General features: G+C 37.2%; 1 protein-coding gene across 5 annotated transcripts; it reads right to left on the reverse strand.

Moving 5' to 3' along the window:
- Positions 1 to 18,836: 18,836 nt before the first annotated feature.
- On the reverse strand, positions 18,837 to 58,300 carry IL33 (interleukin 33). Of its 5 annotated transcripts, XM_034988014.1 has the most exons (9): positions 58,215 to 58,264; positions 55,866 to 55,914; positions 30,749 to 30,856; positions 24,675 to 24,800; positions 23,997 to 24,122; positions 22,564 to 22,671; positions 21,749 to 21,799; positions 20,766 to 20,863; positions 18,837 to 19,424 (listed from the first exon to the last, which is right to left on the reverse strand). In XM_034988014.1, exons 3-9 carry the CDS (start codon positions 30,843 to 30,845, stop codon positions 19,227 to 19,229), a joined length of 804 nt encoding a protein of 267 aa, XP_034843905.1. In that variant the 5' UTR covers positions 30,846 to 30,856; positions 55,866 to 55,914; positions 58,215 to 58,264; the 3' UTR covers positions 18,837 to 19,226. The 5 variants fall into 5 exon arrangements, with proteins under 5 accessions (XP_034843905.1, XP_034843907.1, XP_034843909.1 ...); XM_034988016.1 differs by lacking the exon at positions 55,866 to 55,914 and having other exon boundaries at positions 58,215 to 58,300; XM_034988018.1 differs by lacking the exon at positions 21,749 to 21,799.
- Positions 58,301 to 68,057: the final 9,757 nt, after the last annotated feature.

Here is a 68,057-nt window from a genome sequence, read left to right on the forward strand (position 1 = left end):
AGAATTGTTAAAAATTCATGGAAACAACTGGAAATGAAAACACAACTATTCAAAACTTTGGGTTGCAGCAAAGGCAATTCTACAAAGGAAGTACAAAGCAATACAAGCCTCTCTCAAAAAACAAGAAAGGTCTCAAATACACAACATAACCCTACAACTAAAGGAGCTGGAGAAAGAACCACAAATAAAACCTAAACCCAGCAGGAAAAGAGAAAAAATAAAGATTAGAGCAGAAATCAATGAAATAGAAACCAAAAGAAGAGTAGAACAGCTTAAAGAAACTAGGGGCTGGTTCTATGAAAGAATTAATAAGATTGATAAAGCCCTGGCCAGACTTATCAAAAAGAAAATAAAAAGGATCCAAATAAATAAAATCATGTATGAAAGAGGAGAGATCATGACCAACACCGAAGAAATACAAACAATTATAAGAACATATTATGAGCAACTATGTACCAACAAATTAGATAACCTGGAAGAAATGGATGCATTTAGAGACATACAAACTACCAAAACTGAAACAGGAAGAAAGAGAAAAGCTGAACAGACCATAACCAGCAAGGAAATTGAAGCAGTAATCAAAAATCTCCCAACAAACATGAGTCCAGGGCCAGATGGCTTCCCAAGGGAATTCCAACAAACATTTAAAACAGAATTAAACTCTACATCAAAAACCAATGATGTACTGTATGGTGACTTACATAATCCAAAAAAAGAAGAATTAATACATATTCTTCTAAAGCTGTTTCAAAAAATCGATATGGAAAGAAAACTTCCAAACTCATTTTATGAGGCCAACATTATCTTGATCCCAAAACCAAAGACCCCACCAAAAAGAAGAATTACAGACCAATATCCCTAATGAACATGGATGCAAAAATTTTCACCAAAAACTAGCCAATAGGATTCAATAGTACATTAAAAGGATTATTCACCATGACCAAGTGGGATTTATTCCTGGGCTGCAAGCGTGGTTCAACAACTGCAAATCAATCAATATGATACCCAACATAAATAAAAGAAAGGACGAGAACCATATTATCCTCTCAATAGATGCAGAAAAAGCATTTGACAAAACACAGCATCCTTCTTGGTTAAAACTCTCCACAGTGCACGGATAGAAGGAACATACCTCAGTATTATAAAAGCCATATACAAAAGACCCACAGCGAATATCATTCTCAAAGGGGAGAAACTGAGAATTTTCCCCCTAAGGTCAGGAACATGACAGGGATGCCCACTCTCACCACTGTTGTTCAACATAGTATTAGAAGTCCTAGCCTTAGCAATCAGGCAACAAAAAGATATAAAAGGCAACCAAATTGACAAAGAAGAAATCAAAGTCTCACTCTTTCCAGATGACATGATACTCTGTGAAAAACCCAAAAGACCCCGCTCCAAAAGTGCTAGAACTGATACAGGAATTAAGCAAAGTGGCAGGATATAAAATCAATGCACAGAAACCCGTTGCATTTCTATACACTAACAATGAGACAGAAGTAAGAGAAATTAAGGAGTTGATCATATTTACAATTGCACCCAAAACCATAAGATACCTAGGAATAAACCTAACCAGACAGGCAAAGGACCTGTACTCTGACAACTATAGAACATTCATGAAAGAAATTGAGGAAGACACAAAGAAATGGAAAAACGTTCCATGCTTGTGGATTGGAAGAACAAATACTGTTAAAATATCTATGCTACCCAAAGCAATCTACACATTCAATGCAATCCCTATCAAAACACCATCAACTTTTTCACTGAGCTGGGACAAATAATCCTAAAATTTATAGGGAACCAGAAAAGACCCCGAATAGCCAAAGGAATGTTGAAAAAGAAAACCAAAGCTGGAGACATCACAATCTTGGACTTCAAGCTCTATTACAAAGCTGTAATCATCAAGACAGTATGGTACTGGTACAAAAACAGACACATAGATCAATGGAACAGAGTAGAGAAACCAAAAATGGATCCTCAACTCTATGGTCAACTAATCTTTGACAAAGCAGGAAAGAATATCCAATGGAAAAAAGACAGTCTCTTCAATAAATGGTGTTGGGAAAATTGGATAGCCACATGCAGAAGAATGAAACCAGACCATTTTCTTACACCATTCACAAGAATAGACTCAAAATGGATGGAAGACAGAAATGTGAGACAGGAATCCATCAAAATCCTAGAGGAGATCGCAGGCAGCAACCTTTATGACCTTGACCACAGCAACATGTTGCTAGACACGTCTCCAAGAGCAAGGCAAACAAAAGCAAAAATGAACTATTGGGACTTCATCAAGATAAAAAGCTTTTTCACTGCAAAGGAAACAGTCAACAAAACCAAAAGACAACCAACAGAATGGGAGAAGATATTTACAAATAACATATCAGATAAAAGGCTAGTATCCAAAATCTATAAAGAACTTGTCAAACTCTACACCCAAAGAACAAATAATCCAATCAAGAAATGGGGAGAAGACATGAACAGATATTTCTCCAAGGAAGACATAGAAAGGGCCAAGAGACACATGAAAATATGCTTCACATCACTTGTAATCAGGGAAATACAAGTCAAAACCACAATGAGATACCACCTCACACTAGTCAGAATGGCTAAAATGAACAAGTCAGGAAACAGCAGATGTTGGCGAGGATGCGGAGAAAGAGGAACCCTCCTACACTGCTGGTGGGAATGTAAGCTGGTGCAGCCACTCTGGAAAACAGTATGGAGTTCCTCAAGAAGTTGAAATTAGAGCTACCCTAGGACCCAGCAATTGCACTACTAGATATCTACCCCAACAATTCAAAAGTAGTGATCCAAAGGGGTACATGCACCCCAATGTTTATAGCAGCAATGTCCATAATAGCCAAACTATGGAAAGAGCCCAGATGTCCATCAACAGATGAATGGATAAAGAAGATGTGGGTGTTATACACACACACACACACACACATATACACACAATGGACTATTACACAGCCATCAAAAAAAAAGAAATCTTGCCATTTCAACGAGGTGGATGGAGCTAGAGGGTAGTATGCTGAGTGAAATAAGTGAATCAGAAAAAGACAATTATCATATGATCTCACTGGTATATGGAATTTAAAAAACAAGGCAGAGGATCATAGGGGAAATTTAAAAAAAAATGAAACAAGATGACACCAGAGAGGGAGACAAACCATAAGAGACTCTTACTCTCAGGAAACAAACTTAGGGTTGCTGGAGGGGAGCTGTGTGGAGGAATGGGGTACCTGGATGATAGACGCTGGGGACATGTGTTGTAATGAGCACTGGATATTATATAAGACTGATAAATCACAGACCTGTACCCCTGAAACAAATAATACATTATATATTAACTGAATTTAAATTTAAAAAAGAAATGCTTTATAAGCTGGAAAAAATTCTGTTAAATTTCTTCCTTTCCTTATCAATGTTGCACATAGTTTAACTAAACAATTTTCTAGATCGGCCACAGAAGAAGTTTCTTCGAAATTGTAATATAGTTACTTAGGTATTAAACAAAGACTGAGATCCTTTTATTAATAGAAAAAAGGAAAAGGAAAAGAAAAAGGAATGGAAAGGAAAAAGCGAAGGGAGGGGAAGGGAAGGGAAGCAAAACAAAACTGCTTTTATTTATTTATTTATTTATTTATTTATTTATTTATTTATTTATTTATTATTTATTTATCTTAGTTTTATTTTATTATGTTATGTTAGTCACCATACAATACATCCTTAGTTTTTGATGTGGTGATCCACGATTCATTGTTTTTGTATAACACCCAGTGCTCCATGCAGTACGTGCCCTCCTTAATACCCATCACCGGGCTAACCCATCCCCCCAGCACCTCCCCTCTAAAAACCTCAGTTTGTTTCTCAGAGTTCATAGTCTCTCATGATTCATCTCTCCCTCCAATTCCCCCTCCTTTTCATTTTTCCCCTTCCTTCTCCTAATGTCCTCCATGCTATTCCTTATGTTCCACAAATAAGTGAAACCATACGATAATTGACTTTCTCTGCTTGACTTATTTCTCTTAGCATAATCTCCTCCAGTCCCATCCATGTTGATGTAAAAGTTGGGCTTTCATCCTTTCTGATGGCTGAGTAATATTCCATTGTATATATGGACCACATCTTCTTTATCCATTCATCTGTTGAAGGGCATCTCGGCTCTTTCCACAGTTTGGCTATTGCAGACATTGCTGCTATGAACATTGGGGTGTGTATGGACCTTCTTTTCCTTACATCTGTGTCTTTGGGGTAAATACCCAGTAGTGCAATTGCTGAATCATAGGGTAGCTCTATTTTTAATTTTTTGAGGAACCTCCACACTGTTTTCCAAAGTGGCTGTGCCAACTTGCATTCCCACCAACAGTGTAAGAGGGTTCCCCTTTCTCCACAACCTCTCCAACATTTGTTGTTTCTTTCCCTGTCCATTTTTGCCATTCTAACTGGTGTAAGGTGGTATCTCAATGTGGTTTTGATTTGAATTTCCCTGATGGATAATGATGATGAACATTTTTTCATGTGTCTGTTAGCCATTTGTATGTCTTCTTTGGAGAAGTGTCTGTTCACGTCTTCTGCCCATTTTTTGACTTGACTATTTGTTTTTCGGGTGTTGAGTTTGAGAATTTCTTTATAGATCTTGGATACCAGCCCTTTATCTGTAGTGACATTTGCAAATATCTTCTCCCATTCTGTGGGTTGCCTCTTTGTTTTGTTGACTGTTTCCTTTGCTGTGCAGAAGTTTTTACCTTGATGAAGTCCTAAAAGTTCATTTTTGCTTTTGTTTCACTAGCTTTTGGAGATGTATCTTGAAAGAAGTTGCTGTGGGCGATGTCAAAGAGGTTACTGCCTATGTTGTCCTCTAGGATTTTGAGGGATTCCTGTCTCAAATTGAGGTCTTTCATCCATTTTGAGTTTATCATTCTGTATGGTGTTAGAGAATGGTCGAGTTTCATTCTTCTGTATATATGTGCCCAATTTCCCCAGCATCATTAATTGAAGAGACTGTCTTTTTTCCATTGCATACTTTTTCCTGCTTTGTCAAAGATTAGTTGACCATAGAGTTGAGAGTCCATATCTGGACTCTCTGCTCTGTTCCATTGGTCTATATGTCTGCTTTTGGGCCAGTACCATGCTGTCTTGGTGATCACAGCTTTGTAATATAGCTTGAAATTGGGCAACATGATGCCCCCAGCTTTATTTTTCTTTTTCAACATTTCCTTGGCAATTCGGGGTCTTTTCTGATTCCATAAAAATTTTAGGATTGTTTGTTCCAGCTCTTTGAAAAATATCATTGGAATTTTGATCGGGATGGCATTGAAGGTATAGATTGCTCTGGGTAGCATAGACATTTTGACAATGTTTATTCTTCCAATCCATGAGCATGGAATGTTTTCCATCTTTTTGTGTCTTCTTCAATTTCTTTCATGAGTGTTCTGTAGTTCCTAGAGTATAGATCTTTACCTCTTTGGTTAGGTTTACTCTAAGGTAGCTTATGGTTTTGGGTGCTATTGTAAATGGAATCGTTTCTCTAATTTCTCCTTCTACAGTTGCATTGTTAGTATATAAGAAAGCAACTGATTTCTGTGCATTGATTTCGTATCCTGCCACATTACTGAATTGCTGTATGAGTTCTAGTAATTTGGGGGTGGAGTCTTTTGGGTTTTCCACATGAAGTACCATGTCATCTGTGAAAAGATAGTTTGACTTCTTTGCCAATTTGAATACCTTTTATTTCTTTTTGTTGTCTGATTGCTGTTGCTGGGGCAATAGGTTAGCATGGGGTACTTATACTGCTTTTATTTAAAAACAACATGATTGGAGTGCCTGGGTGGCTCATGGTTACATGCTGACTTGATCTCAGCTCAGGTCTTCAGGATCATGAGTTCAAGTCCTGTGTTGGGCTCCATGCTGGGTGTGGAGCCTATTTAAAAATAATTAATTAATTAAATAATTTAAAAATAAAATAAAATAAAAACAGCATGATCATCCATGTAAAAAAATCCAGTGGAATCTACAAAGAAGCTAATAGAACTAATGAGTTTAGCAAGGATGCAGAATGCTACAGTATCAATACACAAAAAACAATTGTATTTCTATATAATAACCAAAGACAACTGGAAATTGAAATTTTTAAAATACCATTTATAATACAATTAAATACAAAAAAAATACAATAAAAATTTTAAAATACTTAGGGAGAAATCTGACAAAGATGTACAAGACCTGTACACTGAAAACAACTAAACACAACTGAAAGAAAGTAAAGAAGACCTAAATAAGTGGAGACATATACCTTGTTCATGGGTCAGAAGATGCAATATTGTTAAGATGCCCATTTTCCGCAAATTGTTATATAGGTTTAGTGAAGTCCCAATCAAAATCCCAAGCTGATTTCAAAATTTATATGAAAATACAGAGGATCTAGAATAGCTAAAACATTTTTTATATTTTTTTTATTTTTTATTGTTATGTTAATCATCATACATTACATCATAGTTTTAGATGTAGTGTTCCATGATTCATTGTTTGTGCGTAACACCCAGTGCTCCATGCAGAACGTGCCCTCTTTAATACCCATCACCAGGCTAACCATCCTCCCACCCCCGTCCCCTCTAGAACCCTCAGTTTGTTTTTCAGAGTCCATCGTCTCTCATGGCTCGTCTCCCCCTCTGATTTCCCCCCTTCATTCTTTCCCTCCTGCTATCTTCTTCTTCTTTTTTTTTTTCTGAACATACATTGCATTATTTGTTTCAGAGGTACAGATCTGAGATTCAACAGTCTTGCACAATTCACAGCACTTACCAGAGCACATACCCTCCCCAGTGTCTTAACACCCAGTCACTCCATCTCTCCCACCCCAAACCCCACTCCAGCAACCCTGTTTGTTTCCTGAGATTAAGAATTCCTCATATCAGTGAGGTCATATGATACATGTCTTTCTCTGTTTGACTTATTTCGCTCAACATAATACCCTCCAGTTCCATCCATGTCGTTGCAAATGGCAAGATCTCATTCCTTTTGATGGCTGCATAATATTCCATTGTATATATATACCACATCTTCTTTATCCATTCATCTGTCAATGGACATCTTGGCTCTTTCCACAGTTTGGCTATGGTGGACATTGCTGCTATAAACATTGGTGTGCATGTACCCCTTCAGATCCCTACATTTGTATCTTTGGGGTAAATACCCAGTAGCGCAATTGCTGGATCATATGGTAGCTCTATTTTCAACTTTTTGTGGAACTTCCATACTGTTTTCCAGAGTGACTGCACCAGCTTGCATTCCCACCAACAGTGTAGGAGGGTTCCCCTTTGTCCGCATCCCCGCCAACATCTGTCATTTCCTGACTTGTTAATTTTAGCCATTCTGACTGGTGTGAGGTGGTATGTCATTGAGGTTTTGATTTGGATTTCCCTGATGCCGAGCAATGTTGAGCACTTTTTCATGTGTCTGTTGGCCATTTGGATGTCTTCTTTGGAAAAATGTGTGTTCATGTCTTCTGCCCATTTCTTGATTGGATCATTTCTTCTTTGCGTGTTGAGTTTGATAAGTTCTTTATAGATTTTGGATACTAGCCCTTTATCTGATATGTCATTTGCAAATATCTTCTCCCATTCTGTCGGTTGTCTTTTGGTTTTGTTGACTGTTTCCTTTGCTTTGCAAAAGCTTTTTATCTTGATGAAGTCCCAATAGTTCATTTTTGCCCTTGCTTCCCTTGCCTTTGGCGATGTTTCTAGGAAGAAGTTGCTGTGGCTGAGGTCGAAGAGGTTGCTGCCTGTGTTCCCATTAGGATTTTGATGGACTCCTGAGGTCGAAGAGGTTGCTGCCTGTGTTCCCATTAGGATTTTGATGGACTCCTGTTTCACATTTAGGTCTTTCAACCATTTGAAGTATATTTTTGTGTGTGGTGTGAGGAAATGGTCCAGTGTCATTCTTCTGCATGTGGCTATCCAATTTTCCCAACACCATTTGTTAAAGAGACTGTCTTTTTTCCATTGGACATTCTTTCCTGCTCTGTTGAAGATTAGTGGACCATAGAGTTGAGGATCCATTAATGGGTTTTCTATCCCGTTCCATTGATCTCTGTGTCTGTTTTTGTGCCAGTACCATGAGTCTTGATGATGACAGCTTTGTAATAGAGCTGGAAGTCTGGAATTGTGATGCCGCCAGCTTTGCTTTTCTTTTTCAACATTCCTCTGGCTCCTCGTGGTCTTTTCTGGTTCCATACCAATTTTAGGATTATTTGTTCCATTTCTTTGAAAAAAATGGATGGTATTTTGATGGGGATTGCATTGAATGTGTAGATTGCTCTAGGTAGCATGACATCTTCACAATATTTGTTCTTCCAATCCATGAGCATGGAACGTTTTTCCATTTCTTTGTGTCTTCCTGAATTTCTTTCATGAGTATTCTATAGTTTTCTGAGTACAGATTCTTTGCCTCTTTGGTTAGATTTATTCCTAGGTATCTTATGGTTTTGGGTGCAAATGTAAATGGGATTGACTCCTTAATTTCTCTTTCTTCTGTCTTGTTGTTGGTGTATAGGAATGCCACTGATTTCTGTGCATTGATTTTATATCCTGCCACTTGACTGAATTCCTGTATGAGTTCTAGCAGTTTTGGGGTGGAGTCTTTTGGGTTTTCCACATACAGTATCATATCATCTGCAAAGAGTGTCAGTTTGACTTCTTCTTTGCTGATTCAGAAGCCTTTGATTTCTTTTTGTTGTCTGATTGCTATGGCTAGAACTGCTATTACTATGTTGAATAGCAGTGGTGATAGTGGACATCCCTGCCGTGTTCCTGACCTTAGGGGGAGAGCTCTCAGTTTTTCCCCATTGAGAATGATATTCACTGTAGGTTTTTCATAGATGGCTTTTATGATATTGAGGTATGTACCCTCTATGCCTATACTCTGAAGAGTTTTGATCAAGAAAGGATGCTGTACTTTGTCAAATGCTTTTTCTGCATCTATTGAGAGGATCATATGATTCTTGTCCTTTCTTTTGTTAATGTATTGTATCACGTTGATTGATTTGCAGATGTTGACCCAACTTTGCAGCCCAGGGCTAAATCCCACTTGGTCGTGGTGAATAATCCTTTTAATGTACTGTTGGATCCTATTGGCTAGTATTTTGGTGAGAATTTTTGCATCCATATTCATCAGGGATATTGGTCTGTAATTCTCCTTTTTGATGGGGTCTTTGTCTGGTTTTGGATCAAGGTAATGGTGGCCTCGTAAAATGAGTTTGGAAGTTTTCCTTCCATTTCTATTTTTTGGAACAGTTTCAGAAGAATAGATACTAATTCTTCTTTAAATGTTTGGTAGAATTCCCGGGGGAAGCCATCTGGCCCTGGGCTTTTGTTTGTTGGGAGATTTTTGATGACTGCTTCAATTTCCTTAGTGGTTATAGGTCTGTTCAGGTTGTCTATTTCTTCCTGGTTCAGTTTTGGTAGTTGATACATCTCTAGGAATGCATCCATTTCTTCCAGGTTATCTAATTGCTGGCATAGAGTTGCTCATAATATGTTCGTATCATTGTTTGTATTTCTTTGGTTTTGGTTGTGATCTCTCCTCTTTCATTCATGATTTTGTTGATGTGGGTCATTTCTCTTTTCTTTTTGAGAAGTCTGGCCAGGGGTTTATCAATCTTGTTAATTCTTTCAAAGAACCAGCTCCTAGTTTCATTGATCTGTTCTACTGTTCTTTTAGTGTCTATTTCATTGCTTTCTGCTCTGATCTTTAATATTTCTCTTCTCCTGCTGGGTTTAGGCTTTATTTGCTGTTGTTTCTCCAGCTCCTTTAGGTGTAGGGTTAGGTTGTGTACTTGAGACCTTTCTTGTTTCTTGAGAAAGGCTTGTATTGCTATATACTTTCCTCTTAGGACTGCCTTTGCTGCATCCCAAAGATTTTGAACAGTTGTGTTTTCATTTTCATTGGTTTCCATGTATTTTTTTAATTCTTCTTTAATTTCCTGGTTGATCCATTCATTCTTTAGTAGGATGCTCTTTAGCCTCTATGTATTTTAGTTCTTTCTGACTTTCGTCTTGTGATTGAGTTCTAGTTTCAAAGCATTGTCGTCTGCAAATAGGCAGGGAATGATCCCAATCTTTTGGTACTGGTTGAGACCTGATTTATGACCTAGGATGTGATTGATTCTGGAGAATGTTCCATGGGCACTAGAGAAGAATGTGTATTCTGTTGCTTTGGGATGGAATGTTCTGAATATGTCTGTGAAGTCCATTTGGTCCAGTTTGTCATTTAAAGTCTTTATTTCCTTGTTGATCTTTTGCTTAGACAATCTGTCCATTTCAGTGAGGGGGGTGTTAAAGTCCCCCACTATTATTGTATTGTTGTCGATGTGTTTCTTTGCTTTTGTTATTAATTGCCTCACATAATTGGCTGCTCCCATGTTAGGGGCATAGATATTTACAATTGTTAGATCTCCTTGTTGGATAGACCCTTTAAGTAGGATATAGTGTCCTTCCTCATCTCTTATTACAGTCTTTGGTTTAAAATCTAATTTGTCTGATATAAGGATTGCCACCCCAGGTTTCTTTTGGTGTCCATTAGCATGGTAGATGGTTTTTCACCCTCTCACTTTCATTCTGGGGGTGTCTTTGGGTCTAAAATGAGTCTCTTGCAGACAGCATATCAATGGGTCTTGTTTTTTAATCCAATCTGATAGCCTGTGTCTTTTGATTGGGGCATTTAGCCCATTTACATTCAGGGTAACTATTGAAAGATAGGAATTTAGTGCCATTGTGTTGCCTCTAAGGTGACAGTTACTGTATATTGTCTGTGTTCCTTTCTGGTCTATGTTGCTTTTAGGGTCTCTCTTTGCTTAGAGGACCCCTTTCAAGATTTCTTGTAGGGTTGGTTTCGTGTTTGCAAATTCCTTTAGTTTTTGTTTGTCCTGCAAGATTTTATCTCTCCATTTTCAATGACAGCCTAGCTGGATATAGTATTCTTGGCTGCCTATTTTTGTAATTTAGTGCTCTGAATATATCCTGCCAGTCCTTTCTGGCCTGCCAGGTCTCTGTGGATAAATCTGTTGCCAATCTAATGTTTCTACCATTGTAGGTTACATATCTCTTTTCGTGAGCTGCTTTCAGGATTTTCTCTTTGTCTCTGAGACTTGTAAGTTTTACTATTAGATGTTGGGGTGTTGACCTATTTTTATTGATTTTGAAAGGCGTTCTCTGTGCTTCCTGAATTTTGGTGCCTGTTTCCTTCCCCTAATCAGGGAAGTTCTCTGCTATAATTTGCTCCAATATCCCTTCTGCCCCTGTGTCTCTTTCTTCTTCTTCTGGGATCCCAATTATTCTAATATTTTTTCATCTTATGGTATCGCTTATCTCTCAAATTCTGCCCTCATGAACCAGTAGTTGTTTATCTCTCTTTTTCTCAGCTTCTTTATTTTCCATCATTTGGTCTTCTATATCACTGATTCCCTCTTCTGCCTCATTTTCCTAGCAATTAGGGCCCCCATTTTTGATTGCACGTCATTAATAGCCTTTTTGATTTCGACGTGGTTAGATTTTAGTTGTTTCATTTCTCCAGGAAGGGTTTCTCTAATAACTTCCATGCTTTTTTCAAGCCTAGCTAGTATCTTTAAAGTGATGATTCTGAACTCTTGATCTGACGTCGTACTAATGTCCGTATTGAGTAGGTCCCTGGCAATCGGTACTACCTCTTGTTCTTTTTGTTGAGGTGATTTTTTCCATCTTGTCATTTTGTCGAGAGGAGAATAGATGAATGAGAGAACAAAATGCTAACAGGGTCACAATGTCCCCAGAAAATATACTCTAAACAAATCAGAAAAGACCTGAAGCAGGGATAAAAGAACAGGTAAGAGAGAGAAAAAAAAAAGAAAATAAAAATAAAAAAATAAAGATAAAGATAAAAACAAACAAAAACAGAACAAAAGGAAAAGAACCATAATATGATCAAATAGGATCAGGCTGGTAAATAGATCAGTGCCACACACTAGATTTTGAGTGTATTTTCGTCTGTTAGAAGAAAGTGCCTCCCAAAATTTTAAAGAAAGAAAAACTTATATATGTACAAAAATAAGGGTTGATATGATGAAGGGATGGAATATGAGTGTAAAGATGATAATTATAAAAAATTTTATAAAAGGAATTGATAAGAAGTTGTTTGAAAAAAGAAAGAAGAGAATTAAAAAAAAGAAAAAAAAAGGGAGAGAATGTGATCAGGCAGGGGAGTAGGAAAAAACCATACACTAGAGATTTTGGGTATATTTTGATCTGTTAGAAGAAACTCTATCTCAAAATTTTAAAGAGAGAACAACTTATATATATATGCCAAAAATACGGGTAACTACTATGAAGGGATAGAATATGACTCTAAAAATGAAAAAAATATATATATATTTTTAAATGGATTGATAAGATGTTGGTTGAAAAAGGGGAAAAGGAGGGCACCTGGGTGGCTCAGTTGGTTAAGCGACTGCCTTCGGTTCAGGTCATGATCCTGGAGTCCCGGGATCGAGTCCCGCATCGGGCTCCCTGCTTGGTGGGGAGTCTGCTTCTCCCTCTCCCACTCCCCGTTTGTGTTCCCTCTCTCATTGTGTCTTTCTCTGTCAAATAAATGAATAAAATCTTTAAAAAAATAAAAATAAAAATGAAAAATAAATTTTTTTTTTTTAAAACGGATTGATAAGATGTTGGTTGAAAAAGGGGAAAAGGGGGGCACCTGGGTGGCTCAGTCGTTAAGTGTCTGCCTTCGGCTCAGGTCACAATCCCAGGGTCCTGGGATCGAGCCCCGCATTGGGCTCCCTGCTCTGCGGGAAGCCTGCTTCTCCCACTCCCACTCCCCCTGCTTGTGTTCCCTCTCTCGCTGTCAAATAAATAAAAAGAAAATCTTTAAAAAAAAAAAAAAGAAAAAGGGAAAAAGGAAAATTCAAAAAAAAATTAACTTTGAAAGACTAAAGAATCATGGTAAAAAAGCCATGGATTCTATGTGCAGTATTCCCCTAGTGCTGGAGTTGTGCCATTCTCATTGATGGGTAAACTTGGTCTTGGCTGGCTGTTCTTGCTGATCTTCTGGAGGAGGCGCCTGTTGTCATGGTTCCCAAATGTCTTTGCCAGAGGTGGAATTGCCCCACCCTTGCCCGGTTTGGGCTAAGTAATCTGCTCAGGTTTGCTCTCGGGAGCTTTTGTTCCCTGTAAGCTTTCCGTACAGCTTTGGAGGCCGAGAGTGAAAGTGGTGGCCTCCCAATCTCCGCGCTGGAGGAGCCGAGAACTCGGGGCCCCGCCTCTCAGTGCTCCCCCAGAGAAAAGCAGTTAGTCACTCCCATCTCCCTGGTCTCTGGCCGCGCTCCGTGCTCACCCGGCCTGTGACAGAGCATTTCTATCTCTGGCACCCGACCCCGTGTGGAGTCTCCAAACCCAGCAGATCCCTGCAGTGCGCTCCCATGCCACTCCTCCCGGGGGAGAAAGGGGAGTCTCCCTGGATCTGCCACTTGTTGGGTCCCTGCCGGAGGAGCAGGGACCTGACTGTGCCCCGGATCATGGTTTATGGCAACCCTGAACTGAGAGCCCATGCCTCAGCTCCATCTCTGCAGCCGGCTTCTCCGCCCTGATACCTGGGAGCTCTGCTGCACTCAGGGACCCCCAGTCTTTCTGTGACCCCAAGGGTCCTGAGACCACACTGTCCCGCGAGGGTTCCACCCCCTGCTTAGTCACTGGAGCGACGTCCCTCAGCGGAGCAGACTTCTAAAAGTTCTGATTTTGTGCTCCCTGGCTCTATCACTTGCCAGAATTGGCGGATGGAGGCCCCTCCCCCGCCGTCTATCATCCCAAATATCGCCTAGGATTCACTTCTCCGCATGTCCTACCTTCCAGAAAGTGGTCGCTTTTCTGTTCAGAGTTGCTGCTATTCTTTTCTTCGATCTCCTGTTGAGTTTGTAGGTGTTCAGAATGGTTTGATCCCTATCCAGCTGAATTCCTGAGAGGAGACGAAATCCAGGTCTCCTACTCCTCCGCCATCTTGCTCTGCCCCTCCTATTTCTGGATTTTCTATTCTGTTCTGTTGATCTACCTATTTTTGTATCATTACCATACTGTTTTGATTACTAGAGTTTTGTAATATAACCTGAAGTCTGGAATTGTGATGCCTCCAGCTTTGCTTTTCTTTTTCAAGATTGCTTTGGCTATTTGGGGTCTTTCGTGGTTCCATACAAATTTTAGGATTTTTGTTCTTGTTTGTGAAAAATGCTATTGGTATTTTAATAGGAATTGCATTAAATGTGTTGTTTGCTTTGGGTAGTATACACATAAAATTGTGTCTTTACAAGTGATTTCTAGAAGTAGGATTGGAGTAAGGGCCATTTGCACTTTTTTTCTGTGACTTGCCTATATCTTGTCCTATTTTTTTCTATAGGGTTATTGACTGTTTCTCTATTTTTAGAAACTATATGTTAAACATATTAACTATTCATGGTATAACTGCAATTATTTTTCTCATATAACATTTTACTCCTCTTGAGTTAAAAAACATATAGTCAATTTAACAATACTTTGATTAACTGCATCTGGAATTTGAGTCATAGTTAGCAAAGGACTTCTACTACTAACAGATGTTAGAAGATTTTACCATGATTCCTTCCATCATTTCACTCTTTATATTTAGATCTCTAACCCATTTGGGATTTCTCTTAGTATCAGTATGATTCATGAATACAATTTATTTTTGCCCTTATGGATATCCAATTAACCCAATACCTCCATTTCAAAGATTTCTCTTTCCATACTTAACTGAGATGTCACCTTTATCATATATTAAATTTGCACATGCATTTGAGACCACAAAATGTTTTTCTATTCATCTATCCGTCCATTCCTTCATCAGTACCACATTACAGAGATTTTAAAACATAATTGAATATGTTCCAGATATTTTAATATTTTTCTAGAGAAGACTTTTTTCTTTTTCATTTTTTGCTTTTTCCAACTGCTAGAGGTTGTCCCCAGTTTCAGTCTCATGGTGCCTTTCCATCTTCCAAGCCAGTGATGGCTACTCAAGTCTTTCTCACACCATAATGTGACTGACTCTTCTGCCTTCTATTCCCACATTTAAAGGATCTTTGTGATTACATTCACTCCACTCTGATAAGCCAAGATAATCTCTTTATTTATTTTTAATTTTTATTTAAATTTTAGTTAGTTAACATACAATGCAATATTGGTTTCAAGAGTAGAATTCAGTGGTTCATCATTTACATATAACACCGAGTGCCCTCTTTAATACCCATCAGCCATCTAGCCCATCCCACACACATCTCCCTCCATCAACTCTCAGTTTGTTCTCTATTTTTAAGAGTCTCTTATGGTTTTTTCTCCTCTCTCCTTTTTTTTCTTTCCCCCTCCCCATATATTCATCTGTTCTCTTCTTTAAATTCCACATATGAATGAGATCATATGGTATTTGTCTTTCTGACTTATTTCACTTAGCATAATACACTTCAGTTCCATCCACATCATTGCAAATTGTAAGATTTCATTTTCTTGCTGGGTGAGTAATATTCCATTGTGTGTTTCTATATATATATATATATATATATATATATACACACACCATCCCTTCTTTATCCATTCATCAGTCAATGGACATTTAGGCTATCTCTATAGTTTGGCTATTGTTGATAATGCTGCTATAAACATTGGGGTGCATGTACCCCTTTGAATCTGTATTTTTGTATTGTTTGGGTTAATACCTAGTAGTGCAATTGCTGGATCATAAGGTAGTTCTATTTTTTGCTTTTTGATGAACTTCCATACTGTTCTCCAGAGTGGCTATACCAGTCTGCATTCCCACTAACAGTGCAAGAGGCAAAGCTATGTTTTTAATATGCTGGGTAGTGATTCATGTATTCATGTAGTGATTCATGTATTCTCTTATGGGAGTATCCTATGGGCTAGGGACTATAATTGGACTTGGACAAATATCTCATCATCTTGATATCTCAACAGGAAGCAGTTCATTGATTCTAACTCTACCAATTGACTTTAACTTCTATTTCTTGCATCTGTTTCTCAGATACCTAAGCCCCCTAATCCCAACCCTAACTATTAAGGAATTTGGAGCAACTGAATTGACCTCCTTTTGCCTGGGATCTGCAGAGGGAACCTATTTAACATGACCTTGAGAATGGATATATGAATCAATGAGGGTGGGTGGGTACGAGGGTATGGAGATAGAGTCTTCAGTCCTATTTCTTTCTTTAATGAAAAACTCACATTGATGTCTCTTACCTTTGTGTAACTGTGTACTGCAGAGTTGGAGTTTTAATACATAAATTGTACATATTTTAAGTTCCATGTGGACAAGGAGCATAGTTTAGGTTTTTGTTTTGTTTTGTTTGGTGCCTTCATGGTACTTAGCAAAGTCCAATATACATGGCATGTGTTTAAGGAGCAAATGCTAGAGGACAAGATTTCTGGGCTGTACAGGTCATTGTATGATGGATGGGGGAAAGGAATTTTGGGACAAGCCTGGTTCAATTCCCACGTGAGTATTCTAGAAGATTTCTCTATCATGCAGTTTTTTGGTATGAGGCACAAAAGTTGAAATTGTTTTTGTTTTTTGACTTGTTTTGCTGATGTGGGGGTTATAAGTCAATCTTTTTAGACTTTAATTAAGCTGTTGCATTCTAATTAGCGATTTTCTTTCCAAATCCCCTGAATCTCAACTCTTACTTTTCTTTTCCAATTCTAAGCCACATTACTCATTCAAATAAAATTTTCTTAACAGTATTTCAAGGTATCCAATAAATACATAAAAATCTAACAAATATAAATAAAATGAGGAAAAAGCAAGTTTTGACATAATTGTTATTTCTAATACAATGAAATGAACACATTCTTTCCAGTAATGTGTGTGTTATGGACCATCAAAACACATGAAAATAAGTAGCAAAAGGCCACCACACATTTGTATATTTTAATCAAACAATACTCACCATAGTGATGGTGGAAAGTGTTTTTAAAAAGGAAAATTGAACATCAGAAACAAGATAATCAGGTTGAAAGATACGTAATTGAGTCAGAAGTCAGGTTAAAGTTCCTTTGGTAGGGGTATGTTGGCTGTTTGATCTCAGGTAAAAGTCGCTGAATTGGTCCTTTGTGCTGGCCACTATAATGGGCACTGGGAGTACAAAGGTGAAAAAGACACAATCCCTTCTCTTACTTAGTTTTGAATTACCAGACAAATGATCTACTCCAGATATCAACATCAGTGGATTAAAATATGCTTACTTTGACTTAAAAATTTCAGAACAGTCATTTTATCATAAAATCATTAATACCTCACATACTTTTAAAAAGTGCAATTTATTCAAGAACTTAAACAATGTAATTGATATATTTGGTTACTTTAAAACAATCATTTTAAGTATAACATACAGATGCATATGGTCAACATTTAGTGTTTTTCAGAAAAGATGATGTATATTTTGCTTTTATTTTGTCTCCATTAATAAAATTGACAATGTAATGAAAGATATATTGTTCTTTACAGTTGTTTACCCTCACACAGTAATTCTTAGCCTTTTTAATCTTATGTTCCACCAGCATTATATCCAATAGAGCTCAACAAATTAGAAATTAAAAAGCCTACACTTTCAGAAAAAGTTGTACTTCATAAGTACTGTTATTAGTTTTATCATTTATTGTCAGTATTAAACCTATGAAAAAATTATAGTAGAATTTAAGACCTTAAAATAAGCAAAAATTATTCCTTTAGTAGTTGAAACATTTTATTATATGGTTGAGTATAAATTTTACTACCTTAGTAATGTAAAACACAAAGGTGTTTAATAAAAAATATTGCCATCAGGTTTATGTGAAATTCTGCATCAGGTAGACAAAGTAGAAAAAGATGTTGGCATCTAGAGGTAGGTGACATGGAATGAAGCTCAGGGGACACAAAATGTATATCAAGAGCACAGTTGGTCAAAAGAAATGAGGAAGGAAGAAAAGTCAAATAAATATTCCATAGTAAGCAGGCTAATCAGGAAGCTGGACAAAGAAAACACTTGTACACCTGGGAAGAAAGGATTAGAAGAAATTTTGTCCAGGGTGACATGTATATCAAGTCATAGATCCCTGGAGCATAGTGTCAGAAGGACATGGTATACCACAAACATAAGGGATAGCCAGTTATTCATATTGTAATGTTAATTCTGTGTCCCATCTAGGCTCTAGTAGATTAGAGGACTTGTGGCTTCACCATGGTATTAAGTTTGTTAGATATTCCCAAAGATTTCAATTATATGTCTGAACTAAAATTTATTTCACTTCTTAATGTAAGAATGCCTTGCTAAATTTAATTCAGTCTATGAAAATCAGCATTTTAAAAATGAAACAATTAGATGTAAAATTACTTACTTTACAAATACTGGATTTATTTTTCTTAATTTTTCAACTATCTTTGTCTTTTCTCATATTATCTGCCTACCTTTGTAGGTATCTTAAGTTTTGGGTATCTTCTTTTCTTTTTAATATTTTATTTATTTATTTGTCAGAGAGGGGGAGAGAGAGAGAGGGAGAGGGTTCAGAAGCAGGGGGAGTGACAGGCAGAGGGAGAAGCAGGCTCCTGGCTGAGCAGGGAGCCCAGTGTGGAACTTGATCCCAGGATCCTGGGATCATGACCTGAGCCAAAGGCACCCAGGTGTCCCAGTTTTGGGCATCTTCAAACAAATTTGGTGTTTTATTCCATTTGTGAAATGGTCAGTCTAAGTAGATCTGATTGTCTTTTCACCAACAGCTCTAGTGTTTGAATTTGTTTTGAATCAGGGAAAATTATGTCTCTATGTAGCTTTTTAAAATTGATCCCTGTCTAAAATGAAACTTGGATTAAGGCCCTTGCTTTCCCCCAGAGGTCTCAGCTCTAAATATGAAGCTTTCTGGACTGAAAGTAGAAAAAAGTAAAAGTCAGGTTGTATATTTTCTGGGGGCTCTTTAACAACAGACTTTTGAATATGTAGGGAGACAAAGAGTAATAAAAAGCAGAACTGAAGGATTATAAAAATATATTATACAAATAATAAGGAAAATATTCTAGAGCATACTAAGTTCCCTCCATTTCCCTTAAATGTTGTCTCTTTCTTTATCTCTCATCCTTCCTTTCTCCAGCAGTAGCTATTTGGGCTACCCAACCCAGGCTCCACAGCTTTCATCACATTAAGTTTAAGAGAGCTTAAATATGGTATTCTCTATACTCGAATCCTCAGTTTGGTCCCCTACTTTAATTAGAGCAAGGTGGTTATCCTTTACTCCTATAAACACTCCAGGATTGTTCTTACACTCAAATGAAACACATTTAGAAGACTTCCTATGGAGGCGGAAGAAGGCCTGGTCTGGCAACTGATTTTCACATTTTTGTAGCTGAGGAAACAAGAAAGAAAACAACCAGCGTGTAAGTGGGAAGTCCAAAGTCAACCTTACCTCCTGCATTAGAAACTAAAAGGGAATAAGTATAACTTAATATTTCTAGCAAGATTGCTTACTAAGTAGGGGATGGGAGTGGCAGAGTAGGAAGAAATGGAGGACTGAAGTGTGTGGGGGGATGATTTGATTTGACTCATTGATAATTGAGAGACATTATAGCTTAGAGTGAGTGGATTTGGATGCAGCAGCTCAGGATTTGTGCCCAACTTTTGCCATGTACTATCTCTGAGACGTGTGCACATTGCTTTACTTCTCAAACCTCAATTTTTTAGTCTAATCAGCTTTCTAGATCAGTCAACCTGCAACTTATCAGCACGTATGTGAATTATATAAGTGATTATTATTTTAGGCCAGTAAGTGTGGGGGATGGTTTGTATTACAGTAATATTTGACCAGTACAACAACTCTATTATGGCATTACTGCAAGAATTAAAGGAGACTGCTTGTAAAACATTTAGCACAGTATTTGGCATGTAATAGAGCTCTGTATGGGGTCAGCTCATATTACTGAGTAGTTATATATATCCAACACTGTTATATACATTTAGGAATGTTTGTTAAGAAAGATGCTGGTTACCATCCAGTGTTTATGTTAATACATTACATGGCTGTATTAGTTAGATTTATAATTTTGTATTTATGTCATCTGTCATCTATATTATTCTCTTATGTTTTCTTCCTGGTCTCTATCTTTAGCTTGTTTGTTCCTGAAGATTCATGTTTATAAATTTTCATCATGACCAATATTATACTGCCATTTACATTTTTCTGTAACAACACTAACATTGTGAATCTTGGCATATGGAAATGTTTATGACTTTCCCTTCAGCAGGGTCAGAGTGTAAAATCATTTTTGCATTTGCCTAAGAAAACTATATTTTATCAAGAAACACTTCTTGGAAGAACAAAATAGTTCCTAAAGTTAAGTAGAAAGGATTTGAGATCATTCTATATAGCAGTGCTTCTCAAACTTTAATGTGCTTATGAATCTCCTGGAGATTTATTAAAATTATGATTCTGATTCAATTATGAGGAAGCCTGAAATTCTCCATGTCTAACAAACTCCCAGGTGCACTGCTGGCAGAGATCAGACTTTCAGTAGCAAGGCTATGCATGCTGTTTCCCTCCCTTTCCTACTCCAGAAGCAAGTTAGTAGTAGCTGATTGTGTTTTAGGTACAATAGCACAAACAAAAATTCTTCTTTGAAATATGCCAGACACCCAAATCTGCACAAATGAGTGGAGTCAGTTAAGACAGTTAAGTGCATATTTCTATTACCTCCACAGAGTGTTCCTTGTTGTTGGCATGCAGCAAAAAATCTTTGTCTTTTGTAGGACTCAGGTTTACCAATAATGTCTGGCCATCAACACCATCACCTTGCAATTAAAAAATATGTAAATAAAAAATAAATAAATAATTTAAAAATGTAAATTATAAAGTTAAGAATTTAACTCATTTTAATTTAAATGAATTTAACACCTAGGAAAAGAGTCCAAGATATGATGTAAAATAATTGCTTCATTAACCCACATGTTTTTTAGAAGTATTTGTACCCAAATGAAATGAATCATTGGACAATTTGGGAGTAATTTTAAGCTCCTTAGTTTTATTATATGGTTTCTAATTATAGAATTGTGACTCTATTGGGTATTTCTCTGGGTGTCAGCTTCCCTGTCTGATGCAAAGCCACTGATAGTTGTCTCCCAATATCCAACTACCCCTTCTTGTGTAATAGAACATTTCCCAGTCTGTTTTCTTGTAATTAAGTGTAGCAATGTGACTAAGTTTTGACCAATATGAGGTGAATGGAAGTGTCAGGTGCAACTTCAAGGTTTTGTCCTTTAGGGGAAAAAAGAATTCATGCATTTGTTTTCCTTTGTCCTGCTGATTGGGCATTGTCATGGTAACAAGTAATCTTAAACCATGTAGATGTTGGCAGAGTCACAGAGAAGGAGCTGGGTCCTTGTACACCCTGTTGAGCAGCACTGCTATTCCAGTCCTAGCTAAGATAAAAATAAAGTTTTGTGTAGCTTAAGCCACTATTATTCTGAATCTCTTTTAAATGTAAACCTTTATCCTAATTATTAAGCTGTACAAAGGATGGGTGGAATAAATCCTCTAAGAATCTAAGATTTTACCATGAGTGTGGGCTGGAGAGAACCTTCTGAGACTGCCTTCCTTTTTCATGGAGCATTTTTGGATTTGTCCTTACCCCAAATTCAAGAATTCAAGCACTACAGCTGCCCAGCCCTCCAAAATACCTGTTTCATGAGAGGGGGATTGAGAATCATAATAACGGAATAACACCTTATCTGAAAGAGAATGCATAAAATCCCTTTGGTGAGTTACAATTTTATCAAAAGTTTTCAATTTCAACATATACATAATAGCAGAAAATATCCTCTTATTATATATCAATAAAAGCAAAACTTTTGTGATTTTAAGAAATGTCTCAAAAATGTATGAATATGCTCTGATGAATTCTCTAACAGAGTCACTATTAAAATATTTAACATATTGTTCATAGCACTGGTATATTCTTTTACTTGAAGTTTTACTTTGGTGATATTGATAAGGCTGGAAAGATGTAGTGGGTAATTAACAATAGAAACTATGTGTGGTCTCTCTTTCCATCTTTCACAACAGATACCACTTCTCAATACCAGCATTCTTCCCTGATAAACCCTAAATAAGCTTCTGAATTCTCCTCAGCTTAGTGGTATTTAGGCATCTGCTGCCAATGCATTGGAGTTAGCACCCAGCATGAAATTTATTTGCCATGTCTGAAGTAATCCACCGTTTATGGTTTGGTAAATTTATTATTATTATTATTAAGAGAGGGGGCAGGTGGAGCTAGAGGGGCAGGAGCAGAGGGAGACGGGAGAATCTTAAGTAGGCTTCACGCACAGCGAGAGCCTGATATGGGGCTTGATCTCAAGGCCTGAGATCAATGACCTGAGCAGAAATCAAGGGTTGGACACTTAACTGACTTAGCCAGCCAGGCGGCCCTTGGTAAATTTGTTTTTTACTTTATTAGTCATCATTATATCATTATAGACAAAAGGAAATATTCTACCTTTCTCTTGGTCTTTTCCCAAGTCTTCTACATAGATCTCATAACTTCCATCCTCAAAAACGAAAGTAATAGATTGATCATTGTATGTGCTCAGGGAAGCAGAATATTCTGTAACAAGTGAAAAGCTTGTCATTAAAAAATCAAAAACACTTGTTCCCATGAACAATCTTTCAGCAATTAAAAATAAATGCTTCCTTAAATGTTTTTGGTTTTTTTCTTTCCAATTTGAGCTGCACCTTGCCCAACACTGTTGGATAGATAAAAGCCTTTGGTGCAAGCTTAATGTAGCTCAAAGGATAAACTGTGCCATTTGAATGGGATTAGAGATGCTAGTCTCTTGCTTGAAAACCACAGGAGGTCACGTTAGTGTGTTTATGGGAGGATTTGGTGGAGAGAAAGAAGCTGGAAAACTGACAGACTTTGCCTGAGGAAACCTCTGTTTCCTTGCTTCTTGTGGTCAGGGGGACTGTGGATAAGGAGACTGTATTTTGATAGACATGGTTAAATGAATACCCATCTGTAAGGTGTGGAGTTATTCAGAGACTTCCAACAATCCTGGAGAGTGTAAGTGTGAGTACCATTCTGTCCTCTGGCTAAATAACAGAGACACTTAGAGCAGTATCCCCAACTTTTAAAAAAATGTTCCAGCACACATAGAAAAGGAGAATATTTCTCCCGCATGCTGGGGTAAACGTGTAGAATTAGGGACTACCTATGTTGGTCCTTAAGAAAAAAATTATTATGTTTTCTTTATTTTATAGAATTGTGCTAAGAAAAATAACATACAAAACAGAAGAATGTTAAATATTGAGTCTGTATGTGGAACTTCAAAAGTAAAATGATTTAAAAATACCTAATGAGAAACTTCAGTTTGCTTCTGGGAACTTAAGACATTTATATCAGGATTATGCTTGAAATGGCAACATGCAATTCCTGTTCAAATTTTCTTAATGATCTCTTCACTTCTTGATGGTCTCCATCAGTTTGGACTTTATTTGCATGAGTAGCTGATGCAATGCAACTTAAAGCCATTTGAACAACCATTTAAAATGTTTAAGAGTTGAAATTATATTTTAAAAATATAATAATTCTTAATTTTTTTTTATTGTCAAAATGTTGAAATGGGGGGGGGGCATGTGGGTATTTTTTCCCCCAAAGGATAACATATTTTCCCCAGGAATAATGTATATGGGATTCTAATCCATAACAAGCATTTCAAAATGATGGAGGGCTAACTATAAAGTGTACATTCATTGACAGAGTAGCTACTCTGTACCTAGTTTGAATACCACTGAATGGGTATGTGGACAGCAAATGGACAGAAGTTTCTGTTATACAAGAAGGCATAGACTTTGAGCTTCTTCCTAGAGTGGCATTGGTCCTGTGTCTTACCTCCCTCCTCACACCCACACCACCCTCATCACCAGTCATACCTTGGATACTTGGAATATTAGTTGCTCCAATACACTTGGGGACCATAGGTACCTCACAGGCAAAGTCTTTCTTTAGCTGTTGACGACAAGCAGTGAATACCACATGTTGCTCTTTGTACTTTTCAGCTGTAGGACAAGGAGAGAATAGGAGTGGACTGTCAGTACCCACTCTGCCCAAACCTCTTTACCCCCATTGGAGGATTCCCAGTCAAAGCTGCTTGCTGGCACTGACCCCAGGGCTTTAGCCACCCCATAGCCTGAAGGGATTAATACCTCCTGGCACACTTATACCCCAGTAGGGCATACCCATTGGAGCCCAGGTGGAAGAAAACTAGTTACCCATGGTCTCAACACCCCAAAACAACTGCTATTAACATTTTAGTTTAATTCCTTTAAATGAAAAAAAAAAAAAAACACTTAAAAATACTGTAAATATATTTGTAATTTTATATCCTCTATTTTCACTTAATATTATAACATAACCATTTCTCCCATGCTATAAAAACTCTTTATATGTCCTTTTGAAAATGGCTAGAAAATAGTTCAGCATCCTTACTTTTTTTCAGAAGGAAAATTTGCTCAAGGGAAAAAATTACATATCCAAGATGTGGTAAATAAAGGCAAATAGAAGCCCATTACTATAATGAAGAATTACCAGGAAATGTAGTTTCCCCTTACCTGTTCTTGGTGAATGCTTTTTGGTGATTTCTTTCCTAAAATAACAGGCTGTCTTTTCTATGATAAGGCCAGAGCGCAGCTGCATAAAATACATCTGGCAAACTTCTTCAGCTTTCTGTTGGGATTCTAAACAGTTGAAAAATTTTGATACCGTTTCATTCCATCCATTTTTATCCTTTTACAAACCCTGAGTGTAGCAGACCAAGAAAGCAACTAAAGATCTACAGTATTGGGACCCCTGGTTGGCTCAGTCAGTTAAGCGGTTGCCTTCGGCTCAGGTCATGATCCCAGCGTCCTGGGATCGAGCCCCGCATCGGGCTCCCTGCTCAGTGGGGAGCCTGCTTCTCCCTCTCCCTCTGCCTCTCTCCCTGCTCATGCTCTCTCTCTCTCCCTCTGCCTGCTGCTGCCCCTGCTTGTGCGCACGTTCTCTCTGACAAGTAAATAAATAAAATCTTTTTAAAAAATACATCTATTTGCTAAAAAAAAAAATGGTCTATAGTACCTCATCAGAAACCTTGGGGCCAGTGTGTTTCAAAATTCAGTTTTTTAGATTTTAGAATTGTCATGTAGAGTATATACTATATATATATAGTATAGTATGTATATATATATATGTAGTACTCCCAGCAGGGACTAGGGCAGTACTCACATAATCAAAAATTCATTATTTTATAGTGAAATATAGGAAAATTTACATAAAGTGAAATAAACACCTCATGTTGGTTCAGGTCAGGATTTAACTGTCATGTAAGTTCAGATCATATTTTATTACCAAATAAGTTATGAAAAATTTTAGGTCTTTAGAAAAATTTTGGTTTTCAGAATTCTATATAAGGGAGTGTGGATCTACATCCAACATATATCAGTCTTTGCCTGAGGGGGAACTTTTATGGTCATATGAAGTCTATAATCTTTTTTACTTATCTAGAATGTACTTTTAATAATTTTAGAGGGACAGCTATAGTCTCTAGAGTTTATTGATACTAAAAATAACTGACTCATGTTAAGGAGCTTTTTTCCCTATATTTTCTTTTAGGAGTGTCATGGTTTCAGGTCTTACATTTAAGTCTTTAATCCATTTCAGGTTAGTTTTTGTGAGTTCTTTTACATGTGAATATCCAGTTTTCCTAGCACCATTTATTGAAGAGACTATTGTTTCTTCTTTGAGTATTCTTGGCTCCCTCATCAAATGTTAGTGTGCTATCTGCAATTTTAGGAACTAACATAATACAAATACAAATTAAATCAGTTAAAGTAAAATATTTAATCACCTATTTAGTAATTTTTATTCATTTAGTCAAAGAAAAGGTCTCAAGTAAAAAATTAAATTTGCTACTTGGAAATTCATAAAAGGCCTTTCACGTCAAACAGAAAAGAAAGTCGTGACACTTGAGTCATGGCATCTCAACTTTTAACATTACAGTAAATGAATTATTAAGCAATTTCTATAATACAGCCAAATTTCAATTTTTCACTCACAGTAATTCAGAAAATGAAAATAGTTACTTGTGACTTTGGGATCCATTCTATGATTTTTTTTTTAATTTTCTAAAAGATTTGCCTTCCTCATATGCTTTTCAAAGTTACGTAAGTTTTGGGGTGCCTGGGTGGCTCAGTTGGTTAAGCGACTGCCTTCGGCTCAGGTCATGATCCTGGAGTCCCTGGATCGAGTCCCGCATCGGGCTCCCTGCTCGGCGGGGAGCCTGCTTCTCCCTCTGACCCTCCCCCCTCTCATGTGCTCTCTGTCTCTCATTCTCTCTGTCTCAAATAAATAAATAAAAAATCTTAAAAAAAAAAAGTTACATAAGTTTTGTTAGCCACCATTTTGAATTATCTATATCTTGCCTCCAATTCAGATGGACATCTTCCTTTAAGTCTCTTCAACTGTCTGAACAGGGGAAGACCACTTAATTATACTCACATCTACCCTGGAACTTCCCAAAATTGCATCACAGCTTATAAATATCAGCTATAGTATCGCATATTTATGTAGTGCTTTTACAATTGCAAAGAAATTTATAAAGCTATGCCAGAGCCAGCATTGAACTTGGTCTCCTAATAAGTAATCTAAGACAATACTTTATTAACTATATCACATTGTCTCTCCAGACGTAAAGGGCATAAGGTGATATTATAAGGATGCTCATTCCTTACATGCTTATCTTTATGTTGTATTCAGAATCCCATTGGACATGACTGACAGGCATGTCTGATACAGAGAGTGGACTCTCTGGGGAGCAGGATGTGGGTCTTGGGTGTAGTTAGAAGTAAGGGTCATGATATTGAGGAAGGATTATGGATGTAGAAGAAGAGAGGAGCTTAAGACAGTGATGTAGGTGTTAGCATCTAGTGGGACAAACACTGGGTATAATATATAAAGGGGTGACTACATTTGAAGTATTGAAGATACTTCACATTGGGAGAATTTGGAAGAAGGTATACTTTGGTGTTTGGGGCAGCTGAAAGTATAGTGTAATGGTTGTACTCTCAGATGGGAAACACAAAGCTGTCATGGCCTTGGGGACTCTGTGGGAGTGAGCACTCACTGGGGTCAAAGGGCCATAATCTCAAGCTTATGTAAGGACTGTTGTCACTTCCTATGTCTCTATCTTGCCTTATGTCTGAAAGCAGTGTCTTAGCATGGCTTGTGAGGAAATTCTCATAAGTAATTTCATCATAGCAACAGCATGATGAAACCCCTCACGCATTTCTGGTGGGTAAATGGGAAGGGGCCTGGAAATCTTCCTGTAGTTCTGCCACTGAGAGAGCCAGACTATGGCTGAGCCTAAGGGGAACTACATAAGTGAATCACTCATCTTTCATTTCTTTCCCAAACACCTATTTCTCCAAGATTTCTTCTCACTGCTTATTACCCTTGATTGATCTGTGGCATTTGACTTTGGGAACCACATTCTTCTCTAAAACCCTTCCTCCCTTATTGTCATGTCACCAGTCTCCTTAGGTTCTTTTTTTTTCTCTGATCATCCATCTCTGTTTCTCTGTTAGTTTTTCCTTGTCTGCTCCTAAAATGTTGGTGTTCTGCAGGATTTGTCCTTTGCCCTCCTCTCACTCTAGACTTTCTTTCTGGGCAATCTTGCCTGCTCCAATGACTTCAATCATCTTTTTGTATGCTGATGACTCCTCAGATTGTAACTCTGGTCTCTCTCCTGAGCTTTGTGTCGGTTGCTCTTTCTTCACGGGGTATTTTGACTTCAGTTAGCTTAAGGCATCTCTGTATCTATCTATGGAGAGCCTCCAGAATTCTGGACATCTCTACCTGGATGACCTCTACTTACCCCAAATTCAAATATATTCATAATAAAAAAAAATCTTTATCTTTCTCTACCCACAGTATATTCCTTCTGAATTCCTATCTTGAAAAACAGTACCACTTTCTACCATTGTCTGCCCAAATCCTAAATCACCTTGAAAGCTGAGATCATCTATTTTTCCCTCTCTGTCCATCCCTCCATTTATTTGGTCTGTAATTAAATCTCATTGGTTTCACTTTCTGAATGTATCTGACATTTAGTCCTTCCTTTCCATTCTGTTGTATTAGGTCAGGCCCCTCATCCTCAGTCCCCTAGATGAACGCAGTAAACCTCTAGCCAGTTTTTTTTTCTATTCTTGCTCCCTCACTCTGTCTTTACACCACCATCGGTGTGATTTCTCTAAAATAAAAATATCTTGTTATTCCCCAATTGAATGCTTTCAATGGTTTCTTACTGCTCATAGGATAAACTTGAAGCTCCTTCACTTTAACTTTAGAAGATATTCCATGGACAGACTCAAATTAAGGGGTGTGATATCTACTCATTTCCCTGCCCAATTATTGCCATGTGGGGATATGTGCCCAATGTTGCTAGATTTTCAGGTATTTCAAGAGATTCAGATTTTTATACAAAATCTTCTAATTTTTAAATGTTTCCTCAATTAAAAAACACAATAATATGGTTCAGGCCAAATAAAATGCTTCTGCTGCATGGATCTGCCCCAAGGCTCCCATATTGTGACTTCTGGCTAGATGCATAAGGAAACTAGATTGTCAGGGCAGGAAAAGGGTTGATGGATGTAGGGGAGAGGAAGTAGCAGAGGAAAATGGCCTGACTCTGGGAGTAGCTTCCTGGAAACTGGGAAGGGAATGAGTTTGGGGAGGGGCTTTTCTCTAGCTCATTAAGTCCTATATCTTGTCCGTGCTAGAGGTGAAATACTCTGGTGGTGACTCATATGGAACCTCACATGTATATCTCTAATGGGTGGATATTGAGTTTTGTGGCTTTGTGACTGTGTCAGATCTTGCTAGCCCAAAGGAGGAGAAGGAACTAAAACAAGCTTTCTTGCTTTGTTGGTTGGTGGCTCAGAACAGTTTATTTAGAAAAATGACTTTGCTTGCACCTTGAATTTTGAGAAATACCTGCCACACACTTTATAGGTATCTGTTGAAATTTTGGCCAAGAGTGTATAAATAATGACAATCTTAGTGTTAAACTGAGCCAATATCATTGGAAAAGAAGATCTGCTGAGAGACAATAAAAATGTGCTATATTCCAAAGCCATATAAATGGTTTGGGGATTATCTTTATCACTGTTTCTTTAAATGGTATAAATGAGCTGTTAGGGCCACTGCACCCTTAAAGGAGGGGTTACATTTTAATTTTTGCACCAATGCTAGCAATTCTGGCATAAACTCCAGCCTGCTCCCTCACTCCAGTAACTATGAAGGGGCCACATCTCCTGGGGTACAAAGAATACACAGTCTTTTTTTTTTTAAGAGAGAGAGTGGGTATGCACAAGCTGGGGTGGGCAGGGGCAGAGGGAATTTATTAGGAGGGAATTTGAAGACACAGAGTCAGTTCCAAGGAGTCACTGTTTCTACACAGAGCATTTTGACTCAGACACAAATAAAAGGACTAACTTAACTGTGATTTTCTGGCCATTCAGAAACCACAGTCAAATTAATGTTTCCCTGGTTACTAAAACCAGCATGGGCGGGCCACAGCCCCAGGGAAGAGAGAAAATTATATTCTTTAACACTGCTTTATCTTCTAGCCTTAAAGATGTTCAGGGAAACGAAGAGGAGAACAAAGGACAAAGGTACACCTGTCCCTACCATCATTCCTCATCTTCTTTTTCTCTCCACTCTGGCCAGGGTTCTATTAACTTTCTTCTGTGTTACCTCTTTTGTATGGAAAAAATGTGAGTATAAATTTGCATAATTTTTTTCCTAGGATAATTTTTTTAAAGATGTATTTATTTACAAGAGAGAGAAAGAGAGCACAGGGGCACATACATGCTCTCCAGTGGGGGAAGGGGCAGAGGGAGAGAATCTCAAGCAGACTCCCCGCTGAGCATGGAGACTGTTGTGGGGCTCAATCTCACAACCCTAAGATCATGACCTGAGTGGAAACCAAGAGTCAGACACTTCACCGAATGAACCACCCAGGTGTCCCCTAGGATAATTTTCAGGATCAAAGATATAGCCCTTTCATCTTAGAGCTATGCCTGACTTTATTTACCTTTCAATTTATGCCAGATTTTTTGAGTTTGCAACTGGACAGACTTGAACATCATTTGATCAATTCTATTTTACTTGGGGCATGGATTATTCAAATATCTTCACTTATTATTCTTTCCTTCATCAGAAGTTGCAAGTCAAGACCACAGCTTGATACATCAAAGGTGTATATTATATATACAATAAATATTGAATGAAAGAAGATCAGATTAAAATTTTGTTAGTCTAGGAAAAAGATTTTGGGATTAGTTGGAAAGAGGTGTGGATAGGGAGAAGGGATTGATATGAAGGACTATGTATGTTTATCACTATTAGCAGGTTTAAATTACTCAAACCATTCTTGTCCTGGGAGGTATCAAATAAGCAAAAGTTGGCTATATATAGTCTGTTTAAAACCAAACACTGCTCTATTACAAACTTATGAGCTATCCCTTTTAATTTCAGCTCTTATACTCTTAGTAGCTTTTGGCAAGATAACATGTATGAACATCAGAATAATAAGAATTTGATAACAGATAAAAATAGTGTGCAAAACAATCAGAATTTCTTAAGTCCTTACTTCTCAGCTTGGGAGATTTTACCAAAGCCTTGCTTGCTGAACTGTTCATCTTTGCTGGGGAGATTTTGGTGGTTGAATACTTCATTTTAGTCTTCATTTTTCAGGCTTCTGTGGATTAAAATGTAATATTAGTTCAATTGTTTCAACTTGAAAATAAACAGAAATAACTGTGGCTAACTCAAAATAGCATTAATAACATAGTCACCTAAAGAAAATAATTATTTCAGTAAAATTTGAATATAGTTTTCTGAAAATATATCCATATTGAAATATAGTCAGAGGACAAAAAGAACTACAAGGAAGTCTTAAACTTTACTTAGTGGGTTTATTGTTGGTAGTATTATTGATATTAGGATTCTAAAATGTTTTTACTATATTATAGGATAGAGTGAATAAGTAGATATATTGATATTATAGGATTTTTATTGCAGTGGAAAAGAGATACAAATATAAAATATAAGAAGCCAAGGGAAAAATCTCTGTAATGTTAAATCTGAGTCAGCAGTATCAGTGTGCCCACATCTTAGGTTCTAAATACTTTTTCCTCTAAAAAGAACCAGGACTCTCTAGGTCTGGGCTGAGAATATAGAAGTGAATATGAAATATTCAGTTATGCCAGAAAGCAGTCATTCAAAAACTTGTGAGTTTGTGTCAAAAGGACATAGGAGTCCCCCTTAAAGGGTTTCTCACTGGCCAAATTTGGCACAATTTGAGCATCAGAAAGAATAATGATGGTAATTCACTATAAAACATTTCATGCAAAAAAACCCCACCAGTCCATAGCATTCCTCAAGAATGAATGAACAAGAGATTTATTCATTACAGAAGGAATGGTAGAATTAGAAAAATAACAATCTTGTAGCCCCCAGTGTAATACTTGATTCAAGCAAGGATCATCAATGGATGCTATGCCTTGAGTGTCAAGATGGGTCAGAGTAGTTTACTGAAAGAATATACATTTTCTCTTATAAATTGCAGAAAGCCCCATATTCATTTAGTAGGGTACCATAGCCTGGCTTCATCATCAAGGTAAGGTAGTGGTGCTTTGATTTGTGGAGGGAACAAGACTTCTCCAGCCTTAAATTCTCCCCTTACATTGTTTGAAATTCTACTAATAGTTACTTCTACTTGTATTAAGCCTTGCCCTCTTTTTCCTAGATTAAAAAAAAAATTCAGTGTATCCCAGGAGTGGTTACTATTTAAATCTCTTACAAACTTTATATGAATCAGCCCTTTTAGCAGGGTAAGGGATGAGCATTGAGTTACGACATTAGAGGACTCCGTGAAAGATAAACTTCATGCAACTTTTTTTTGTTTCTGAACAACCTTGAATAGACTGAAATTCCAAATTTTCTTGTTTAGATAGAACTAGAATCTTACACACAGCCATCCTATTTACAACTGGCTTCATGAGCAAAAATCTTCAATGGTAGAAGAACACTTAGAAGCAGAGAACCTTAGATATCATTTTCCTGAGCTTCTAAATCTATGGATGAGTAAGCTAAGACTGAAAGAAAGTGCCTTGCCCAGGATCACAAAAGCAAAACTGGGACCAGAATCTAGTCTCCTGATTTCCATCTTTATGACAGAGCTTCTGGACCGTGTCTCCTCTCTCCTTCCTCGGTTGTAGGAAGAAAATAGTCAGAACTGGAAATTTGGCCAGTTGTCCAACTTCTTTAGAAATAATAAATTTCTAAATATGGTGGTTAATATGTAATCATGACATGTGCAGTTAGGTAATCTTACTGTAGTTAAATTTTAAATTTTCAGGAAATTGTTCAAATAATACCCTGCACACAGTAGGTATGCAGGTAACACTTTACTGATAATATGAAAATTGTAATGCTGGATTGTTTTTTGTTTGTTTGTTTTCTTTTTTATCCAAAGATCCTTATGTCCCAGAAAAAATGTTCTCCTGGATGGACATTTACCCCCCCGCCACCGCCCCACAACAAACTGTTGCATTTTTCAAATAAATCTGGGAAATATTCCTATCTATAGTCCACCTCTTGTGAAGTCAGAACCACATTAGCATAATAAAGATGTTGACAGTCCTTCATTGAAGATTCATGGGTACTTTTTAATTATTTTTGGTAATTATTTGATCTTGTAACTTCCCCCACTACCTCTGTTAATCCCCTATTAACAAGGACTATCTATTATCATGGACTAATCTGAGATAACACACTTGGAGGAACTCTGCTCTAAACCAAAATTAGCTTTCTGATTTAAACAACATAGATAAGAAACTGAAATACCACATTTACAATGGAGTGATTGACACAGAGAAAGTCAGCTGCTTTTTAAGAATCAAATGATAAGCATAGTCAGGAAAAAAAAGAAAAAAAACAGAAAAAAAAGCATAGTCAGGAAATATTTTAAAATCCTATTCTAAAAAACAAAGCATTTTCTTTAAACAGTCTACAAATCTTTTGCTTTAAAAAACACAATCACTCTTTTCAGGACTAAAATTTACTCTTTATTCTCATATTTTTAAGTCAGAAATATTTCAGAATATATAGCAATATAAAAATCACTGGTTCTTTCATGCTGCTTTTCCCAATAATATAGGCAAATATTCTTGCACACTGGTTATGATACCTTACCTTATAAACGTGAAGGGCTGGTCTCAAATAATGAAGTTTCTTGTCGTCAGCATTTGGTAGTGGTTGATGCTATAGTCCAACTCTACTTATATATATGCACTTGGATTAAGCAACAGTGGGTGGCAGTGTTTGATGAATGAGGCAATGCAAATAGCACTAGCTGAATGGGTTAGAATGAGTGGGAGTATATACTATCCCACAGCCAAATCCTAAACAGAGCTTTCAGATTATTTTAACTGCAGCACTTTCAATGAGTTATACTCAGTTAATCATTAATTTTTATGAAACCTCTATGACATGGACTCTAGGTATTGTTTATTGCTCAATGTAGAGTGTACAAGGGCACAGACTTTCATTGTCTTTCTCTTTTCTATTGGGAAGTTGAAAACTTTAGGTAATTTTTTTCTGATTCTAAAAATGATGTATGTGCACTCAGAAAATGGATAAATGGTAGGAAAGCATATATAAGCTATATTTCCTGACATTCTTTTTCCAATACAGAAATACTATGCATATATATTTTTTCATAAAAAATAGAATCTACTGCAAGTATTATTTTGTAAGCTGCTTTTTTGATTTTCCAGTTAATGTCAGAAATATTCTTTTACAGGAAGCATTATAAATAGCTTTCAATCATGTAAGTATACCATAACAAATCTTTTATTGATTAACCCTTTGGCTGTTTCTGTTTTTTTCTTTCTTTTCTTCTTTTCTAATATCACCAGTGTTGCAATTGACATGTGAGTGTGTGTGTGTGTGTGTGTTGTAATTCTTGGTTAACTTTTGTATGTTCATTGGTAGCACAAATTCCTAGTAGCAAGATTGCTGAATCAAGGGGTTTGTGCATCTTACATGTTGATAAGATATTACCCCATTGAATTTCTAGAAGTTTGTATTGGTTTATAGTTTTTTCAATGATCCAGGTGAATGCTCTTTTCACCATTGCCTTAGCAGCAATGGGTGTCATCACCTTTAAAATGTTTGCCTTTCTAGTGGAATTTAAGAAACAAAACAAATGAGCAAAGGCAAAAAAAAGAGAGAGGCAAACCAAGAAACATACTCTTAACTCTAGAGAACAAACTATGGTTACCTACCAGAGGGGAGGTGGGTGGGGGGATGGGTGAAATAGATGATGGGGATTAAGGATGCCATTTGTCATGATAAGAACAGAGTGATGTATGGAAGTGTTGAACCACTGTATTGTACACCTGAAACTAATATTATACTGTATGTTAACTAACTGAACTTTAAATAAATAAAAATTTTTTAAAAATTGCCTTTCTAAAGAGTGGAAAATATCTCATGGTTTTGAATTTTATTTATTTAGTGAAATTAAGCATCTTTTAAACAATGCACTTGTTGTCAATTTCTATAAATTATTGATTTATATGAATTCTTTGTAAAGTAAGAAATGAAACATGTGTTATCTGTGACATGTGTTGAAAAATTTTCCCCAGTACCATTTATCTTTAGACTATTAATGGCATTTTTTTTTGGCCATACATAAATTTTCAAATCTCATGTGGTCAAACTTAATTATTGTTTTAGAATTTCTGGATTTTGTGTCCTGCTTCAAAACACCTCCCCTCCTCTAAAATTATAAATAAATTTATCACACCATTTTCTAAAATTGTATACTACTTAAAACCTAAATCTTTGATCCACTATTACATTTAGTATATAAAGAATAGGATTTTTTTCCGCTCCAGTGCTTATCTCAACCACACATGTAATCCAATTTAGACAAAGTGAAGTTTCATATGTTATGTTGGAACTAGCGTGCAAAGGGCTGTGAATGCAGCAACAAGGAGTTGGAATTTTATCCTGTAACCAACAGGAATCTTTTAAAAGTTTTTTAAGCAAGTGAGAAGTACTATAAAAAATGTGTTTTGTGAATGTAATTTTATGGTTGTGTGAAAGAACATCTGAAGGAATGAAAGAAGAGAAAGATAGGAAACAAAGCCCAGTCAGGAGACTAATTAAAATAGTCCAGGAAAAAGCAGTGAGGGCAGGGACTAGGGCAATGTTAGTGAGGCCAGTAAGGAGGGGATGAAGGTGGTGAGTGCTGCAAGCATTTCAGAAAGTCCTTGAATATTGGCGTGAGAAAGGGCCCCAGAGATCCCTGTTCCAGCTCCGCTAAGTCACTTAGCTCCTTAGTGGCTGAATCAGGATTAGAACCCAAGTTTGACTCTTGGTTCAGGGTTGTGTCCATCACAGAGCCTCCACAGCTCTTTTTGGATGTGTTTGTATTAGCTCTGGACTGGGGAAGTGAGAAGGTGAAGGGAACTGAGGGGGCAGTCAGGTGTTCAGGGTAGGAAACTCAGGTGAAGAGTCCATTTTCAGGTACAGATAATGGTCTGATGTGGGGCAGATGGAGTTTGAGATAAATGAGGAGCAAATATGGAACTTTCAGCACTGAGCTGGAAGTAGGTTGTGGGTGGGTGGGGGAGGCCAGAGTTAGCAATCTGGATTTGCTACATGTAGATTTCAGCATGAGAATTGATGATGTAGGAACAAATGAGATTGTCTCAGCTGAGTGTAGAACAGGAAGAGCAGGCTATGTCTAAATGGAACTATAGGGAATCTTACATTTAAGGGGTAGGAGAAGATAAGGAGTTGGCAAAGAAGACCAGAAAGAGAACCAGAAAAAAGAAGAGTTCATATATTATGAAGTCTAAGAGAGAAAACCATCTCAAAAAGGAACATTTGGTTGATGAGCACTAGTAGACCCAGCTGGAGATTAGAGAACTTGGAGAGAGTCCAGTAAGCATGGGAATCTCCAAGAAACTGCAGTGGATTGCACAATGTGGAGGAGGAACTGAATGAAAGGGAAACAAAGAGAAAATTCTATCTTGACAGTACCACGGAGAAGGGAAGATGCTGGTTACCAGTTAGACAATCTTGGGCAAGTTACTTGATATTTCTAAGCTCTCAGTTTCCTCATAATAATTTTCTTTATAATAATTTGAACTCAGTGGCTCATGGCAAGAATTATGAAGGTATATTTTAAACCGTTGGCACAGTAGCTGGCACATAGCGGGAACTTAATACATGTTTTTATTATTATTATTGATTTTTTTTTATTGGTATATGGTAGTCTTGGGCTTGTTTCAATGTAGAGAGAAAAGGAGAATGAAAAGAGAGAAATGAAATGGAGAAAACTGATATAATAAAGTCCCAGAGGAGACAGAGAGAGGGAAAAGAATACTAGTGGAGGGGTTGGCTTTGAAAAGGAGGACACATACTTCTTTAGAAGAGGAGGAAGAGCAAGAGAATGGGTGAGACGTGAAGTTTTAAGGGACATGAACTTGATAGTCTTGTAAAAATGGCCTGAATCTTCATAAAGTAGGTTGTGAGAAGAGTTATAGAAATTAAGAGAAATAAGTATGAGTTTTAGTTTTTGAGGATAAGTAGTTCCTTGGAGAATGTAAAAAAGAATTTATAAGGGATGGGGAACTACTGTTCGTGGATATTGAGTTTCAGTTTTAGAAGATGAAAAATGTTTGGACATAGGTTGTGGTAATGGTTACTCAATAATATGAATGTACTCCATACCACTGCACTACATACATAAAATGGTTAAAATGATAAATCTTACCACAATTTTAAAAAATGATTTTAAAAAGGATAAAAAAATGGGAGTAGGAGAAGTAGAAAGATGAGGTTGTTTGTAAACCGAGGAATTCCAATGTTCTCTATCTTGGAGGTAGAAACATTCTGATGATAATGGTTGTCAGGATGAGGTTTTGTGGGTGAACTGTGCAAGAGTATTAAAGAGTCATGAAAACAGACACTGGAGTCACCAAGGGTGACATCAGCAGTGGCAACATCAACCAGAAAAGGACATCAGGGTCTCTGTCAACCTGAATGGAAAGAAATTAACATATGTAGAAAATGAGAAGTGTGCCACTTCTCTGTTGGCCTTGGGAAATGGGCACACTTGGAAAAGGGGTGGATTTTGAGAATAGTGGTGTCACCAGGGGAAAGCCACATTTTAGATGATAAAAGGAAATAGAAGAAGCTTTTTAAGAAAAAAGGAGGGAGAGAACATTCCAGATGAAATGTTACACATTTAAATTACAAAAAAAAAAAAAAAAACAACCCCAAACAACTTGAAAGAAGATTTTAATCTATCAAGAAATAATTTCTTACATAGAAATTCATTAGTTGGGGATTCACATCTGAGCAACAACAACAAAAAATGTATGAAGTGTAGTCATTTCCAAAGTTGCAATGTGTGTGTTTTTCTCTGCCCCAAGGAGGCTTCCAGAAACTTATATTCAACAAATATCAAGTGTCCATAACTTGTCAGGGACAATGTATTCCAACAGCATTAATTACTTTCTAGGGCATCAAAGTGTTCATGGGACACTGCATGAAAATTTTCATTTCACTTTGTCTTATTATCTACATCTGATCAACTGGAAAATCATCTGTTGAATCACTAACCACCTCTCATATGTCAGGCAATGCCCTTTGATTAGCAATTTCCCTCTTTTAAAATACCTATACTCTTTATCATGTTAAATCTGTTGGTCTTTTTTTCCTTATTGTGAATTTTACTTTTAAAATAAATTCACTTAATTAGATTGATTTCCTGTGAGGAGGCTTGCTGTTAACAGGCAGAAATAATAAATTTTTATTAAAATACATGTTAATTATGGAAAACTTGGAATATAAAATATTTGATGCCCTAGAAAGTAATTAAATGCTTTGAAAAGAAAGATACCTAGTAATCATTGTAAGGAAATTCTGCCCTCCTAAGATCCAAAGGTCCCAAATGATGCTGGATTTGCACCTATCTGTACTACAGCAGAGTGCTGCCTAGTAATGGTAACAGTAATAACTAATACTTCTCTAGTGCTGGGCTAGGTGCGGGGGGTATAGTAGTGAACAAAGCAAACTTTCTCCTGCCCTCCTGGAGTTTACTTTCTTTGGGGAGATAGATATGGAGCAAATAATCACACAAATAATTCATTTAGAAACAATGATAAATAAGAACTAGGCTGGTAAAGAAGATAAAGAGTAGTACTAAAGTAGTGTAGTCACAGAAGATGGCATTTATGCTGTACACCAAGGGTGTGAAGAATCTATGGAAGAGAGGGGACAGAGGGTGCCTTCTAGACAGAGAAAACCCTAAGGGCAAGGGCCCTGACAGAACTTGTAGTATTTAGGGAGTTGAGCAGGCTAGTGTGGCTGGAACACAGTGGGCAATCAGGAGAGTATAATGTAACGGGTTGGTGATGGAAAGGGACAGAAGCCGGGTAGGGCTGGGCTGTGGAAGCCAGAGGAAGGAGCTTAGATTTTATTCAAAATGCAGTGGGAAGCCAAGGAAGGGTTTTAAATAATATGGGATGTGATTTGAGTTTTGTTTTTAAAAGAGTGCTCTGGCTGCCATATGAGGAACAGATAGAGGGCAGTAAGAGGGAAGGAATGAAATCATCAAGGAGTCTGCATTAGTTCAAGCTCTTAATAATGACGGTGATGGTGATGATGGTGATAATGGTGATGGCAGTTACAGTGTCTTGGCCATCTTCTGTGGGCCAAATGCTTTATAGATACTATCTCTGTCACCATGACCATGGTATTTGAGTATGATTGCCTTCATTTTAGAGATAAGGAAATAGAGATTAAATAAATGTCTTAGTAAGTAGCAAAGCTAGGATCTGAACTCAAATCCATCTGGTTCTTTCTCTTATTCCATGGGAACCATTGTTAGAATGAGGTGTAATTAAAATCCTGGACTTGAGGGTCCATTCCTCACCTTGTCAAGCTTACATGCTCTTGCATGGGCAGAGAATCTATGAAGGTATGGTGCAATTATACAAACCCATTGTTGGGTCCTAGAAAATTACTGGAAGGAGAGAGTGTCCCCAGACTTGTCCTGGTCTGTAGGAGGGAGAGGAAATGGGGAGTATGACTAAGTTCGGCAACACTATATGACTTCATTCTGGGAGATTTTATAGGGGAGCAGAACAGAGAGGGTGAGATGGGAGAGTGATCACATTACCTTCTGTTCCCTTGGGTATACTGGTTTCACTTCTTTCTTGGGGGAGATCAGAAAAAGTGATGTGGAAGAAAAGGAGGTGGAAGTTTGGGGAACAATGAGATAGCATTGTCCTTACTCAAACTGAATCACTTCCTGTCCCTGAGTCTCTGACACTCTGAAAGTTTCTACATGCCCCTTACCTGGACCCAGGGAGAACATTTCTCCCAGAGAGAGGAAGCACTACAAAGAAATTTGGCAAATCAATGTGTGACTCAAGCCAAACCCCTGTGAGAGGAGGGTAGGGATGTTATGAGTTTTTAGGAAAACTTTTTTTTTGTTCTTCACTTAATATTTATAAAGTACGTCTATGCTTTCCCACAGTTTTCCTGGACTCATTCTTACCCAGTCATTTTTATTCACTGGCACTACCTGACCCTTCAACCTTTCTAATGTCACACAACACCACCTCCCCCCACTGTTCATTTTGTACCCACTGGACTGCTTACTGTTACTCAATTCAGCACACACTTGCACACCTCCATGCTTTTGCTCAAGCTTTTCCTCTTGCTAGAGATGCCTTTTCTTCTTTGTCTGGGAAACTTATATTTAACCCTTAGAGCCCAATTTCAATGCCTTTGTTTCCCTAACTACCCACAATCAAGCAGAATTTATTGCTTCTTTTCTTACTTGCTTATCACATCCAAGTATACTCAATTTCCTCTCTCCTCTGCTGGACTACTAGCTCCTTGGGAACAAGGGTTGTACCTTAGTCATCTTTGTTTCCCAAGCAATCATTGATAGCAGGCACCCAGTAAATATTGTGTACTTTGGATCTGTCCTTGCAAAATCCCTACATACTAGGTAAGGCAGGTATTACCCACTGAACAGATGTGGAGGCCCTGTCCAAATCCCCAACTGAGTGGTAAAGCTAAAACTGTGGATTGAGCACTGTGGAATATGGCATAACTACAAAATGACAGTTTTATATGACTTAGCTAATAGAACTCAGGTCTTCTTGTTCCTGGGTCAATGTTCTTTCTAAATCATTTAAAGAAGCTGACTTTCTGTTTGGCCTATGGCCCTATGGTTTTAGTGTGACCAAACATTTCGAATTGTTCAGTTCAGTGTGTTGTTTTATTCCCCTCCAGTGTGCTTCCCCATGCCTCACATACTTTGGAGACCTAGCTATGTGTTGAACCAAATTTTTAATGATTTTTGAAGAAGCAGAGGTAGAATGACCTCCATTCCCAAGCTTAGACTCAGCGTTTGCTTCCTCCCTGCAGGGCTCTTCAGCTCTTTAGGTCTTAGTTTCCTCATCTCAAAAATGAAGAGGTTGCATGAAAGCCAGGGTCTTCCTATCCCTTTGACTCTTTCTTGTGCTCCTATACAGGCTCCCACTTCAGCCCCTTCCTTCCCCTTTCCCTGGGCCTGCTACTTCAATACCAGCAGCTGCACCAGCCTTGCCCCACAAAAGATGTCATTCTCAGAAAAATGCACAAGCTCTGCCTCAGCCCTGTGCCCCCTCCTCTCTTTCACTACCTCACAGCAGATAGGATGACAAGGTTTGACAAGGGGGGAATTAAGTAACCTGGAGTCATGTCTTAGGCAAAGGCAGATCTGAAATCCAGGTAAGCCATGGACTTGGCTACATTCTGTCTTAGGGCAAAATGACAAAGAAAAAGAAAGTCTATAGAGTTTGTAGTATATATATATATATATATGGATTTGGGAAACTTTTAAGTGTTAGAGGAAAGCAATATATGGGAAAGAAACAACATGGAACAAACAGGTCTTTGGTTTTAGTTTAATTCTGAAGTTTAAAGTTGACATAATTTTTTTCTTTTACTTACAGTTTTTTTTTTAAGTAAAACTGGACAAGTAATATACAAACTATGGATTAAGGAAAAATTCAGTGGAGCATAAAAAATTTAGTAGGACTATGCAGAGTTAAATAATAAAAGTTCTTCTGTGTTTTTAAAAATTTACCTTTATATAGTATTTACCAAGTATTGTACTAAGTGCCAAGTATTGTACTAAGTGCTTTATATATTTAACTCCTTCAATCATCACAACAATTTCATCAGGGAGGTACTATTATTTTCCCTATTTTATATGAGAAAACTGGGGCACAGAAAGATCAAGTAACTTGCCCAGGGATCCATGGCTAAAACCTGAAGCAAATATTTTCAGAATTCATGAGGTGCTCTAGAAAGAGGTGGAGGAATCTAAACCTCTTGGGTTTCAGGTCTTCCTGCCTATCCCCCACATCCAGAGCAGAAACTCCTTGTCCATACTTGGTTTCTGCTTAAAGTTTACTTGGTCAAAAAAGTTTTGCTGTAAGAAAACAAATTGAAGTTTTGAGAATATGGCGTAAATCCCTGCCATTTGGATTATTTAACCCTGTAAAGGGAGAGTGAAACTAAAGCCCAGTTCATATGCCATCATTGGTCATCTAGTTGATGAGTAGATTTAGCAGCATCATAAGAAATCATTGCAGTTTAAGGTTGGAAGAGGGAATTCTCAAAACTTTGTCAGGAGTAGAAACCTTGTCTGAAAAAGAAATATTGCAAAGAACCCCAAGAAATTTTTAAAAATCAGTAATTTATTAATTTATTAATACAAATATGGTTTTAATTTAAATTTTAATATTTGCTCATTATAAAGTTAATTAGTCAGAGACTTTGTTTTCAGCATAATGGTGGATTAGTTACCATGACAAGTCCTTCTGACAAAAAGAACTAAAATCTTGAAAGAAATCTTTTATTTTATTTATTTTTTATTTTTTTTAAAGATTTTATTTATTTATTTGAGAGAGAGAGAATGAGAGAGAGAGAACACCTGAGAGGGGATAGGGTCAGAGGACGAAGCAGACTCCCTGCTGAGCAGGAAGCCCGATGCAGGACTCGATCCAGGGACTCCAGGATCATGACCCGAGCCGAAGGCAGTCGCTTAACCAACTGAGCCACCCAGGCGCCCCTTGAAAGAAATCTTTTAAAAAATCTTTTCAAAACTCATTGTTGAACTACAGGGAAAGTTAGTGTTCAAAATACTGGGAGGCAAGAAATCTTGGCTTTTTCCTAAAGTTGTCTGCTAAATGCTAGAGACAGGGTAGACAACTACATGAAATACAGGGCCCAGGAGATAAAGCCCAGGATATGCCTAACATGGGGATTCTAATAATGCATGGCTTAAACCTGAACACCCAAAGGGCTGCACTTGCAGTGTAAGGGTGATTGAGATAAATAAACCTCACTTGCAGAAGGGCACCACTAGGAAGTTTGTTTGAACTCAACTCTGGCACTGGATAGAAAGAAAACCATTCTTCTGAGGATTTCTCTCCTCATGAAAAGTCAGACCTCATATGGGTTTGCAGTCTGAAATCACACTACCTGTGTGTTTCCAAAAGTCTGAAATAGAGAATTAAATATAAAATGGTTTTAGGTTGGTAATTCCTCAAGAAAAATGGGAAAGGCAAACACAAGTCTTATCTTGAACTTAGCTGCAGCCCAAGCCAGAGTATTCATTTACACACAAAAATTTCCAGGGCAAATGAGTAGTTTGCTGTCAAAGTTTATAAAACAAACAGGAATACTGGTGAGAAGCACAGAAGGAACAGACAGCAGAAACCAACCTGCAAAGTTGGTGTATGTATTAGAACAATCAAGAATGACATATAAAACACCTGATTTTAATATCTTTAGATAGAGTTCTAAAAATATTGAAAACAGGAACAAGGAAAAATTCAATTGGGAGAAGATCCAAATAGAATCTCTAGAAATAAAAAATGTAATATTGAAATTAAAACTTCATTAAACAGCAGATTAAATAGCAGATCAGACATAGTGAACTAGATAGAGTCAGTGAAAGAGAAAATATATCTGAAGATATTCTTTGGAATACAATTCAAAGATACATAGAGATGGAAAATATGGAAAAGGGGGTGAGAAACTTGGAGGACAGATAATGTGTATCTATTTGGAATTTTGGAAGGGAATGATAAAATACGGAAGGGAAAATATTTGAAGGTATAAAGACCGAGAACTTCCAAAATCATTCAAAGACTCCAATTTTCAGATCTAAGAATCCCAAGCAAGTTAAAAAATGAAAGAAATCCATATTTTGATATATTAATTATGAAACTGCAGAACATTGAAAAAAGAGAGAAGGTGAGGAAAATGAAGCTATTGGGGTGAGGAAAAAGAAAATTTTGATTGGGTTTATGGATGGATGGTTGTTAGTCTTAGAGTAGTCCCCACTTTCACAAACCTGTGAAATTAACATTAGGTATCTTTGGAACCATTAAGGGCAGATCTTCACTCAAAGTCACATAGGGAGTGGGTACATGGTGGAGTCAGGACCAGAACTCTGGTCTCCCAACTCACAAAGTGGTAGCTGTCACTGCTCTTTCCTCTCTACCCTGCTGCTGTTTCTTTAAGATATTAAACAATAGCAAAGAATAACAAAGTGTGAAGAAAGCACAGGCAACAGTTTCAGTTTATCAGGGAAGTTTTCGGCACTGTCCTTATGTATCATATGTGGAATTTAATAACTATTTTAATACATTCTTACACAGTACAGTGTCCCATCTCTAGGAACCGATGAAGCTGCTCAGTTTTCCAGGTGGGGGTAAGGAACATAGCCCTGTTTCCTTTAAGCTTATAAAATAATGTGAGGGTAGAATGAGAAAGGTTTTAGAAGATGTAATTAAAGCAGAGTCACAGAAAATAGTTCTGGCACAGCATTCTGTATAGGTGGCAGAAGAACAAGTGGAGATAGATGCATGGAGATAGATGCAAAATCTCAATCTGGAGAAAGGCTTTGCTGAGAAATACACATAGAGAAAGCAGGTATCAAGCCACAGCATGTGTATATACCTGAGTCACTAAGTCATAAATCAGTACTCAAAACTGGAGATGAAATACAATCTGTTTTGCTTCAGTTCACTGCCTTAGACCTGGATTGTTTTACTTTCTAAAAAGTTTATTTATACTGAGATCCACAAAGGAAGACAATCTGCAAGGGTTTTGTCTCAAGACAAATCATTTGTATATATATCAAAATCTATCATCTCTGTTCATGAAAAGATAATAATTGCATTTAGGTATATGTATGTATGCAAGAATTATTTCTGAGTCTTGCCTAATTCTCTACAAATATATACCAACATGTGTAAGAACATCTGGAATTAGCAACAATAGAAGCAAAATAGATTGCTTAACCAAGAATGAAAACTTGCACATTACTGTTAGTTTTGACTCTGGGGATAGTGCCCAGACTACAAAGCCTGAAGTACTTTAATATTTGTATAATTTGAAATCCTAAAAAGGATACAATTCTTTGGGAAGTATCCTAAATTTTATCAGGTAACTTGCTGTTTGTTTTTTAAGAGAAACATGAGATTTTTAGACAAGCAAAGATTTAAATTTTGAAGCTCATCTTCAGAGTAGAATGTAATATATATCTTTAAATTGGCTCACTTGTAAAAAGACAGGCTTGGGTATGGTACATATTTCAACTACATAAAACATTGAAGAGGAGAAATTTATTCCAGATACCACCAATATATATTTAAAGCCAGTGAAAGTATACCTAACTTCAATTTCCAGTGCACAAGGATGCCACTTAGATACTTCAAGAATTGATCCTGGGAGCTAGCAGGCTTTGGAAAACTAAGGAATAACAAGACGAATTTCTAAAAGGATGAGCCATATATTTATGGAAATGGGGAAAGAGGAGCTCTAGTCTCTAAAATTTAAAAGCAAGAGAAGACAGCCTGAAGCAGCAGCTGAGGTAACAAAACTTTGTATTGGTGGAAGATAAATGTAGCAGACCTCCTTTAAAAATAAAAACCTTATAAAAAAAAGTTTTTAAGAGTGGAGATCAACTACTGGTTAGTGAAGTGCTTGCTAATTATATTATGAAGACTAAAGATAAGTTTCAAAAATAGATATAAAAAGATAAGTTTCAAAAGGTAAGTTTCAGGCTTCTGACACCCAACCAGAAGGTAAGAATTGTCCTTGTGCTAAAAACACAAACCAGTCAGCCAGTCAGCCTTTATTTTGATGTCACATGTAAAACCTTAATATGATCTGTTTTATCAATGGTTGTGATAGGGGTGCCTGGGTGGCTCAGTTGGTTAAGTGTCTGCCTTCAGCTTGGGTCATGGTCCTGGGATTGAGCCCCACATCAGGCTCCCTGCTCAGCAAGGAGTCTCTTCTTCTTCAGTCCCTCCCCCTTGCTCGTGCTCATTCTCTCTCTCTCAAATAAATAAAATCTAAAAACAAAACAAAACAAAACTCAAAAAACTCCAAATGTTTGTGATAAATTACACAAAGTGGATACTTTGTTAAATTATATGTCATTTGAACAATGTTTTAATCAAGAAAATTAATCAGGGTGGATTATTATTAACTCATAATGATTCAACAATACCTCGACTAAATTTTTTTAAGTATGTTGTATTCAAAGTATATAAAAACTAGCTCTTTCTGCCATCTTGGAGCCGACTGGGAACAGGACTCCTAAAACAACGAAGTCTGTGGTCCAAGGCCATTTTTGCTGACTATAAGTGGGGTCTCTGCAACTGGAGGGAGCACTCAACTCCTCTTAAAATTGAAGGTGTTTATGGTCGAGATGAAATTGAATTCTATCTAGGCAAGAGATATGCTTATGCGTACACAGCAAAGAACAACACAGTAACTCCTGGTAGCAAACTGAGCAAAACCAGAGTAATCTGGGGGAGAGTAATTTGTGCTCATGGAAACAGTGACATGGTTCATGCCAAATTCTGAAGCAACCTTCCTGCTAAAGCCACAGAATCCATGTGATGCTGTACCCCTCAATGATTTAAACTTACTGAAAAGTAAATAAATAAAGGTATAGATTTGTTAAAAAAAAAGTCTACAAAAATTAAATTTGTGACCATGGGGTTAAGAGAATAATCCCCGCTTTTTTTTCCTACTATGGTATTACACTTAACAAAAAAGTGATTCCTGACTTTTTTTTCCTGAAACCCAAATACAATATGATGACTTGTTTTGTTCCCTAATTAATGTTGCTTTGTAACTTGGAGACAATAGACAAATGCCTCAACTCCAGAATTACAATCTTAAGGAAGACATGTTTTTCTCTAAATTGTGTTTGCCTAGCTAACTCAAGTCTGGGGAAAAATTACTAGCTACCCCAGACTGAAATAGTGTATTTCTAAGAAAGATAAAGAAAATGCATGTATTAAAGGAGAACCACAATGCCCACCTATCAGAATGGCTAAAATGAGGAAGATAGGATATATCAGTATTTGCAAGGATTTGGGACAAATGGAATTATTTTACATGGCTGATTAGAGTATAAATTGCTACACCGACTTTGGGAAAAAACTTGGTAGTATTCAAAAGCATACTTTTGGCCCAACAATTCTACTTGAAGGTATATATGAAAGGCATAAAAATGCCAAAAGACATAATAAGGGAATGTTCATAGCAGTCTTAGTCATATAATGCTAAGTTGGAAATATTGAAAATGTCCATCTACATTATAATAGATAAATTGTTGCACATTTATTTAGAGGAATTCTAACCAGTAATGAGATAAACAAGCTACATCTATGTGCAGCTACAGGGATGGATCTCACAAACACAATGTTGAGTGAAAGGATAGATGCAAAGGGGTATATACTGTATGAATTAGTTTATAAATAGTTCAAAAACCCCACAGGCAAATTGAACGTATTATATTAGAAAACATAACGCTATTCTTGAGGTACAGGGTAGTGACTAGAAGGTTCTTAGAGTTTTATACTTGTCTATTTCTTTAAATGGTTACTTACGTTTGTTCACTTTGTGACAATTCATTAAGCTATACAGTTATGATTTATGCAGTTGTGTGTGTGTGTGTGTGTTATATGTGAATGAAAATTTTTTAAGTAAAAGAAAGAGAGACTGTCAGTGAATTCTAAAATATACAGCTTCCATATTTTTAAAAAAGATTTTATTTATTTGACAGAGAGAGAGAGACCACACACAAGGGGAGAGGCAGAGGGAGAGGCAGACTCCCCACTGAGCAGGGAGCCCGATGCAGGGCTTGATCCCAGGACCCTGGGATCACAACCTGAGATCATAACCTGAGCAGAAAGCAGATGCTTAACAGACTGAGCCACCCAGGTGCCCCCAGATTCCCCATTCTTAAGTGTGGTGGTCAAAGAGATTCATTGACAGAATTAAGTAAGCACTCTATATCATGGTTGAAAAAATTAAAGAAGTGTCAGCATCTGTGTTTGAGAATGCATTGATCTGTCAGGAAAATGGTCAGATGGGAAATGCACACATTCTCTTCTTCCCTTAGTACAAAACAAGTGGTTCTGATATGCCTGATTAAAGACTTAGTTTTCTGATCTGAAGGAATTGAAAGTTGCTCAGATTAAAAGAAATTTTTTAGGTGTTTTTGAAATAAGGCATTTTGAAATCCTCATGGTAACTTTGAAAAGAGTTTGGCTGCCCTTCTCAGAAGGTTTTTTTTTTTTTTATAAGTTCTTAAAAACCGAAAATGGCTGAAGTTCTGTGGGAATTAGAAGATGTTGAGAATTACCTGGGTTGAATGCTGTTTCTTAGTGGACAAATCTCTTTTCTTTCCCCAAAGAATAAATTTAGGTATGCAGAAACATAAGCCATTCATGGCAATCCTGTCTGTCTGCCAATAATGCATCTAGGAGTAGGCATGTGACTCAGATCTTGTCAATGAGACAAAGGGGAGGTGTGTCTGGGACTTCTGGGAAAATTTTTTCCTTAAGAATAAGCACTTTTTGACATGCACTCACTTGGCCTCTGTGAGGATGTGATGTTCAGAGCTGGACCAACCATCTCCCATAAAGGGAGAGATCATAGACAGTCTGAGGACCGCAGAGCAGAAGGGTGAGAAGAGCTTGGGTCTTTGGTGATGTCCTTGATTCTTTGCATCAATTGTGGGACTGACCACTTTAGAACTTCTTGTTAAGTGAGCAACAAGTGTCTTATATTTTAAGCCATGTTCAATTCATTATTCTATTTTTGCAGCTAAAGCATATCAAGTGATATAAATTCTCTTTGTTTTTTGTCTAAATGTCATCACATTGGCTTTTTCTAAATCCTAAAATGAAATGGCAAACAACTAATGTGTTCTGGACATTGATTTAATAATATCTTTAAATACGGCTGGATTATTTAAACATTTCCCCTGCCCCTCATGCTCAAAGCTCTTCTTTTTTTCTTTTAATTTAATTTTTATTTTTTGTTTTATTTTTAAAAAAGATCTTATTGATTTATTTGAGAGAGAGAGAGAGAACATGAGAGGAAGGAGGGGCAGTGGGAGGGGGAGAAGCAGATTCCTTGCTGAGTTGGGAGGCTTACAACTATTCAGGCAGGCCAATCCCAGGACCCTGAGATCATGATCTGAGCTGAAGGCAGACACTTAACCAACTGAGCCATTTAAGCGACCCCTTAATTAAATTTTTAATTAAATTTATCAAATTTTATTAAATTCGGTAGTGTTAACTAGATCTGTTCTGCAGCAGATATCTAGAACTTTTTCATCTTGCAAAACTGAAACTATATTCATTGCACAACAACTCCCTGTTTCTCCCTTTCCCAGACTCCTGATGACACTGTTCTACTCTCTGTTTCTATATGTTTGACTACTGTAGACACCTCATATAAGTGAGATAATATAGTATAGAGTATTTGTGTCTGGGTTACTTCACTTAGTGTAATGTTCCCAAGGTTCATCCATGTTGTAGCATGTGACAAGATTTCCTTCTTTTCAAAGACAGAATAATATTCTATTGTATGTATATACCACATTTTCTTTATCCATTTATCAGTGAATGGACATTAGGGTTGATTTTACCTCTTGGCTATTTTGAATAATACTGCAATAAACATGGGTGTACAAATATGTCTTCAAGATCCTGCTTTCAATTCTTTTGGATATATACCCAAAAGTGGATTGCAACGTGATATAGTAGTTCTATTTTTAATTTTTTGAGGAATTGTCATACTCTTTTCCATATCAGCTAGTTTAAACACTTTAATATTTAAATAATTTTATATTTTAAACAAAATTATAGCATAATAATATGAATATATAAATGATACATTAAAACCAATAAAAATATATATGAAAGAAAATGCGTGATATGTGAGAAATCTGAAGGATAAACTGAAATTTTTTTGTATCAGGACAAGATTTAAAAAACTTCTAAGTAACCATTTGATATGCTCTTTTAAAAATAAATTCAGACACAAAATGCTTTGAAACTAGAACTCAATCACAAGACGAAAGTCAGAAAGAACTCAAATACATGGAGGCTAAAGCACATGCTACTAAAGACTGAATGGGTCAACCAGGAAATTAAAGAAGAGTTAAAAAGAATTCATGGAAACCAATGAAAATGAAAACACAACTGTTCAAAATCTTTGGGATGCAGCAAAGGCAGTCCTAAGAGGAAAGTATATAGCAATACAAGCCTTTCTCAAGTAATAAGAAAGGTCTCATATAGACAACCTAACCCTACACCTAAAGGAGCTGGAGAAAGAACAGCAAATAAAACCTAAACCCAGCAGGAGAAGAGAAATAATGAAGATCAGAGCAGAAATCAATGAAATAGAAACTAAAAGAACAGTAGAACAGATCAATGAAACTAGGAGCTGGTTCTTTGAAAGAATTAACAAGATTGATAAACCCCTGGCCAGACTTATCAAAAAGAAAAGAGAAATGACTCAAATCAACAAAATCATGAATGAAAGAGGAGAGATCACAACTAACACCAAGGAAATACAAACAATGATAAGAACATATTATGAGCAACTCTATGCCAGCAAATCAGATAACCTGGAAGAAATGGATGCATTCCTAGAGATGTATCAACTACCAAAACTGAACCAGGAAGAAATAGACAACCTCAACAGACCTGTAACCACTAAGGAAATTGAAGCAGTCATCAAAAGTCTCCCAACAAACAAAAGCCCAGGGCCAGATGTCTTCCCAGGGGAATTCTACCAAACATTTCAAGAAGAATGAATACCTATTCTTCTGAAACTGTTCCAAAAAATAGAAATGGAAGGAAAACTTCCAAACTCGTTTTACGAGGCCACCATTACCTTGATCCAAAACCAGACAAAGACCCCATCAAAAAGGAGAATTACAGACCAATATCTTGGTAAACATGGATGCAAAAATTCTCACCAAAATACTAGCCAATAGGATCCAACAGTACATTAAAAGGATTATTCACCACGACCAAGTGGGATTTATCCCTGGGCTGAGAGCTTGGTTCAACATCCCCAAATCAATCAATGTGTTAAAATACATTAATCATAGAAAGAACAAGAACCATATGATCCTGTCAATAGATGCAGAAAAAGCATTTGACAAAGTAGAGCATCCTTTCTTGATCAAAACTCTTCAGAGTATAGGGATAGAGGGTACATACTTCAATATCATAAAAGCCATCTATGAAAAACCCATAGCAAATATCATTCTCAATGGGGAAAAACTGAGGGTTTTCCCACTAAGGTCAGGAACATGGAAGGGATGTCCACTATCACCCCTGCTATTCAACATAGTACTAGAAGTCTTAGCCACAGCAATCAGACAACAAAAAGAAATGAAAGGCATTTGAATCGGCAAAGAAGTCAAACTCTCACTCTTTGCAGATGATATGATACTTTATGTGGAAAACCCAAAAGATTCCACCCCAAAATTGCTAGAACTCATACAGGAATTCAGTAAAGTGGCAGGATATAAAATCAATGCATAGAAATCAGTGGCATTCCTATACACCAACAACAAGAAAGAAGAAAGAGATATTAAGGAGTTGATCCTATTTACAATTGCACCCAAAACCATAAGATGCCTAGAATAAATCTAACCAAAGAGGCAAAGAATCTACTCAGAAAACTATAAAATACTCATGAAAGAAATTGAGGAAGACACAAAGAAATAGAAAAACATTCCATGCTCATGGGTTGGAAAAACAAATATTGTGAAGATGTCAATGCTACCTAGAGCAATCTACACATTCAATGCAATCCCCATCAAAATATCATCCACTGTTTTCAAAGAAATGGAACAAATCATCCTAAAATTGGTATGGAACCAGAAAAGACCCCAAATAGCCAGAGGGATGTTGAAAAAGAAAAGCAAAGCTGGCAGCATCACAATTCTGGACTTCCAGCTCTATTACAAAGCTGTCATCATGAAGACAGCATGGTACTGGCACAAAAACAGACATATAGATCCATGGTACAGAATAGAGAGCCCAGAAATGGACCCTCAACTCTATGGTCAACTAATTTTTGACAAAGCAGGGAAGAATGTCCAATGGAAAAAAGACAGTCTCTTCAACAAATGGATATTTAATTCCTTTTTTAAAAAAATAAAGTATTTGTATTTTATTTTTTCAGGTGTAGAATTTAGTGATTTATCACTTACATGCAACACCCAGTGTTCATCACACACACACAAAATCTTTATATATTTATAACAAAATAAAATTGCCAATATGAACTCATGATTTTATGTATATATGTTTCTTCCCCTATCTCTGTAACTGAACTGATTTAATGTCAGTATTAAGATGAAATAATCCAGTATATATCCCAGGGCCCATAGTTTGTAATCTAATAATGTTCTCCACTGAAGAAATCAGTGTCCTTACAGCACACACACAAAAAAACTTTAAATGGTTGAAAGACCTAAATGTGAGACAGGAGACCATCAGAATCCTAAAGAAAACACAGTTTATGTTATGGGTGGAAGAAATGAAAGATGAGCCAAAATAACTTGTTGCCTGAAAACAGTGATGCATTTTTCAAAGTTCTGAGGTGATTAATAAAAGAGCAAATGGGCCAGCATAAAAGGGCTTCTATGTGCCAAATTTGACCATTTGAGTCAAAACAATAAAAAATATAGCTAATCAAAACAAGTTAAGTTTGAAAACGATTTAGTTACAATAATGTCAACAAAAATCATGAGTCCATAATGATGCTCAAAGAAGAAAAACACTAAAAATAAAAACTGTTTTCTGTTAAAAATATTATTTCATTTTACCTTTATTCAGAAGTTAATTGTAAATATATTTCCATAATAAGTGAAAGTTTTCCCTTGTACAAAGACTGAAGTTACATCTTGCATAACTTCTGTAGGAATTTCCACCTTATTTTGGGATATGCTTATCAAATAGTAACAGAAATACTGGTCAAGTTGTTAAAAGTTCTGTAAAACTTTAGATATTCCACCCTACCCTTACTGCTACATTATCCCAGATTAGTTGGTATACTACAAAGCCAGAGAGTCTCTCCCAATGCTGGTGTTCAGCTGGCATTCTCCATGTGGCTGGTTCTTTTCCTATTTATCTCTGCTCATGCCATACCAGCTGTTTAATATCACCCCTGGATAAACCATGAGATATTTTTTCACAACCAAATAGCCACCTAGTAATACACTGTGTCATGTATTAGGTGATATTAAATTTGATTATTAGAAGAAATTTACAAATTAAGAGTATGGAAGTGCCTGCCCTCCTTTCTGTTCTTTCTTCTTTCTTTCTAGAGTGAGGGAATGGTCACATTTTAATGTCCCAGTCCTTGGGCGGTGGGCTGTCCAGCACCCAGCCATTCCTCATGGCCTAGCTGGTCATGCTGGTGGTGGCTGGCCCGCTTCATCAGGGCTTTCAGCAGAGCCTGTCCCATCTTCCTAGGGCACCAATTTCACATCCAGCTCCAGCTGACCCATGTAGAAACTGAGGGCAGAAGCCCAGAGCAGGCCCATGGCCAGAACAGCCCCCATGCCCACCAACTAGGGGGTGCTGCCCACACCATGCACAGGCCATGCAGCAGGAAGAAGCTACTGGCAGCTTCCCAACCCATGTCAAGAGTATGGAAGCTTTCCATTCACAGGTGTGGAGGTTCCTGGCCGTTGACCTGAAAAAACTTAAGTTACAATCCACCCCCTGGATATTTAATTCCTGTACAAGTTTAAACAGAGCTTCCTTGTGCAACAACAGAAAATAGAACTCAGAGGGCTGGAAACTTGCCCGTGATGGTATGACAAGCCTTTGTCTCCCACTTTGCCTACTTCATGGGCTGCTCCAGCTATTCCCCAAACTGTTGACTTCATCATCATTATGTGGGATTCTAAGTAGGTTCAACCTTGATTACTTGGTAACTGGGTTTGTGGTGAAAGCTACTAACATGGAAAGACTGTGTTAACCACCTCTCTTCTTCAAGATAAGACTTAATTGTTCTTCTCCTCTGGACAGATAATGACCTCTTCCTGAGTATACCCCAATGATGCAGAGTGAAAGAATATAACTGGTGTTCCTTCCTTTGCCAAGAAGAGGACTCGCATATAATAGGTACAGAAGTTATCTGGACCTAATGGTGAACAACAACCCTAGAGGTTAGGAGTCACTGCATTGGTCTGCCAAGAGAGTAGTCTAAATAAACCCAGATGCTCATTTAGGAGCATATATCATAAATAACCAGAAAAAAAATTGGATGCTGCTAAAAAATGGACTTCTATCTAATTTTTATACTTTTATGAATTTAGAAATACAAGGATTTATAAACAATAGTATTTTTCCAACTGACACATCACAATGCAAATTGTTTTAATGCTTCCAAATGCTGAGTCTGATCTCATGGACCTCATAGTAACAAGGAGAAATCATGCTACTTGACATAATGAAAGGTAATAATAATTAGACAACCAGATGTAAGCATTACATGTCATGTCTTAAGCATAGGAGCCTCCAAACTTTCTTAGTAAAACAGCTTATACTCCTTTGAGTTAATAATATCCAATTTATTCTATTAACCACCACACTGTGACAATTATGATTATGGTAAGAAACAATATGATTCTTGAGTAAGTCAGTGAAGATGAAATATGCACCATCTTTGATAAAGTAGTGCTATATATACATTCAGGTAATATGTATCTTATATAGGTCATAGTGAAGAAAAAAAAAAAGGAAGCTGAGTATATCCACCAAATTACATTAGAATGAATATTGGCACCTATGTCTGTGGCTGAAACTTTCTTTTTAAGCAGACTCCACACCCACGTGGAGCCCAATGAGGGCCCCAAACTCACAACCCTGAGATCAAGACCTGAGCTGAGATCAAGAGTTGGACGCTTAACCAACTGAGATACCTAGGCACCCCTGAGGCTGAAACTTTTTAAAAAGATTGGAAAGAAAAATTACTCAAATAAGCTGAATACTACAGCTACTACTAATTTACCAATATGAAGCAGTCATGCTGATTATTGATGAAGTTTTGTTCAAACAGGATTGCTAAAGAATGTGGACAAGTAATACATATATGTACATATATTAATACATAAAAGATAATGGAAAAATATAACCTCAGGAAGGAAAAATTTTGGAACTAATAAATTCAGGCTAAGGGAATATTCATGTTTGTATATAATAAGCCCCCAAAGAACCCAAGAGAAAAAGCACACAATCTCCTAAGGAAAAAAATGTTAACTGCTTAAATAACATTTCTGAAACAACTGCCACTGATAGAGCCAACAGGCTAAGAAGTGAGAGTGATTGATATTTGAACACAGGAGACATGCAAAACTATGAAGTTCTGTCAAAGTCTTTAAAAAAAATATTGAATCTTTGCTAGGAAATTCAAGAGAAATAATGAGCAAAACATTATTATGATTGCAAAAAGTCTCGGATGCACTAGTGTTGCTGGGGAAAATTGTGGCAATCATCTAATTAATAAGATGTTCAAAGTGAAGAGGAAGTAGATGTAGACTGTTGTGCTAATTAAAAGTGAAAGCACCAAGCCAAGTTTGTGGGTGGACCCCTCTTGGTTCTGGCAATACCAATGGGAAAGAAAGTTACATAAGAAAATGGTGGCTGGCAGGGAAACTTTCCCTCAGATGTCAATGAATGTAACCCTAAAAAAATAGGTGGAAGGTTTTATGTCATCTCACTAATATTTTTACGTTTGAAAATTATGGACACTTTGGGGCGCCTGGGTGGCTCAGTCGTTAAGCGTCTGCCTTCGGCTCAGGTCATGATCCCAGGGTCCTGGGATCAAGCCCCGCATTGGGCTCCCTGCTCGGCGGGAAGCCTGCTTCTCCCTCTCCCACTCCCCCTGCTTGTGTTCCCTCTCTCGCTGTGTCTCTCTCTGTCAAATAAATAAATAAAACCTTAAAAAAAAAAAAAGAAAATTATGGACACTTTGAATAGAAAATGGCTTTACAAGATTAAAGTCTCACTAAATGAAGTGTTTGGAATCCATCTTCCTTCTTGGTTCTTTTCCTTCATGGGATGTAACTCTGGGTTTTAACCTCTAATTTGAAATTTACTGATTGAGTTATCTTGGGTTAGTACAATCTTTACAAATTTTTCTTGCTTAACTTTATAAATGGAGAATGTTATCTCACAGAGATGCTCTGAGGATTAAATGGGATAATGTGAGGAAAATATCTCATATTTAGTACGTGATCAGTGATTAATAATAGTTACCTTTAATGACTGCTTCCGACTTGCTTTATCTTCATAGGTATCAGAACACCTAAGGTAGGATGTTTTGTTATTGTTACTGTTTTGTTTGTTTTATATTTTGCACCAGAGGAAAAAAAATCAGGGTCAGGAAAATTAAGTAAGATCCAAAATCACACAGGTAGTCAGTGAAAGATGATGTCTGAATAAAAAAAAATCTGTGTGTTTTTACTATTATGCTATATTGCACTCTTCACATAAAGCAAAAACAAAACCAAACATTTTTACAGAATATAGCATAATCTACTGACAATAACAAGGCCAGCATGTGAGTATGTGCCAGGAGTCTGTTATAGGGAGGAAGTGGCCCAAACTCCTTACTTCCCCATTACCATCCTGCAACAATGAACTTTGGCTGACCTGTAAGGCTTTGTTCTCTTAAGGCTTACTTTTGCATGCAAATGTCAGCACCAGAGAACCCTGAGGGAAACTGAAAAAAGATTAGAGGTTCTACCAGGATTTCCTGAAATCCTTGAACCAACCATCATTTTGTTTAAAGGAATTAAGTTTTCTTTCTGCTATTCAAGGAAATTATTTTTGGTCTTAATGTTTCAAATGTCCCTGCTACAAGCTGTGATATAAAGAAGAAAAATTCTGACTGACACTTTTGATTTCCACCGTGTTTGCCAGAATTTCAACTTGTTGAGTAAAAGATACATTGATTTTGGCAGTCACACTCACATCTCCAAAAATGACCTCATGCTCTCAGATTTACTGGCATAAAAATTCCCTAGGGTATATTTTTTCTTCCCTAAATGCAGTCCCCTCTGCAGAACTTCTCTGTAAAGAGTTAATTCTGCATGCATATCTCCAAAAAAGGCCTTGTGCTGTCATATTTACTGGCATAAATATTCCTTGGTGTTTATTTTTTTTCCTCCCTTCAGTGCTACACACACTTAACCACACCCCACAGCATTTCCCTGTAATGATTTAATTCCCCCATGGATGAACTTTTTACAATTGAATCTCAAACACATTCCCAGAAGTTAGTTGTAAGCTCTGTTTCTTTAACCCTCTGCTGAACCTAACCAGGAGAGGGAGCTCCCATTTCTCAGTCTCCTGCCTTACTTTCAGCCCTGTTTCAAGCCCTAAATAAAAGTTCTGAGAATTCTTCCTTCTCTATAAATGGGAAAGAGAAAGAGGTACATTCTGGCTGTAGATATTGTAAGCTAAACAGTGATGGGAAATAGAAAAATATCTAGATCATTGCTAAGAAAATGAATTATGCTGCTGCCAGTGAAGGACTGGTAGGAAATCTAGGATCCTTTCAGAGAAAAATGGAAAAAATGTGAAATTTAAGCTTCAGGGAGTGATGCTTGTGCAGAGAGTTCTTAACTATTTAAGGATACTACTCAACTCTATGATTCTTCTCAAGCACTCCAAACTTTGGAAATAGAGGATTCTGAAGTTTTCTGAACACAGAACTGTGCCTTTTGGGGGACAAAATTAAAAGAGGAGCAAAAAGTATTCTAAAGACAAATGTGACAAGCAATAGGTAAGGATATTGGGAACAGCACTGGACCACAGTGGCATACAGGGATGATTCAAGCTTCTGCAGAGGAGGGAGTGAGAGTCAGGAAGATCCAACCACACCTACTCCTAAACTCTCAAGTTTCCAAAGACCTGGAATCAACTTTGTGCAGCCATGATATGTTTGGATTTTTACCATTTTCTTTATTAAAATAGTCTGGAGGCATGTATTTATGTGTGGAAAGATAAGGCAGAGAAAAGAGCAAGGAGGAAAAATTGCCACAAGGCAGACGGCGAGAAAGAAAGTGAATAAAACACTCTTTTAAAGAAAGTGTCGAAATGAAGAATAGTAGCAAAACTAATGAGCTTTTGAACTTACTCATTTAGGATGACAATTCCTTATTTTCTCATAAATGGTTTATTTTTTGAGCAGATGATTTTGAAAGGATGGCCCCTCTTAGTTCTTTTATTTGTCCCCCTTTTTTGAAGTCACTGGTAAACAATTGTGAGTAGGTCTGTCTTGGATAAGCATTAGCAGTATGGAGTAGAATTATCAACTTGTTTTATAAAGTTTTGTGGTGGGGGATGGAAACTTACTATAAAGACTATTATAATCAATTTTAGAAATTTATTAATAGTTTTCCAAATCACCCAAAGGAAATCAAAGTGGAATTATAAGTTAGTAGCAACTGCTATTATCAACTTTTACTGGTATTGACAATAAATAACAAATCAGTCTAATCCTTTATTTTATAGAAATAAAAACCAGTTCTCCATGGTTCCCAAGATCTTATTTTACCAAACCTGACAAAAAATGTACAAGAATATTAGTTTTATTCTTACCGTGTAATCTTGTTTTGATTTCTTCTCTGAAAAGCTGCAGCTCTGTGTTCAGAGAGCTTGTAGATTCTATTTATTACCCAAAGTTTGGCAGAGAACCAAATTGCTGTAAGAAGGAGATCTGAGAGGGTGAGATTTTGGCAGGATTTTAATTGTGTGAAAAGAGCCAATAGAATTACAATCCTGTCAACATTCAAGATTCCTACTTTCTGTCTTCTCCCCATCTCCATCTTAAAATTTAATTCAACAATTATAGATTTATGGGTTTTTTTATTTCCACCTCACATCAGAATTATCTTATATGCAACCCCCACTCCCATCTCCAACTCACAATCCTCCTCTGCCCCTGCCCCAACACATTACAACTTGGCTGTCTTCAGAGTTGAACTTCACCTTCAGCACTGTTCATATGGAAATTCTTGGAGGGAGTTTTAAGGCAATAGTGAGAAGTTCCTGAATTTACCTTCTCCCGTGAACACTCCAAATCTACAGCTACATAAGAACCAATTCCCTCTGAAAAAGATCTGAAAATTAGATGAACTGCTCTCCACAACAAAAGGATACAACAAAGATAAAAGAACCACATCAAGATGGGGTAGGAGAGGCAGAGACACAATCTCACAAAAAATCCAACCCCTGGCATGGCAACAGACAAAGGGAAGGATGTCACCAGATGGGTGCTTTTCCCAGAGGAGTGAGGGTTAGTATCCCATATTGGGTGCCACAGCCTGTGAGATCTGCACTGGAAAGACAAGCTCCCAGAAATCTGGCTTGGAAAACCAATGCATCTGATGTCTACGGGTCCCAGAATGCAATAAGAAACTGAGATTCTCTTCTTGGAGAGCTCACATATAGTCTTACTTGCCCCAAGACCCAGTGAAAAAACAGCAGTTTGAAAAGCACCTATACTATATGAGGGGCATTCATTTGCTGATCTGGAAGCATTGGCTGGAGGGGCATGGGACGATTGAGGTGCTTCCTGGAGAGGGAGATGCTGGTGGACACAATTGTTCCACTCTACACACAGTCTGCAAGAACAGGCAGATGAGTTCAGATGCAGCACCCTCTCACCACCTTGCTGTGAGGGGGGGGTGGTGGAGCAAGAAAGCAGGTACAGCATGTGCTGAAGTCAGAGATCATGGGCAGTAGTAGTGCTCCCCCACTTTCTGGCTGGGGTGGGCAAGAGCAAGTAGTTACCACATTCCAGCTTTCAGCTCAAAGCTGGTGTGTGTGCACAGACAAGGTACTCTCACACTGCATTACTGAAGGCTGTGGGGGCATGCAGTGAAGACATTTGCTCACTGCATTTCTGAAGCTGGTGAGTGTGGCCCACCCATATAATCTTCCTTGCCCAAACCAGTGGGTCTGCACAATCCACACAAGGGACACTCCTTGATTGCCTGGCTCTGGTGGCCAAGACTGTAACAATTGGAAAGACAGTTTTTGGCAGGCTATCAACCCCAAGGCACTGCACAGACAGCAGACTAAAACACAACTCCAGTCTTCCTTTGAAAAAGGCCTATTTATTTAGCTTGAAGCTTCAGCCTGAGGGACAGGCTTAAAGTACCCCACACATCTAGAGAGTAAGGAGTGTTTCAAGGGGAATATAAGCAGGGATATACCATCCTTGCACACTCCCTTGGCCTTGCTAGAGGTTGATGGGACTTCCCAGAAAGGAGCTTATACACTCTATCACCCAACTATCACCCAGGGTACAATTCCATATCTCCTGGTCTGGAGGCCAGCAGGGATTGTGATTGTGACTCCACAGGACTATATATTTGTATACTTTAAAAGCTGCTGCCTGAGAGTGTGGTTTCCAGTCAGCCTGAAACTAGGTGCTAAATGAGATTCTTACCTTTGAATCACTGACCGTTCTTAACATACTCTCAACAATGAGGGAATATCAAGAATAAATCAGGCTATTTAGACAATCACAAAGGTTTAAGAGAGAATCAAGAGCTAGGGTGAGATTGAATGAGAAGGTCATCATCTATACAAAGCTTCAAGACTGAGAGAGGTAGCTCTTTCACATAATACATAGAAATAAAAAGAGAGTCAAGCAAAATGAGAAAACACAAATAAGTTCCAAACAAAAGAAATAAGACAAAGCCTCAGAAATAGACCTAAATAATATGGAGATAAGTAATGGGCCTGATAAAGAATTCAAAGTAATGGTCATAAAGATGCTCACTGAACTTGGGAGAGGAAATGATGAACACAGTGAAAACTTCAACAAAGATGTAGAAAACTTAAGAAAATACCAAAAAGAAGTCACAGAGTTTAAGACTGCAATAACTGAACTTAAAAATACACTAGTGGAGTTCAACAGCAGACTGGATGAAACAGAAATGAATCAATAAACTGGAAGATAAAGCAATGGAATTCACCCAGACAGAGCAACAGTGGAAAAAAGAAAAACAATGGCAATAACTTAAGGGACCTCTGGGATAACATCAAGTGGAATAATATTTGCATTTTAGGGGTCCAGAAGGAGAAAAGAGAAAGGGACAGAAAACTTATTTGCAGATGGTCAACTAATCTTTGACAAAGCAGGAAAGAATGTCCAATGGAAAAAAGACAGTCTCTTCAACAAATGGTGTTGGGAAAATTGGATAGCCACATGCAGAAGAATGAAACTGGACCATTTCCTTACACCACACACAAAAATAGACTCCAAATGGTTGAAAGGCCTCAATGTGAGACAGGAGTCCATCCAAATCCTAAAGGAGAACACAGGCAGCAACCTCTTCGACCTCAGCTGCAGCAAGTTCTTCCTAGAAACACCGCCAAAGGCAAGGGAAGCAAGGGCAAAAATGAACTATTGGGACTTCATCAAGATAAAAAGCTTTTGCAAAGTAAAGGAAACAGTCAACAAAACCAAAAGACAACCGACAGAATGGGAGAAGATATTTGCAAATGACATATCAGATAAAGGGCTAGTATCCAAAATCTATAAAGAACTTATCAAACTCAACACCCAAAGAACAAAGAATCCAATCAAGAAATGGGCAGAAGACATGAACAGACATTTTTCCAAAGAAGACATCCAAATGGCCAACAGACACTTGACAAAGAGCTCAATATCGCTCAGCATCAGGGAAATCCAAATCAAAACCTCAATGAGATACCACCTCACACCAGTCAGAATGGCTAAAATTAACAAGTCAGGAAATGACAGATGTTGGCGGGGATGCGGAGAAAGGGGAACCCTCCTACACTTTTGGTGGGAATGCAAGCTGGTGCAGCCACTCTGGAAAACAGTATGGAGGTTCCTCAAAAAGTTGAAAATAGAGCTACCATATGATCTAGCAATTGCACTCCTGGGTATTTACCCCAGAGATACAAAAGTAGGGATCCGAAAGGATACGTGCACTCCGATGTTTCTAGCAGCACTGTCCACAATAGCCAAACTGTGGAAAGAGCCAAGATGTCCATCGACAGATGAATGGATAAAGAAGATGTGGTATATATATACAATGGAATATTATGCAGCCATCAAAAGGAATGAGATCTTGCCATTTGCAACGACGTGTATGGAACTGCAGGGTATTATGCTGAGCGAAATAAGTCAAACAGAGAAAGACATGTATCATATGACCTTACTGATATGAGGAATTCTTAATCTCAGGAAAGAAACAGGGTTGCTGGAGTGGGGGGTGGGGTAGGAGGGATGGGGTGTTTGGGTGATAGACATTGGGGAGGGTATGTGCTCTGGTAAGCGCTGTGAATTGTGCAAGAGTGTTGAATCACAGATCTGTACCTCTGAAACAAATATTGCAATATATGTTAAGAAAAAAAAAAAAGAAGAAGAAGATAGCAGGAGGGGAAGAATGAAGGGGGGGGAATCGGAGGGGTAGATGAACCATGAGAGATGATGGACTCTGGAAAACAAACTGAGGGTTCTAGAGGGGAGGGGGGTGGGAGGATGGGTTAACCTGGTGATGGGTATTGAGGAGGGCATGTTCTGCATGGAGCTCTGGGTGTTATGCACAAGCAATGAATCATGGAACACTACATCTAAAACTAATGATGTAATGTATGGGGATTAGCATAACAATAAAAAATAATAATAATAAAAAAACTTTTTTGCAGAACTAATGGATGAAAACTTCCCTAACCTAGGAAAGGAAACAGACATCCAAATCCAGGAAGCCCAGAGACTTCTAGATATAATGAACCTAAAGAAATCCATAGCAAGACACATTATAATTAAAATGTCAAAAATTAAAGATAAAGAATCTAAAAACAGCAAGGTAAAAACCAAATTGTTACATCCTAGGGAAACCCCATAAGGCTATCAGCAGGTTTCTTAACAAAAACTTTGCAAGCCAAAAGGGAGTTGAAAGAGACATTCAAAGCCCTGAAGGGAATAACTTCAGACCAAGAATACTCTGTCTAGGAAGGTTATCATTCAGATTGAAAGAGAGATAAAGAGCTTTCTAGACAAGCAGAAGCTAAGGCATTCATCACTACTAAACTGGCCATACAAGATATATTAAAGAGATTTCTTTAAGCTGAAAAGAAATAGCACTAATAATAAGAAATACAAAAGTAAAAATCTCACTGGAAAAGGTAAATATATAAAGGCAGAGGATTAATCACTTATGAAGCTATTAAGAAGTTTGAAGACAAAAGTAGTAAAATCAACTAAAACTATAAGAATTAAGGGATATATAAAAAGATGTAAGAAATGACATCAAAAACATAAAAGGGGAGAGTAAAAATGTAGTTTTGGAATGTGTTCAAGAAGATAAAGAAAATTGGCAGGCCTTTAGCTAGACTTCCCAAGAAAAAAGAGAAAGAGCTCAAATAAATAAACCCAGAAATAAAGTTACAACTGATACCACAGGAATCCAAAGGATCATAGAAGACTATTACAAACAATTATATACCAATAAATTGGACAACCAGGAAGAAATCGACAAATGCCTAAAAATTTATAGTCTTCCAACACTGAATTGTGAAGAAATAGAAAATCTGAATAAACCTATTACTATTAAGGAGATTGAATCAGTAATCCAAATCCTACCAAAAACAAACAAACAAACAAAAACAATCCAGGAACAGATGGCTTCACTGGTGAATTCTACCAAACATTCAAAGAATATTTAACATTTGTCTTTCTCAAACTCTTTTAAAAAATTTGAGAGGAGGGAATACTTCCAAACTTACTGTATGCAGCCAGCATATCTTCATACCAAAACCAGACAAGGACAGCACAGACACAAAAAAGAGAAAATTATAGACCAATATCCTTGATGATCGCAGATGTAAAAATCCTCAAGAAAATATTAGCAATCCGAATTCAACAATACATTAAAAGAACCATACACCATAATCCAGTGGGATTTATTCCAGGGATACAAGGATGTTACAACATCATAAATCAACATGATAGACCACATTAACAAAATGGAAGATAAAAATAATATTATCTTTTCAATAGATACAGAAAAAGCCCAAAATTAGAAAAGAAATCTTAAAGTAGGTATAGAACGAAATATCTCAACATAAAGGCATATATGTCAAACCCACAGCTAAGATTATACTCAATGGTAAAAAGCTGGAAGTTTTTCCTCTAAGATAAAGAACAAGACAAAGATATCTACTCTCACTGCTTTTATTCAACATAGTATTGGAAGAAAACCAAAACTGGTGGCATCACAATCCTGGACTTCAAGCTTTATTACAAAGTTGTAGTCGTCAAGACAGTATGGTACTGGCACAAAAACAGACACATAGATCAATGGAACAGAATAGAGAACCCAGAAATGAATCCTCAACTCTATGGTCAACTAATCTTCAACAAACCAGGAAAGAATGTCCAATGAAAAAAAGACAGTCTCTTCAACAAATGGTGCTGGGAAAATTGGACAGCCACATGCAGAAGAATGAAACCGGACCATTTTCTTACACCATACACAAAAATAGACTCAAAATGGATGGAGGACCTAAATGTGAGAAAGGAATCTGTCAAAATCCTAGAGGAGAACACAGGGGTGTAACTTCTATGACCTCAGTCACAGCAACTTCTTGCTAGACAGGTCTCCAAAGGCAAGGGAAACAAAAGCAAAAATGAACTTTTGGGACTTCATCAAGATAAAAAGCTTTTGGACAGCAAAGGTAACAGTCGACAAAACCAAGAGACAACAGAGAGAATGGGAGAAGATATTTGTAAATGACACATTAGATAAAGGGCTAGTATCCAAAATCTATAAAGAACTTATCAAACTAAAAACCCAAAGAACAAATAATCCAATCAAGAAATGGGTAGAAGACAAACAGACATTTCTCCAAAGAAGACATCCAAATGGCCAACAGAGACATGAAAAAATGCTCAATGTCACTCAGCATCAGGGAAATACAAATCAAAACCACAATAAATACCACCTCACACCAGTCAGAATGGCTATAATTAAGTCAGGAAGCAACAGATGTTGGTGAGGATGCAGAGAAAGGGGAACCCTCTTGCACCATTGGTGGGCATGCAAGCTGGTACAGCCACTCTGGAAAACAGTATGGAGGTTCCTCAAAAGTTGAAAATAGAGCTACCCTATGACCCAGCAATTGCACTTCTGGATATTTACCCCAAAGATACAAAAATAGTGATCTGAAGGGGCACGTGCACCCCAGTGTTTATAGCAGCAATGTCCATAATAGCCAAACTATGGAAAGGGCCCAGATGTCCTTCAATAGATGAATGGATAAAGAAGATGTGATACACACACACACACACACACACACTGGAATATTACACAGCCATCAAAAATTTGAAATCTTGCCATTTGCAATGACATGGATTGAACTAGAGGGTATTATGCTAAGCAAAATAAGTCAATCAGAGAAAGACAATTATCGTATGATCTCATTGATATGTGGAATTTAAGAAACAAAAGAGAGGATCATAGGGGAAGATAGGAAAAAATGAAACGAGACAAACCATAAGAGACTCTTTTTTTTTTTTAAAGATTTATTTATTTATTTATTTATTTGACAGAGAGATACACAGTGAGAGAGGGAACACAAGCAGGGGGAGTGGGAGAGGGAGAAGCAGGCTTCCGCTGAGCAGGGAGCCCGATGCAGGGCTCGATCCCAGGATGCTGGGATCATGACCTGAGCTGAAGGCAGACGCTTAACGTCTGATCCACCCAGGCGCCCCACCATAAGAGACTCTTAACCATAGGAAACAAACTGAGGGTTGCTGGAGGGGAGAAGGGTGGAGGGATGGGTTAACTGGGGGATGGACATTAAGGAGGGTATGTGATGCAGTGAGCAATGGGTATTATATAAGACTGATGAATCACAGACCTGTACCTCTGAAACAAATAATATATTATATGTTACTTAATTGAATTAAAATAATTAAAAAATATGACTCCCCATTTAATAGGTTTCAGTTATTTTCTGATTAAAATGTCTCATTTGGCAAATTAAAATTAGGACTTCATAATCATTATTTCTCTAAGACTTTAGTATTAGATACATGAACTAAGCATTTGTTTTATTTTATTTGGGATAACTGATACATCAGTCACTTGCCAACCACTTCAATATAATATTCTACACATAACAACTGGCAGAAGACACTGGAAATTTTAAAAAGATAATTTGAGGGGCGCCTGGGTGGCTCAGTTGTTAAGTGTCTGCCTTCAGCTCAGGTCATGATCCCAGGGTCCTGGGATCGAGCCCCGCATTGGGCTCTCTGCTTGGTGGGAAGCCTGCTTCTCCCTCTTCCATTCCCCCCTGCTTGTGTTCCCTCTCTCGCTGTCTCTCTCTCTCTGTCAAAATAAATAAATAAAATCTTTAAAAAAAAAAAAAAGATAATTTGAATATCAAGTCCAGTGAGGCCTGTCATTTCTCATTGTTTGGTTAAGTAAAACCTGCATAAAGACTTAACTGTGAAATATTATATGCTCCTTGACACCCATACTTTAGACATAATAAAAGCATCAAAAGAATGATTATTTAAAAAGCCCAAAACATAGAATTGGAAATCATAGACACAGCAATCAGACAACAAAAGTGAATAAAAAGCAAGCAAATTGGGAAAGAAGCAAAGCTGTTACTATTTACAGATGACATGATACTAAAACATTGTTAAGACAAATAAATTCAGTAAAAGTGCAAGATACAAAGTTAATATACAAAAATCTGTTTTGTTTCTATATAGTAATAAACTCTGAGAAAGAAATTGAGAAAAACATCCCATTTACAATTGCATTAAAAAGAGTAAAATATCTTGGAATAAATTTAACCAAGAAGGTGAAAGACTTGTACTCTGAAAATAATAAGACATTAATGAAAGAAATTGAAGAAGGCATGAATAAATGGAAATATATTTCATGATTACTGGTTGGAAGAATTAATATTGTTAAAAGACCCATACTGCCCAAAGCAATGAACAAATTCAATGCAATCCCTATCAAAATTCCAATATTTTTCATGGAACTAGAACAAATAATTCTAACATTGTCTGGAATTAGAAGAGACCCCTAATAGCCAAAACATTCTTTAGAAAGAACAAAGCTGGAGGTATCACACTCACGGTTTTCAAAGTATACTACCAAGCTATTGTAATCAAAACAGTATAGCATTGACATAAAAAAGACACATAAATCAATGGAACACAATAGAGGGCCTACAAATAGAACTAAGCATATATGGTCAATTTAATTACACCAAAGGAGACCAAAATATCCAATGGGGGAAGGACAGGCTCTTTAATCAATGGTGTTGGGAATACTGGATAGCTGAATGCAAAAGAATGAAACTGGATTATATTACACCATATAAAAAAATTGACTGAAAATGGATTAAAGACATGAATGTAAAATCTGAAACCATAAAACTAGAAGAAAATAGAGTTGCTAAGCTCCTTAACAGTAACCTTAGCAATTTTTTTTGGGGGGGGGGGAGGATCTTTCTCTGAAGACAGTGGAAACAAAAGCACAAATAAACAAATGGGACTGCACCAAACTAAAAAGCTTTTGCATCCTGAAGGAAATCATCATCAAGATGAAGGGACAAATTACTGAATGGAAAAAGATAGTTGTAAAGTGTATATCTGATAAGGGGTTAATACCCAAAATGTGTAAAGAACTTATACAACTCAACAACAAAATAAGCAATCCAATTAAAAAGAGGGCAGAGGATCTGAGTAGATTTTTTTTCCCTAAGAAGACATACAGATGGCCAACAGGCACATGAAAAAAATGCTTAACATCACCAGTCTTCAAATGCAAATTAAAACCACAATGAGATATCACTTCACACCAGTCAGAATAGTTAATATCAAAAAGACAAAAAATAACAAGTGTTGGCAAGGTTGTGGAGAAAACAGAACCCTTGTGCTTTGTTAATGGGAATGTAATTGGTGCAGCCAGTATGGAAGACAGTATGGAGGTTTCTCAAAAAAATTATGATCCAGACATTCCATTTCTGGTTATCCATCCAGAGAACATGAAAACACTAATTTGAAAAAATATATGCACCCCTACATTAATTGTAGCATTATTTTCAATAGCCAAGATATGGAAACAGCCTAAATGTCAATCAATGGATTATTGGATAAAGAAGATGTGGAGTGTGTGTGTGTGTGTGTGTAATGAAATATTATTCAGCCATAAAAAAGAATGAAATCTTGCTATTTGTGATAACATGGGTGGAACTTAAAGGGTATTATGCTAAGTGAAATAAATCAGAAAGAAACAAATACTGCATGATTTCACTTATATGTGGAGTCTAAAAACAAAACAAATGAACAAAATAAAACAAAACCCACACTCATAAATACAGAAAACAGATTGGTCACTGCCAGAGAGGAGAGTGGAGTTGGGGGATGGT

Source organism: Mirounga leonina, unplaced genomic scaffold (assembly GCF_011800145.1).
Source record: "Mirounga leonina isolate KUSES-001 unplaced genomic scaffold, KU_Mleo_1.0 Mir_447, whole genome shotgun sequence".
NCBI lineage: Eukaryota > Metazoa > Chordata > Mammalia > Carnivora > Phocidae > Mirounga > Mirounga leonina.

What these genes read in the sequence shown, in the direction of transcription:
- IL33 (XM_034988016.1), bottom strand. Translation starts at nt 30,845, where the DNA reads ATGAAGACTAAAATGAAGTATTCAACCACCAAAATCTCCCCAGCAAAG. An exon ending in AAAATCTCCCAAGCTGAGAA is followed by an intron (nt 24,801 to 30,748) that starts GTAAGGACTTAA and finishes TCAACTGTTTAG; the next exon opens with AATCCCAACAGAAAGCTGAA. An exon ending in GGGAAAAGACCAAGAGAAAG is followed by an intron (nt 21,800 to 22,563) that starts GTAGAATATTTC and finishes ATTCTCTTTCAG; the next exon opens with ATAAGGTGTTATTCCGTTAT.